The sequence below is a fragment of the Vigna unguiculata genome, chromosome 9 (genome assembly GCF_004118075.2).
Source record: "Vigna unguiculata cultivar IT97K-499-35 chromosome 9, ASM411807v1, whole genome shotgun sequence".
Classification (NCBI taxonomy): domain Eukaryota; kingdom Viridiplantae; phylum Streptophyta; class Magnoliopsida; order Fabales; family Fabaceae; genus Vigna; species Vigna unguiculata.
The window spans coordinates 34419945-34472980 of NC_040287.1; the positions used below are offsets into that span (position 1 = coordinate 34419945).

Consider the following 53036-nt stretch of genomic DNA (forward strand, 5'->3'; position numbering starts at 1 on the left):
TATCGATTCTTTTAAAGGAAAAGATAGTGATACATATCAATACTCCATACTAAGTCACGTCAGGGAGTACAAAATGAGAGTCAAATTGTGAAAGTCAAAATATAATTTTTTATAAATTTATAGATCTTCGTTTATATGAAACTCTTTTCATTTTTACTCAATGTGAGAGTTAGTAAGTTAGTAAGTTATCATGACAAATCTTTCGACTCTCATCCCACTTATAGGTCTTTCGAGAAAGAATTACTAGAAGAGATACAATATTAATGAGTCATGAGTCTAATCCACATATAAAAGATTCATATCAGATCTAACATAAAATCTTAAGACAATAAATTTATGAATTTTTGTATTTAATACTCAATTTTTTTATTTTTATTAAATATGAAAGATAAACTCACACTTGAATTCCTAACAAATGAAAAAGTTTATATAGCGTAATTGTCCAGGTGTCTCTTTATACAAAGATGACATTAAGATTTTCATCTAGATGGCAAAGCAAGTTACGAGAATCTTCCGCCATGAGTCAGTCCCAGGTTTTCTCCACATGAGGACAAAGCATCCCAGTTTGTTCTTTCTGAGAGAGCGTCTAGTGGTCCATTTACTTGTGACAGAACAGAGTTGTGGTTTCGTTTGTTATTTAGTATATATAGAACCTGTTTCTCTCTTTGGTCACTCACAAATTGAAGGTTTACACAGCATGGATGAGGAGTTTGGGGCAGATAACCTTGATATGTTCTTTGATTGGGACGACGACGACTTCTTACCAACATTTTTACAGAGTGACACTCCCATCACTGCTATGCAAGATCCAAATTTAATGCCAAATTTTAATTTTCAAACTGAGGTTGCTCCTGTTAACCCCCCTGCAGTAAGGACTAAGCTGCTTCTCTTTCTCTATCTTACCTTTTTATAAAGTTTTATTCATTTTGCTGTATATCTATCATTTGTGTTTTTCTTTTAAATCGTCACACAGGGTTTGCTTAGAAAGGAAAGTAAAAGGAAAAAAAAAATGGGGCTTGTTTTCTCAGGTGTTTGGTAAGAGAAAAAAAATGTGAAAGTTTGCTTTTTTCTTGTCTGAAAATAAAGAAAACGTGCATATACATAAGAATAACTTGATGTTTAAATTTACAAGATGAGCTTTCTCTTTGAAAGGGAAAGATTTGAAAAACACTGAGCTCCACATGGATTTTCATATTTTTCTAGCGTGTGTAATAAATAATGTAAAAAAGAGTAAGGAATTGTTCATATATTTTTTTTTCCTTTCATATATGTTTCTTTTCTATTATTGCCATTTATCCACTGCAAAAATTTTAAGGTCTAATTATGTTTGTGTACCACAAAAATGAGCATAATTGCGCTAAGATTAATTAAACAATTCTTTGGAAAACATACGCAACGCAGGTCACACGTAAGAGGAAACTAGAAATGTTTGTTTGTGCAGGTTGTTAATGGTAGTGAATTTGTATGAATGATCCAGGTTATGGAATCAACAGATGAAGCAGAAACTCAGATCCAACTCAAGGACCCAACGCCTTTGGTTTCTCAGGGACCCTCAAATACAATGGATTTCACTTTCGTTCCAAATCCACTTCCACCACCACCAACCACTTCGGTTATCAATGGAACACAACTCAGCAACTCTATATCATCCCAGGTACATTAATGTTGCTTAATAATTTCTTAAAAACACCGATCCGTACATAAACACGTAACATCTTAATTCTTTTAATGCATATATGCTACATTAGATGACAAGTAATCCTACGATTCGAGGACAGAATGTGACCCAATTAACTGCTTGCTCATATCAATTATCAGAATTGCAGGACCAAAATATTCTTGCGTAAGTTTTCCTGTCATTTTATGAATTATAAATTTTTTATCTCATCATAACTAAGTGCATTATTTGTTTACTTTCTGCATCCAATGCTGTAGGCTTCAACGTCTTCATTTTGATGGCGATCAGCAAAACACAGTCGAAATCAATAATTTCAATATTTACCAATCATCGTCTAATCCAGCGTTGGTCCAACCAAACCCCGTGAGTTATAACTGTTGAAAAACATGTTCCTCATTTAAGGTTGCACTAAATGTTAACTCCATAGTCTTTTCCTTTTGATGAAACAATATATCTGGAGTTGAATGCAGGTACAGGTGAGGCCAGCGAGTGAAACATACTCAAGTGGATTGTTTGCGCCATCCCAGAGACCTGCGTTTTTTCCGCTTCAGAATCATATCAGTGACTCCCATGCTGCATGGAACTCTAGGTGCTCTTTGCCTTTTTCTACTTCTACTTAACCCTTATTAGTTAGATCTCAAAATTCTATATCGATTAGAGATAAAATCAATTTAAAATATATATACTGAATGTATATCTCACCTTACAAAATTATAAAAAATTAAATTAGGCTTAAAGTCCATTTCTTAATATAGTATCAGAGTCATCATTAAGTCTATTCTATTTATATTCATTATTATTTGTTAGACATATTGTTTCATCCGCTATCAAACTAATTGAACCATTTATTATTTAGTTTCAAGAATATATTTTAGTACGAGAAATTGTCTTGAAAATGTATATATAGATACAACCTTTACTTTACAAATATATAAATTTTGTATATTTAAGTTAAACTTAGCTACACTTCTTAACACCATCACCTTACAAATTATGAAACGCAAAAGAAAACAAACATTACGACGTATAATCCCCACCTCTTTGGTCAATGTGAGACTCACAATTTTGTATCTTCCGTAATAGTTTTTTCAAGCTTACAATTAAACACGTGTGGATGGTTGTTCAATTGAATATGTATTTTTAACAGTAGGCCCCAACACACTGAATTCTCCTCCACTGATATCCATGGAGCACAGTACGCATCCAATTACATGCAGTAAGATTTCATTCATCTGCTACTTAAATAACTCGATTAACAAGTTAACAACAAAATGCATGATCTGTTTATTTCTTATTCAGGTCATTCTCTACAGTGCAGAATCAAGTGGGCCATTCCTCTGAGTTGCAGCATAATCATGATTTACAATCTCAAAATTCTACGGGATCTGTGAACTCAATGTATCTCTATCTATAGTTTCACCTTTCCTTTTTTTGGGAACATTACTGTAGTGTTGTTAACCTTTTAACAAATCAGCTTAAAGTACCAAGCACGTGGTTGCGTTTTTCTTTTTTTGTTTTGTTTTAGGTTGGAGCCATACTCGGATGTTGACAGTGCTTTTGTCACAATGCCAGCAATTCGTTACCAACAACGTTGTACACCTGTGCTGCCTGAGCCTGCAGTTCCTTCTGCCTCCTCACTTGCCAATTTTGGTAAAAAACGTAGCTTATTTGCGGCAAGCAGCAATTCCCTTGGATCCGGATCCGGATCCTCAGTGCCTCCGACCAATCAAATGTTTGGCCTCAAATTTCCTCTCTGGTTACAAGTTCACAAAAAATAAAAAAACTCCATTTATGGCTTTATATACAATTTAAAAACTTTAAATAACCATATATATGTATATATATTAATTTATCTCTCTTGTTACTTTGTAGAAATGTCAAAAGATTGTATTGGAAAGAAAAAAAAAATGGATTAATAAATCTTAATACATACAAATACCCGTTGGGAAAAACTCCCAACAAAAAGTTAGCCATAAAACGATTTATCCATTTTCTTTACAATTAATTTCTTATATAAAAAATTAAAAAAACTTTTAAATTGCAATCATCTTATTAAACTGGAGATCCATTTATGAACTATAACATTGTATTTGTTAGGTTAATAAGATTCCCTTGTTGCAGGTATTCCCCGTTTCAGGATCAGCGCCATCATCCCCAAGTTATTCTGTCTAATATCCAAGGACAGCAAAGTGGTGTCTCATTGCAACAGTGGTGAGCAACCAATTTATCAATCAATAATCATTAACACTCTCGAGTAGAAGGACACAATGCCATGTTTTTCATCACGCGGTACAATAATTTCTATATGTTGAAATAATTCATTACTTTTGAAATAAAGGTCCCGGGGTGTGCACAATCAAATCAGTAAACATAATCAAAGGATGATTACCCCTAATCTGCGAGGGCATAGTAACACAAGTTCTTGGGTAACTGAAGCGTCAAGTTCACGAGTTTCTACCTCCAGGGAGGCTAAGACTGCTCCTGGTTTAAGGTATAAAAATACATTTATTGTTGTTTATATATTCATTTCCTCGATAAAAATTTAATAATAACATAACAAAGTTTATCCAGAATACAAGAAGGAGCCATTGTTCCGAAGAATGAAGTACGAAGTAGTCGGGACAAGGGAAAAAGTCTTCAACGAACTTCATCAACTAGGTAGATTAGTTCAGTTATGTATGATTTCTCTTGTAATTTATAGCTTGTAAAATTATTAATTTGTTGTTATTTACATGTTTGAATTTGTTAATAGTTCCGAACCTTCTGACGCGATTAGGAGGATTCTGAATATGAACCCTTCGCGGTTGGTTAGGCGTTCCATCGCCGGCAGCCACGACTCTGGAAGGGTAAACATATCCGCAACATGCATTATTATTATTATGATTATATTTTTTTATTTGAGGTTACAATTATGAACATCTACGATCACCACTTTGAGTTACACAACTAAAACTGAAAAATGTGTGTTGTACAGGTACATTATGAACCACCAACTCGTGGTCGTCCTCCAAAACGACGCTTTGAAGAGTATTTTCAACATGAAAGGGTAAGCGATGTACTGGAATTTGAAAGGAGTAAACTGTTATCTTAATTTCTGAAAAATAACAAATTACATTTTTATATACACTTTTATATTACTCTTTGAAAGTGTAACATGCTGTCACACAATTATATACACTTTTACATTGTTTTCGTTTTACTGTGATGAAGAATATATGAACCCTAGAATGATGCAGTCTTCTGCTTGGTTTATTTTGTTAGGTTTCTTCCGAAATAGGAAATGCTGCAACAACTCCAACATCCCGACAAGCCCTACCTGCTCCTTACAATTATCGAAACGTCGTACCCACAAATCCAAATCCCCCATCTGCTCCTAGGTAGAATCTGCAGTTCATAATTTCGACATTTAACTTAAAAGAAGTGAAGAAACTGAACATTTTCATGGTTTGAATTGTCAGGCAATTTGCAAACTCTGTCTATGACCTAGAATTTGAGAGGAGAGGTCATCCCATTGACCCCCATCTTAGATTGTTTAAACGACCACCAGGTAATTACAATTCTCTAAACCACACTTTTGATCAAATATTGTCAGTAATTAGTTGTCTTGTTATTCAACATATTCTAATAAGTTACTGTAAGTTTATATATCATTGTAGAAACATTATATAGCAAGCCAGTTTATGACACATGGTGATTTTCTTCATGCAGAGAACTAGTTTGGCTGGAGTTTTCAGAATATATCAGACCATAACTTTCCTCAGGAGCAGTTTGATTGGAAGATTTCAATTTGTATCTTTAAAAACTCAATAGTTTCAGACAATTCTCATAAACAAAGACTAGTTTTGACAATATTATTTGCACAAATAAAATTTGACATAACATATAAGAATAAGGGTTATGTTATGTGTGCAAGTAATACTATCTGGGCCCTTCTTGCTGATGTTGGGTTCGGTCTACCAAGGTAGTGCTGGGTAGCTTTATAATAATATTGGCTTGTGTTAATGTTTTTCTGGTCAACAGACAGACTAAACCCTAAGGTCTTATAATCTAAATAGAATAATCTCGAGTGTTCTTGGTTTTCATTATTCATTGCCAATAATTTATTGAAAAATGTTTTTTTACACAAAAGACACCACTAATCCGAGATATGAAAAATATTATTAGCAAACATATTGAGTTGCTCAGTTAAGAAATTATTATTATATCATTAATAAGTTAGCTTTAGTTTTTATATTTTGAAGTTTTGGAAAGTGTTTTTATTAATTGACCTATGTTTTATATTTAGAAATTGAGATAAATTTGAAAGGCCTTTGGTTATATTTAATATTTGAATCCTATAAAGTATTTACATGAATCATAACTAGCAACAATAAGATATATTCTTATTTTCTATTAGTTAATAATGTATAAAAGAAACAGAAAAAAGTCATATTATATAAAATATTAATTTGTTTATATTTTTAAGTAGAAAAAAAGAAAAAAAAAATGAAAAGGACTACCACTTGACACCACTTGACAAAGAGGTTCAAGAGTGCAAAGGTATGGTGTACCGTGAAGTTTTACATATATTGTTAATCATTGTAGAAAAAAAAAAGGTTTTAAGTTTTCAAAAATTTATTTTCTTAAAACCTTTTTTGTACACTTATTAAAATTAGGGTCGGACAAAATGCACTGAACTACACTGAATCATTAAAAATTGCATTGTATTAAACAACAGTTAGATTGAACTGCACTGAACTGAAAAACAGTTCAAACAAATTGAATTGGACTATTTTTTTTTTCTAACAAACTAAACTGAAGTGCACTGAACTGCAGTGCACTATAATATAAACTGAACTTATAAACAAAATTATTTTACGAACTGCATTATTCTTGAACTGAACTACACTATTTTTGAACTAAACTACAATATTTTTGAATCGAATTGCTTTAATTTTAAATATTTATAAGTATATTATTAATTTTATAAATAAAAATTAATTTTATTATACTTATTTTTGTAAATAAATTTAAATTTTCATTAATCGTTGCAATTTATAAGCCGCCTTTTAAAAATGTAGTACTATATTACTTATTTATTATTATTATTATTGCTGCATTCATTTATTTTTAGTTAGAGTATACTCATATTTATATTTTTCTGTAATTACTTTATATGTCATTCTTTGGCAACTTAATTATTCACAACATCAACTACTTTTATAAGTAAATTAAATATATGCTAAACCATGTATTAACCAAAATCATGTAAAAGAATATTATTATTTCCAAATACCAATTTTTTAAAGAAATGTATCATTCTTTCGAAATATTAAAATTAAAGTTTAATTATATTAAACTAAGAAAACAAAAAATTTATTTAAAATTCTGATCTACCAAATTAGTGAAATCAGTGTTGTGGCTCTGATCTACTTAAGAATGGTTATGTTCCGTTATCGATGTCATCCACTTCATCTTATTTCACCTCGACAAATCCTACACCACCCCATTCTGTCCTTTAATCTCTTGAGAAATCTCTATTACTAACTAGGAAAAAATAAACTTAATCATAAATAGTACAATAATTAATTATTAGTACAAATAGTTAATCATTTCAAATACAATTTTTCAAAACTTTAATAAATCAATAGTACAATTCAGTTTTATTATTAATAGTTCAGTTATTTTTAATTTTATATTGTTTAGTTAATTATAGTTTACTATAATTAAGTTATTTTTGCCCAATCCTAATTAAAATTATAATTGAAGTTTAAACAAGTTTTAGGTTTTATGAACGATTAACCTAAAAGTCTCTTTTTTTAATTGAATATGTAATAAATTAAATTTTTATTTAAATTTTTATATATTATACATGTATATTGAAGTAAGATATAGATTAAGTTCTTTATCTGTACTTCCACGATATGTTAATTAATGTATGATAAAATATGAGTTTAAGGTTTAAAATAAGTCACAGATTACATGTAGTGATATTATAACAATTTTGTTTCAGGATATATATATATATATATATATATATATATATATATATATATATATATATATATATATATATATATATATATATATATATATATGCTCAATGATATGGTTAATAACACGATTACCAATTACTAGTTTCTTCCACCCTCAGTTTTAAATTTAGCTATTTTGGCCGAAGATCTTCTCAGATTCAGACATCTTGTTGGTCCAAGTCTTTTATAATCATTCACGGAAAAGTTAAGTTAAATACATTTTTACATAGATAAAAGAATTTTAAGATATTTATAACGAACAAAAGAGTACAACATATATAACGATGGTGATTGGACAGTTGATAGATAACATGAAAAACACTTCAGTCTATGTCTTTTTACTTTGATCAAGAATATTTTCTTGAATATCAAAAAGGAAAGTCAATTTTGTACAATCAACAACTAAATCATAATATGTGGTTACAGCCGAAGCAAACAATGACAAAAATTCTAGGGCATCATCACAGAAGAACAAAACATATATCTGTTAAAAATCATTTCATCAGAAAAATAGATAAATATAAACGTTAAAAGAAAATCAAATTGCAAATATTTTTACAAAAAGCATTAAAATGTAATATGCAAATTCTAGAATAATGTAGAAAAGTCTAAGATATGAGGTAAAAATCCATAACATTTTACATTTCAGTAAAACTTGTGACTAACATTCAATTTCTAGAATAACTGTGTTAGTGAAATAGGTCTATAAATACTTGTATATACTAACATTTGATGTAGATAACTTCAAAATATACTTAGGATCTTGTTAATTAGTGTTAATTAGTGTTCTAAAGGTACCAGTTAAGAACGATTAATATACATTAAATATTATAAAAGTTCATAGTTAATTGTGATAATAAATAAAATTTAACCTAATAACTATTAATACAGTTTTATTATATTTAAAGGACAAAAATACTCTTAAATATTGTACAACTGTATTTAATATTTTATTTAGTGTTCATTAAATAATATAGTTATTTTATTATTTAATTTATTAATAAAATAATTATATTTTAATGTTTCTAAAAATTAAAATCCAATTAAATATAAAAAAGTTTAAATTAATATAAAAACCAACAAAAAATAGTGTTACACATCTTAAAAGTTTACAAAAAAAAAAATATCAATTTGAAACTTCATTAAATTTCTTTTCTCTAATTTGATAACCCTGTGTAACATCTTTGTTAACTTAACAAAATCTTTGTATTAAAAAAAACAATAGTTCAATATTTTAAATTATTAATTATAAATACATGAATTTATCAATATAAAAAAAATTAATTACCTAAACTTTTAGTAGAAACCTTACAAATTTCAAAGTGCTTATTTTGTATAAGAGTTGTTTAAAAATTTCAAAGGATAGTTTTGTCTTTATAAGATTGGTTATATGTATTTATATTATTTTAATTAATGGACTTAATTATTCCGGTTTTCAATGTAAAAATAATAAAACCAAACTAATGCACATTAATTATTCTTTAATCAATGGGCACTGGTTAGCATTCTCGATATACTTATTTCAACTGCTACTTTCACATCTGACTCTATTTATTAAATATGTTTTTTGTCACTTAAATTTAAGAGAAAATTGGAATTAGTACATATCTTGGAAACTTTAACCTAATTTAGTCTCTCAATTTTAGAATGCGTGAACTTAGTTCTTTTAATCATAGTTTGTTAAGTTTATTTGGCATTTCAAACACGTTTCATGATGATATTTGAATTCATTACACCGTTTGACTTGTTTTCACCTAATGTTAGCTGAGAAATGTATTTGAAACGTCAAAATAAACTTAACAAAATTTGGTTAAATCCATCCATTTCTAAATATCAGAGACTAAATTGGTTCAAAATTTCAAAACTAGACTAATTTTAATTTTCAAATAAAGTTAAAAGACAAAAAAAAACATATTTAACCCTAATTTTAAAAGCTATCTCCACAATTTATTTGTTTCATTAACTATTTCTTGAACAACTTCAAAATATTGCAATAATTATTATTAAAATGTTAACATAGCCTTCATATTAGTGGATAATCTTGGTGTTCAGTGTTTATGTGGAGCTTTTCTGTGCTATCCTCTGATCAGTATTAAAAATACACTATTTTGATACTTTCAAAATAATTTAATACATTTTGAAATTTCAAAATTAATGATTATGAGTATATTTTATAGTGTTAAATATGTTTTTGGTCCCTTAACTTTCAGTTAATTTTGTAATTAGTCCATTTTGAAATTTTGGACCAATTTAGTTATTCATCTTTCGAAATACATGAATTTAGTCCTCTTAATCAAATTTTGTTAGGTTTATTTGATGTTTCGTACACATTTCAGGATTGTATCTAAGTTGTTTATACTGTTTAATATATTTTTACTTTAATGTTAAGTTAAACATTATTATGAAACGCGTTCGAAATGTCAAATAAATTTAACAAAATTTGATTAAAATGACTAAATTCACGTATTTCAAAAAATAAAGAATTAAATTGCTCTAAAATTTTAAAATATACTAATTCTAAAATTCACTAAAAATGAAATAATAAAAACATATTTAACTTTATTTTATATTTTAAAAAAACAACAGAAATATAATATAAAAAAATCAGTAAAAAATTCAAATTCTGTGAGCGTAAGTTCTCGAAGGCATCAAGCTATACATATTTCTGACGCGCAAAACCCAATGAATCAACTTTCCATACCAAATATAATAGAAAACCAGAATATTAACCAATGATCCGCTTATCCAGCCTTGGTCCACCCAAACCCTGGTATAATTGTCGAAAAAACATGTCCCACACAAGCCTTTGTTTTTTGTGGACCTTATTTATTGACCATCTGGACATGTATGCAGGAACATGCAAGGGCGGTGAATGGATAACCCCACCCAAAGACCTGCGTTATTTCCGCTTCACAATCATATCAGTAACTCTTATGCTGTTACGCTTTTTACTTCTACTTAATTATATTTATTCAGTTATGCACTTACAAATTATAAACCTCCAAAAAGACAACAAAAATTGCATGTCTCACATGGACCCTGCCTCTCTTTTAGTGCCAGACTCAAAATTTTGTATCTTTCTAATTTTTGAAACTTAAGAATTAAATATGTTTGCATGTGCTCATAATAACGTTCATTTTGAATTATGAATTTTAACTGCAGGCTTCAGCATAATTACTATTAACTGGTCAACAAATCAAAATGCATGCAAAGCTTGTTTTTATTCAGATATCCCCAGACATTAACAACACTACATAATCAAGTGGACCCTCATGCCTTGATCTAGGATGTTCATAGGTCGGATTTGATCCAATTCGGATTCCTCACCAATCCAATATCATTCAAATTGAATATTTTAAAATTTATATTTTACTGTTTAATTTTCTGGATTAATCAAAATTTTGTACTATGAACAAATTCTCAATTAAAAATTAATTTTAAAAGTTAAAAATAATCGGTAAGTAACTATAATAACTAATTTAGATACCAATTTATAAAATACAAAATTATTAATTATCAAAATAGTTATTATTATATATAAAAAATTCTAATTAATCACTAAATTAACTTTTAAAATTAATTATCATGATTTTGACTATAAAAAAAATTTGTCACTACAAATTAAGTACCTAAGTTTTGATTACTAACTTAGTTTTTCGGTCGGTCTCTAATTAATATAAAATTTTAATACTCACTCCTAAATTTTAACAAAATATTATCTTTAACTAAATTTTAAAATATATTTAAAAATTTAAAAATATTAAAATATAAATCTGAATTTAGTCAGATATTCATAAAGTTTTATTTTGTTATCTGAAACCAGCTATAATTATCCATTTTACTAAATTTTGTTTATCCATCATTTCCAATTAACTTTGAACTTTCTCATCCCTACTCTAAACCGCGGTAAACCGTTGATTTGCGATCTCAAAATTTTATTTAGCTTGTCTACTCACTCTGTCCTAGGTATCTAGATAGTATTTCACCTTATATTTTAGAAATAAGTTACATAAAATGTAACGTACTCTTGTGGAAAAATTAACCCACTAATAAATCAGAGTAAATTACGTTAATTACTAAAAAGACTTAAATTTTTTTGTTAATTTTATTTTAAATATTTTTTTAAAAGAAATAATTTTATATTTTGTTATTAAAAGAATTATACAAAATTACTACCAATTCTTTTGTAAAATATGTTATATAAAACACTATCTCTAAAATAATTTACAAGAAATAATTATTCACAGAAAAATTACCTGTTAGTTAAAATTTTTAGAAAAAATAATGAAAAGAAAATTTTCTTACAATTCTTTTTAACAAATTAACACAAAAATAAAATATAAAAAATTTTAAACATGTGATGTTGCTATTTATGTCAGAACTGTACACATATCTTAATCTTAAACTTGTTGTGAATAGGGTGAGCATGTCGTGTTTAATTAAATTTGGATTCAACTTGACCAATAATATAATTTAAATTTAATATTTTATAATTTTATTTGATCATTTAATTTATTAAATTAATCAAATTCAGGTTGTTCGGACAGTGGATTAATTTGGTCTGGATTTTCGGATTGCTGACATATATTAAATTATTTTTTTTTAATGAATTTTTTTTAAATAAATGACATAAATATGATAAATTTTTAACATAAAAAAAATTATATATGTATAGTTTTAATAATAATTATTGTAATGGACTATAATTATATATAACTTACTATTAAATTTTAACAAAATAGTATCATATTAACAATAGAATTTAAAATTTAATATTTATTTACAAATTAGTACTATTTGATTTTTTTTTAATTTACATAAAGTTCTTTTTATTTGAAGGATGGGGTCAAATTTTTTTCCATAACTTTCTCTTGCTATCAATTTAATTATATCCTTTTACGTTTCCCCCACCTAGACGTTCTAAGCGAGAAATACTTAATTTTGAGTTAATTATACTCAACTGCGATTGTAAAAAGAATATTTATATTAGAGAACACCAAAAAGAAAAGCATATTTTGCATGTCTTCAAAATAGGAATTTTCTTTATTTTGTTTCCATGCGCGTTTTTTTTTCCTTTTTATAAAGACCTGAATTTCCTAGTCCATATTTATTACATTTTATGAAGAAATATCACTGAATATTATTAACAAACAAAAGGCAATTCAAATTAAGGTGAGTGTTCTTAATGGAGAATTAGATTCCTTTTTCTTTTTCTTTTTTACTTAAAATGGCATTTTTCAGGAATTCTTTTTGTAGTCATAAAAATTGTACTTATTAAAAAATTTTGGATGTGTTTGGATTAATTCATCCCATGAATAAAATTAGAATTTGGATTCTTTGTTGGGTTTTGTTGTGTTGTTCTTCTATTGTACCTTTACAATACACTGATTACCATTAATTTTGACGTTTTAAAATTTATTAAAAAGATATTTAAAATATCAATACAATGTATTTTTAATGCTCAACAGAGAATAACAAAAAAAAAAACAGTAGAGAATCTGGACTCATAAAATTATGGATGTCAAAGTGGATCAATCCGATTCACAAGTTGCCTTATTACCAATTGTGCTAAAAATGTGTCAACTTAACTTGACTCATTTTTTTTTTGTGAATAAAAACATTCGTAATCTGACTTAACCTACCATGGATTGGTGGATTAATGGATTGACTCACCTAAAAATATTATCAAATATTATTATAAATATAATATTTGAAAATTAAAATATCAATTTAAATAACTTGACAAAGAAACAAATTAAACATCTAAACTATTCAAATATTATTAAACATTCTAGTACTGAATTAATATAATAAAAAATTTGTCAAAAAAATAAGAAAAACTAATAAAAATTTATTCTTAGAAAAGGTAAAAATAAGAACAAACAAATGTTATATTTAATTTTATTTTGGAAAGAAGTTGTGTTAAAAAAAGCTAAAGAGGATAAAGATTTGTAAATCAAATTATAATATATAAGTAAATTTAAAAAGATAAACGATATATATATATATATATATATATATAATTTTATTACTCTCTGTAAATATTACCAAGACAATTTATTATGATATATTTAAATTATTCATGAAATAAGTAGAATCAATTTATTTATGGAAAGAAGTTGTGTTAGAAAAACTCAAGCATGTTAAAGATTTCGTATTGTTTACATATATGATTAAATTATAATGACGCAAAAAGTTACCTTATAAGTGAATACAGTAATATGAGATTTAGATCAACCTATATATTATAATTTAGTTATATTTCTAAATGATATATGATCTCAATTTATTATGCTGTATATCCATAAAATATAAATAGAGTTAATTTATTAACAATTACATATTTTACTAATATAATCTTATTTATATAAATTGCTAGTTTTTATTACAATAATTCATTTTATTTATTACTATTAATAATAAGAAAAGTGGAGAAATTGTAGTAAGAAAATGGAATTCAAAATAATCTACCAATATGGCATTTTTCAAGAAATTTTTTTGTTGTCATAAATCTGTATTTATTAACAAATTTGAATGTGTCAGGATTAACTCATTGCATGAATAAAATTATAATTGTAAAAGTAAGTTAATCTGACTCATTTTTTGTGAATAAAAAATTTTGTAACCTCACTCAATCCGTTTTAATGGGTTAATAGGTTGATTCACTTAAGTGGATTAATAGGTTGACTCATTTAAGAGCATTTAATATTTTTAATTTATGTTATATATTCATTATAGTACAGTTAATGAGAATTGGCTCAACTCTTTATTTTATAGTACTATAATCAAAGTATTATTTTATAGTACTATAATCAAAGTGTGTTCATTTATTTTACCAAATATTACAATAAATATACACTATAATAAGACAGTCCTTAAATAACAACCAATTTTAGAGTAAAAATAATAATTGATTAGTATAGTGATTAATTTAGATGCTAATTAATAAACTAAAAATTATTTGTCTCTAAAATAATCACGATCATGAATAAAAAACTATAGTAACCAATTAGACCTCTAAATTGATTACTAATATTAGTTAATAAGATTTTAACTACCAAAAGAATTACTGTCAAAATTGGTCACTAATTAATAACTCGTTTAATCTGTGGGTTAAGTGAGTCAGTCCAATTTAACCCACATTTAAAAAAAATTAATTTTTCTTCAACCCAATTAGACATGTCAAAGTGAGCCAACCTGACTCACACGAGTTGACTCACCACGAGTCGGGTTGAAAATGAGTGAACCCAACCTAACTCACTTTATGGTGAGTCAGAAATTTTGCAACTTGGCTCAACCCACCACGGTTGGTAGGTTAAGTGGGTTGACTCACCAACCCACATAAAAAATTTATTTATGTATTCATTTTTAAGTATTCATATATTTAAATAATTTTTTAAGCAATCAATGAGATGACAATCACAGTAAAATCAATAACCAATATCTTGATCATGCTCACCTCCAATATATGATGAATTATTTCCAAGAAAATGTTCATATAATCCAAGAAAACATGGCTAATATTACATATTTTTTGTCATACTATTCAACAAAATATAAATAAAAAAAGTACACACTTTTGTCATGCTAATTTAGAAAAATTTGTTTATAAGACGGTTTGATTGAGTAATTTACTATAAAGATTATAATTAAAGATTAAAGTATCAACGTATATAACTTGACAATCAAATTAATTAAACATTCAAACTATTCAAATATTATTGAACAACATTTTAACATTTATAAATATGAAATTGTGAACCTATATAATTAGGGATAGTAAATAATTATTAAGAAAATTTGTAAAAAAATGTTGGTGGATTAAGTGGGTCAACCCACCCTCAACCCGGCTCGAACTCGTTTAACCGGTGGGTTAAGTGAGCTGGGTTAAGTTCAACCCACTTTTTAAAAAAAAAAAAACTTAATTTTTCTCAACCTAATCCGACTCGAACCTGTGGTGAGCACTCATGGGTTGATACGCATTTTGACATCTCTAAACTCAATTCTATTCAAACTTGTGATTTGTCTAATTAACTTACGAGTTGAAACTCATTTTGACATCTTTAAATAAAATCACATCTTTTAAAAGATTTTATTCCGTTTAAAAATATGTTCAAATTATAATACATAATGTGATAAAAATTTCACATTATTTAGATATATGATTAAATTATACTTTTTTTATAGGCCACCAAACCAATTTTATTTACAAAAATAAGTAGAGTTAATTTATTAACAATTACATATTTTACTAATATAATCTTATTTACAAAAATTGCTAGTTTTTATTACAGTAATTTATTTTATTTATTATTATTAATAATAAGAAAAGTAGAGAAATTGTAGTAAGAAAATGGAATTTAAAATGATCTACCATAAAGTGTTTTTTTTCTTTTAAACATCACTTTGTGTACTTTTTTTTTTTACTTTTTTTTCGCGTAATTCTTTTATGATCATTTATTAATTTTAAATATTTCTCACATCGTTCAATACTTTTTTACCAACTATGCGTTAAAAGTTAAAGGTGGGGTGTCATTTGGATCAGAGCATCAATAATGTATTTTATAAACTCTTGAGACGGTTTATGCATGCAAAAGTCAACATATATGTATCACTGCCATTTAATAACTAGTTTAATTCTGAGTCTCCTCTAACGCAGTTTCAGAAATCTAGACAACCTGCTTCTGGTGGACCCAATGCTATTAATCTGCAACTTTGTAAGAGGTATTTTTTTCTGAGAAATATTAACTACAACACACTCAGTTTCATGCAGTTAAACTCTTTATGACATATTTTATTTCATCATTATAATTTTAAAAGTTTATTTGCACAGAGTATAATGCACAAAAAGAAGACAAGGGTATTTGATTATGGAAGGTCCATGCTTTGTTGACAGCAAAGCTTCCTTTGTTGTCTCTCTTGGGAGAGGTCACATTTTATATCATCATAACATAAAATACATCATTAAAACGTTATAAATGCAGAGCGTAATTGTTCAAATATGTTTTATATAAAATACACAAAGATGACAAACAAATTTTATTGACAGCAAAGCATCTTTGTAGTTTATCTTGTGAGGGTTTCTTTTTCCTTCCATTGCATGCACCAGCTTTATTATAAATACTCAATCAATGTGTATCATTTTTCTCTGTCTCTTTTCTCATACCATTCCCCATCATTTATAGTATCTCTGATTTCTTTCCTCTCTTTAGGTGCTCCTTAACATTTGAGGTATTTCTGAGTAATTTCTTTTCTAATTTACTCCAGAAAATTCTTTTCTTATTTATTCCTTTATCTGAATCTCTTTCTGTCTCTCGTCACTCACAAATGGATTGTGTACAGAACATGGACAGAGATTTTGAAGCAGACAACCTTGATATGTTCTGTGACTGGAGCGACGATGATTTCCTACCAACATTTTTACAGACAGACACTCCCCTCACTGGTTTGGACGATGAAAATTTAATGGAACATTTTAATTCTGAAATTGACTTGCCTCCTCTTCCCGCTTCAGTAATTTTCTTAACTTTTAATTTTATTTTATAAATCTGACTATATATGGTCATGCATAGCAGGAATGGAGAAGCAAAAAAAAAAAAAACTAAAAACCATGAAAAGGAAGGAAAGAAAGAAAAAGAAAAGAAGGTGGTAAAGGGATGATTTATAAAACAGCTTTTGTTAAACAGAAGGACAAAAAGAAAGACAGAACAATTTCTTTTATCTTGTTTAATTGCTTGGAAAATAAAGGGACACACGTGTATACAATTATATTAATATTATTAATAAAAAATAAATATAATTTGATATTTTAATTGCAGGACCCACACGCTTTCATGCTTGCTTTCATGCTTTCTAACCCTAATGATGCCGCAACTGTTTCTTTTGTTTCCAAATAAAGTATATAATTGTTGTGTACTTAACTATTTTAAACTCTGATTATTATTCCAAATAAAGTATTATTAATGTTTATTTTTTTCCAAATAAAGTATGTGTACATCACACTTACCATTATTCTGCTACTGTTTATTAAAATTTTCTTTATAGAATAAGCAACGCACTTTGCATACATTATCCATAAAAAAGAATCTATAAATGTTTATTTGTGCACGTAGAGAATGATCGTTAATTTACATGGATTATACAGCTTTTGGAGCCAATGAATGAAATGATGGACACAACATGGTCTTACCAAGCTTCTACTGCAGAACCTCTCACTTTCGTCCCCAACCCGCTTCCTCCGTTACAATCAAACATCCCAGTTCTTAGTGAACAACAATTAAACAACCCTCCATCATCATCATCTGGGGTAAATTAACAATTTTTACTGCTACCCGAACGAAAAATTACTACATCTCTTATCTCATAATGTTTCCACGTGTATATGCAACTTTAAAGTAATCTTACTTTCCTTTAATCGTAATTAATCAGGAGGGGTTAATGTTAGATGGAGCTGTTCCATCTCTCCAAACCCAAGACATGACCCTAGCTGGTTATTTCGATCAACTCTCTGAACTGCAAAATGCGAATTCGGTTCCGTAAGTTTTTCATTTCATTTTCTGAATTATCCATTTTTATCTCATCGATCATAACCAGTGTTATAAAATGTTAATTTAGCAGAATCGGAAACAACAATTACAATGTTATCAACACTAATCAATCATCCTCTTACCCAGCACTGCTCCACCAGAACCCTGTGAGTATAACTGTTAAAAAAACATGTCTAAGTTTGAAGTACATATATTCCATAGGCTGTGTTTTTTTTTTGTCAATATCTATACTTGTATGCATGTACAGGGAAGATCTGCGAATAGTGAAACGGGACAGTGGTGTGGTCCTTTTGCCCCACACGTAAGATCTACGTTAATAACGCAAAACGAGGATACCATTAACTCTCGTACTGCGTGGAGTTCTAGGTACTCTTTTACTTTTTCTACTTCTGCTTAGTACTTATCCAGTTTGCAACGCACTTAAAATTTTTGAACCACAAACGACAACAAAATTGAATGTCTCACACAGGAACCCCACATCATTATCGGTGTCTGTGAGACTCACAGTTTTGTATCTTCCTAATTGTTTAACCTTATTACTAAACATGTTTCCATGTTTTCATAACGGCGTTCATTTGAATTTGAATTTGAATTTTTAACTGCAGACCCGAACAGTTTCAATTCTCTGCTTCTGATGTACATGGTGCACAATACGCACCCAGCTATACGCAGTACCATTCCATTCTTCAACTTCTTCTTGCAATTACTCGATTAACATGTTTACAAGAAAAAGCATTAACTGTTTTTATTTTTTATTCAGATCCCCACAGCCATTCACTCAAGTGCAGAATCAAATAGACCATGCCTCTAATCTGCAGCAGGTTCTGGATTTACATTCTCAAGATTCTAGAAGATCTGTCTACCCCACGCGCCCAAGGTATATATATATATATATATAACAGCATTTCAGCTTGTACATGAAATGTAATATATCGTTAGGGTTAAATATCTTTTTTTCCGGTGAATTTTGGAATTAGTTCATTTCGAAATTTTGAATCAATTTAATCTTTCATTTTTTTAAAATACGTGAATTTAGTCTTTTTAATCAAATTTTGTTGAATTTATTTGATGTTTCGTACGTATTTCAGGATTGTATTTGAGTTGTTTATAATATTTGACACATTTTTGTTTTAATGTTAAGTCAAATATTATTATGAAACGCATTTGAAATGTCAAATAAACTTAACAAAATTTGATTAAAATAACTAAATTCACGTATTTCGAAAAATAAAAGAGTAAATTAGTCCAAAATTTTAAAATAAACTAATTACAAAATTCACGAAAATGAAGGAAAAAAACATATTTAATCCATATATTGTTATCATGGAACAGCACAAAGTACCAAGCTTGTTGTTGCTTTTTGTCATAGGTCGGAGCCGTTCTCAAATCTTCAGCCTGGTTCGGTAACAATGCAACCAAACACTTTTCAACCAGGTTATAGATCTATGACGCCTAATCTTGCAGCTCCTTCCGGGTCCTCAGTTGCTAGATATGGTCAAAACCCTAGCCTATTTGCAACATCAAGCAGTTCCTTTGGTTCTGGATCTTCGGTGCTTCCTAAGTATGAAATGTTTGGCATCAAAATTTCCGCTTTATTTATGAAAAAACAACATAATATTAACAAAAATTATTTTTCTGTTTATGACATAAGTTCAGAAAAATACAATTAGATTTGATTAACTTATCTTTCTATTTTATTGATTTATCTCTCGTTTTCTTTAATAGAGATGTCACGATACAAGAAAAAAGTTTTAAGAACATAATGTCTTCAACAACTCTCTCTCTCTATATATTTGTGCTCAATTTTATTAAAATTTTGAAATCTACTAATACAATCTTTACATTATGACACTTTATCAAACAGTTTCAATTTAATGTAAAATAAATATTTCTTTAAAAATGTGAATAAAAGACTTTATATAATTGCTGATAGATTATTGTTGAAGGGAAAGAAAGAGTTATTCAAAGTAATTTTATCTCTTTTATTTGTAATTAATTTGTTATACATACAATTTAAAAGAAATTTAAAAAAAAATGCAATTCCTTTAAAAAGGAGAAGTATATCCATTTATCAAAGATAATATTATGTTATTGCAGTTATCCCCATTTGTATGATCATCATCATCATCATCTTCCCCAAGTCATGATGCCTAGTGTTCAAGGGCAACAAAGCAGTTCTTCAATGCAACAGTGGTGAGCAACCAATTTATCAACAGCCATTAATATTATTAAGATCTATATTATATATAAATGATTAATTAATTTTTCAAATATAGGACCCAGATGGGTGATTACAACCAAAGGATGACAACTTCCAATCTACAAAGGCAGACTAGCACAAGTTCACAGACCCTTATTTCAAGGTTTCTGGGCCATTCAAGTTCTAGTTTAACTGAAGGGACAAGTTCAAGAGTTCCCAACTCCAGGGAGGTTGGGTATGCCTCCGTTTTGAGGTATCAGATTTTTTTTTAGTTTTCATTCAGGATGATTTTCTTTATATATCATCTGAAACAACAGGGATTGTGTTCATACCAATGATATCATTGTATGGCGTCAAATTATACACTATGTTATTATCATTTGCTATCCATGTTTTCATTTCTCCATAACAAGTTTACTAAAATCGTCAAAAATGTTTAACTAGATTGCAGCAAGGGGCTACAGGTTTAGCAAATGAAGCCCTCACCAGTCGCGACAGGGGAACACAGCCAGGGACTTCATCAGATGAGTAAGAGTACTAGTGTTGAAGTATTTAATAAATAGAAATGTATATAGTAGTTTAATAAAGAGTACACTAGTGTTGAAGTGTTTAATTTGCATAAATAGAAGTCTTTTCTCCAGTTATTGTACACTTGAAGTTTTATTTACGTGTTTGAATGTGTGCATATATAGGATCGACCCTTCCGACGCAATTCAGCGAATTTTAAATATGAATCCATCACGGATGATTAGTCGGAGTATTCCTGCCATCACTGACCAAACCGGGGGCTTCCCATCAGAAAGGGTAAAATATTATCCAAAATATTTCCTATCTTTTCATTTACGGCTACGATAATCAACATGTACAATCACAACCGAGTTATAACAAGACATTAGTATAGTTGTTGCAAAAATTACCATAATTCTTGGAAATAAACTAAACATGGAAACATGGATGTTTCATGACAGGTGCCTTATGTACCACCACGTCGTGGTCGTCCTCCAAAAAGACGCGAACCAATTGAGTCCTATACTGAACGTGCAAAGGTACGCACTTACTATGCAAGAGCTAAACAACTATTTTAGGTCTTGGAAATATAATGTGTTGTTACGTTAAAACTGAAGAAATTTCAAAAAGTGTATATAGTTTTAGAAATAAAAAACAGTTTACTCGCCATGCAAGTGTGGATACGTTGTTTTTCTATTTACTGCGATATATAGAATGTATGAATGAACCCAAAAATGAGATTATGAGGTTGTTCTGGTTGGTTTGATTTGAATATAGTCGTTGAGGCTTCCTTCGGAAACAGCGAGACGTGGATCGATTCCATCACAAAGACCACCACAAAGGCCTACCAGCGGTATAGTTATAAGAGAATCCAATAACGTTGTACCGCCGAACCCCCCTTCTGTTCCTAGGTACACTCCGCACCTCAAAAAACCATGTTCTTTGTTGCTCTTTCTATCATTTTCCGCATTTAACTCTCACAACTGCAGAAGAAACTAAGAAAATTAATGATTCTGAAATTTAGGCATTTTGATAACGCGGTCTACGACATGGAATTTGAGCGGCGAGGTCAACCCCTTGACCCCCATCTCAGATTCTTCAGACAACCACCACCAGGTAATTACGATTCTCTAAACCACACACACTGTATATATTTACACACCAGTTTCTATTATGCAGAAGTTTGTTGGGTTATGATTATAGTAATTCACTAAAGATTGTGGTTCATATGTATATGACATTAGTGTTACACATATAAGACCTTTGATACCACTTTTATCCCAAAACCTTAAAACAATGTTGTTATGGGTCTTTATTCTTATATAGTGTTTAACTTTGTCTTTTTTTATCCAATGTGGGACTTTTCCGATCATGTTTTGTCAGTAACTAGTTGTGTTGTTGTACAGCAACATTCTAATGAGTTACTATGGAAAGAAATTATATTACTAGCCAATTTTAGATGTTGAACAGTAAAAGAACTTCAGAATTTATGACAAGTGATGATTTTCTTCATGCAGAGAGGTAATGTGCTTGCTGAAACCAAGGTGCCAAGTGCCGGAAATTCTCAAGAGTAGCCTAATGCATGATGACAGTTTCGTGTACTCTAAAACTCCTTGTTTTCTGACCATTCTCATAGATTAGAAACAAAGACAATAGCTTTCAGTAATATTATTTGCACATATAAATAAAATTTGATGAAACAAGTAGAACAGAAAGGCTATGTAATAATTTTGTGTGTGAAAATATTACCTTGAACGATGTTGTTTGTATATATCAGTTTTGCAAAGCAGTGGTGGTATACCTTTATAATTCTCTTGTTTTAATATATGTTGGCCCAACAGGCCCACTAAGCCCCTAAACTATTATTTCATTTTGGAGATACCAATAATGTCGACGTCTGCCTTGTTTTCATCATTTTTTTTTCTTATTGAAAAGATGCCAAGATGATTTGCAACAATGTTGAGTTGTTTTTATTTTTATTTTTTTTTGTTTTAGTTATCATTTTCTCCCAATTGTTATTTTTATTCGGTTTGATTTTCTCTTTTTTTTTTCAACTAGAATATTAAGAACATTTTATTATCTTATTATTATTATTATTATTACTATTACTATTTATTATTATTATTATTTACAGATGATAAATTTTCGTCAACATACTTTCATAAGTCTTTTATTCTTCATGGTAAATGTTTCATCATGGATCTTTGTGAGTTTTTATAAATAATTGTACAATATTTTTAAAGTAAAGACATTCAAATTCATAAACAAATAAGTAAAAGGTATAGAATAAATGGGATAAAAAAAAGTAGAAAAGAGTGATCAAGTGCATATAAGTTTCAATATCTTAATTAATAAATCTCAACCCTTGTCATAAAATATAATATAGTATTTATAGGCACAAATCTTATATATCTATAACTTCAAAATAACATTCATTAATCTTCGTTTGATGATATTGTGATTTCTGTTCAATTACAAAATGATATTTAATGTTCTTGATATTTGAGGAAAGTATACTCCATACGTTATTAATTAATAAGGGTGCTTTGGTATTTACCTTTTCATTATAATGAAAAAAAGGATAAATACTAAAAATTCTTTGAATTAAATTAATCCAACTTCATTATTAAAAATTTATTTCATTTTTATTTAATTAGTGTAATTTTGATAAAAAACATTATGTAATTGTTTTTTTGTGAAATGAAAATGCACCGGGGGTCGAATAAAGACAAGATCTATGCTATAATTTATTAAGAGGTATGTGGGGCTTAGTAATATTAGGACTTATGCCATAATCTATGAGAAGTATGTAAGGTTAGGTAGATTTAGGACTTATGCCATAATCTAATAAGAGTTGTGGTAGATTATATGTATGTGGGTATGAATATGATGTGAAGATAGTTATTTTTAAAGAGAAAATACTATGATGTGTGATTATAACATGAGTATTCAATGGTGATTCCAAAGGAGATTATTCAAACTTTACTAATTATTAGACTCATAGAAAAAAGATAAGTAGTGAGAGTGGATAGATGTTCCTATGTTCTAGAGAGGTGGTATGAAAAAGGATCATGCCAGGTAGATGGTATAAGAATTTACCCAAGACTTTTGAGGTTGAGTAGAGTAAGGGTGTATACCATATTCTATTGAGAGACAAGTGCAAAATGTATTAGTTTATTCAATGCACTAGTCTTTGGAAATCCCTTACACCAAGTGTTGAGGGCATCGAGGTGTAAGTCAAAGCGAAAAGATAAATAAGCAAATAAGTATACATAGGATGGAAAAGATATATGCCAAGACAAATAGAATTGAGGAAAAAAAATTAAGCAGATAACACTATTAAGACATTAAAAGAAAATTGATTGAGATAAAAGATTTTGAGGGAATCATAATCAAGGCGGAGAGACATTGAGAGGAGTACAATCAAGACAAAAGTTGCAGCTAAGTGGAGAAGAGCGATTATTATATGCAATAATTATTACATATCATGGAATCAATGAAAACATCTGATACTACGTAAGTAGTCTAAGGCAATTACTCCACTTTATATATTTTTCTTCTATTTTAGTTATCAAGTAATTGCGAGAAAAAAAGGGAAAGGGATATAAAGAGATGGTTCAAATGTAAACAATGGGTGACAAATTGTGGATATAATTTCAAACCATCTAATATCGCTGTGAACAGAAAAAATGACTAATCCAGTGTTGGTCGTAGTTAGGGATGTCAAAATGGGTCAGGCCCGCCAGCCCGTCAAAAAAAGGGCGGGTCAGGTTGAAATTTTCAGTCCGTCAACTCACTGTAGCCCGGCTCGCCTAACCTGCCAGTTTAGCGAGCCAAAACGGGCTAGTCCGTCCTGGCCCATCAACCCGCTTTTTTATTTTTTTATGTTTAAAACTAAAAATAATTAAAAAATAATATTTTTTTATATTATATAAATAAATTTATATATATATATATATATATATATATATATAATAGATTTATAAACAAAATTAAAAAAAAAAGATAGGTCAGCCCGCCCTAAGATGGGATGGGTTACAATATCCAACCCATTGGTGGCGGGCCACTCGTTTTTGACGGACCACAGGCGGGCCGGACCCGTTTTACCACCCCTAGTCGTAGTAATTTAGGTCATCACTTATATATATATATATATATATATATATATATTGTTTACAGTCCTCTAAATAATACGTAAAGTTTATTTTGAATTTGAAAAATTATTCAAAGAAAAATTGCAAAGTTAATCATATGTATATAAATTATGAGTGATGAAAGTAATAAAAACAAAATGTACTACATTAATTTAGTAGGGATATTATGTAAAAAGAAAAGTAATGGGTCTCATAAAAACAAAAAACAAAAAATGAAAAAATGTACTACATTAAATTTAGTTATTTTGATTTGAATCTAGTAGAGAATATTTATTAATGATTATCGATTTCTAAATCGAAATATTGAGTACACTTTCATAACGTTATACAAATTAAGCAATGTTTTAAGTAGAAGAGAGTTGGTCGTGCAATTTGTGTTGGTAAGCAACTCAGAATGAAAATTTTCACAATATGTGTCTCTTTTATCAAACTTTTATTCACTTTTACTGAGACATCGTAGAAGCATAGACATGTTCAAATACAATTGTGTAAATACGGTAAAACAAATTAAATTAAATATACAGAACAAGTTTATAAAATAAAACTTACTCTCTTCCTAACGAGTGTTCTATTGAATGAATGGTTTGAATTTTATTGAATTCACTGGTGTGAAAAATCTTTTTATATCAGTTAGAAAAGATTTTTTATACCGATTATAAGTTCAAATGATATAAAAGGTTTTTACTAATCGGTACAAAAAAATCTATTTTTTATACTGATTCTAAAATCAACCGGTATAAAAGGTCAACTGGAGGAAGGAAAATTTTATTAGGAGTAGCAATGTAATCATCACAATCCACCCCGCATTTTCAATGTGGGCTAAAAAATCTAGCTCGTTTTGTATAAAGGCAAGTCTGCGAGCTAATCCGCCTCTTTTTTTAAAAGAATAAAAAAAATTATCATAAAGTTTTCAATGTTCAACAAATTGGAAAACCTTAACAAGTCTACAAAATTAAACAAAGACTTTGAGGAGTTGTATCATAAATTGATAATTCAATATTTTCATCATATTCATATTCGTACTTTAATATACACGATGTATTCTTCAAATTTTAGTACATTAAAAAATACATAATACTTGTCTTTTTCCGTCATACAAGGATTTAAAATGTTTATACATAAATCCAAAAGAAAAGTAATCAATATACACAAGTACAAGTATTTTTTATGTGGGACAGCAGGCCAACCCGCATGAGCTGCAATCTTTTGTGGGTTGAGCTTCTGCGAGTCAGCGGGCTCAATATCCTAACCCGCCCCGCATGTTTTTTGCAGACATGCGAACTGATTTGGCCAAACCTATATTATCACTCCTAAATTTTATAATAAAAGTAATTACTCATATGTCACACAATTGAAACATTGTGAAAGTTAATGAAACGAAAAAGTTGATATTATTTTACTTTTAATAAAATAAATACTAAATTAAATCTAATAAAAATATAGAAACTAAATAAGTCTTCATTTATTAATACATATTTATTATCTTAATTTCACATTAGTTAACTAAGTGTGAGAATGATGGGTGTTGCGACATAAGTTCACTAAATTTTATTTTATTTTTACATATTTCCTTTTCTGGATTTTTTTTTCACCAATCAAATGCTTATGTTATTTGTAGTTGATTGTTTGACATTGCTTCTAGCAAAATTGTCCATGCAAGGTGTCTTTCCGTGAAACAACACCCTCGCATACATGACTTTTTTTCGTACAGGACACAGTTCCACTAACAGTGGGAGCCAACAACGTCAAGCATCCATCATTACAGATAAGGCCAGTGAAATCATGGGTCAGGGAATTTTGAAGATAGACATGCATCTACAGCTTCACCAACAGTAAGAAAAACCCATTTCTTTCCAATTTTATCCACAAAGTTTGCCACTTTCAGCTTGTAAATCACTAGCCACCTCGGATTCACCATTGCCAACTGCAAAAGCACACACCAAAACACTTCAATTTATGCAGTTCAGCTGAGAAATCATCACATGATCTTATACTCTAAGATTAAGATCAGTAGGTGTTCATGATTTTGATTAATCTTCTCATGACTACGTAACCAGGTTTTTAATTTATGAAAGAGTTAATAAAATTTGATTATGTGTCAATGCTAATTTCTGTGAAGATGCATATTCATGCCAGACTCACTTGTACGCGACGCGAAAGCAACCTCTTGTGCAGTTCCTCCAGTACTAGAATCCCAGAAGTATCAACATTCATGAGATCTATCAAAGACAATTGAGAAAGGGTCATTCATAAGGTTCTAATAAATTCCATGAAATTCATTATTATGGTCATCATCAGTTCTGAGACTCACTGCCCATGTCTAAGATTACTGCATGGACCCTTCCCTTGGCAAGTTCGTTTTCTTCTTCCATGACCCACTTCAGTATTCTGGAAAGAATTAAATAATTTTGATTTCAAAGTTTGGTAATTAAATATATAAAACTCTCCAAATAATGTTTTAAATTAGGTGATTGCCTTTCTCTAATAAAGTTAGCATTTGCAAAGCAGAGTGAACCAGAACTTATGCGAATGACCAAAATGCCTGGAGTGCTTGTGGCCATAGGATATTGACTAACATCACAGAATGCTTCTGTTCTTGGAACTCTGCCTAAAACTTCTATCCCTGGTCTGATTGATTGTATCAGTATCTTTGCAAAGGAGATTGAAACCTGCACAAACAAACTTCACAGTCAGATACACTATCAATTATTGATCCTACTTCTTGACCTTTAATTTGATTTAATGTATAAAGAGTGAAATGACCATAACTAACAAGTGTTCTAGGAAGTGATTACTGAAAAGACATACGCTAAACAAATCAAAATTGGTAGTGGATTTGGATTACAACCATATAAAGCCAAATCTGTGGACCAAAGTCTGGTCTAGAAGCCTAATAAGTAAGGAAGGTATGAGCAAGACAAGAGAAGTATCTAGGTCAAATTATTTGATGGATGGAACCCCACTAATTAGCAGTGACAACACCAAGCCTTTCACGTATTCAGAAGTCATGTCACACATTCAACTCTATTCTACGCTAGTTGCCAACTAATTGTTAATGTGTTTTTTTGTGTCTGCTGGTATTTTTGGTTTTTCTTGTAACTTCCTGATGAAAATAACTATTGATGCACAGTAATTGTTGAAATGAGTCAACTACTTACTGCAATAATAAGACCAGTTTCGACTGATACAAACAAGACTCCGAAGAAGGCACCAATGCAAGCAAGAAAGTCAAATTTGTCAACCTTCCAAATATAACAAGCTTCATTTATGTCAATTAACCCAGGAAGTGCAGAGAGGATGATAGAAGCAAGTATGGCCATAGGAGTGTAGTAAAGGAGCCTTGTAAACAATTCAAGACACAGAAACACAGTAACTGCCATCACAATATTTGATACTGATGTTTCACATCCTGCACTGAAATTTACTGCAGTCCTTGAGAAAGAACCTGCAAATGTTTAGTGCAAACTATAAATAAGTTTGGTGCACAAAAGTTATTCAGATTAAGATTAAGACTGTGTTTGGATTACAAAAGGATTTTAAGAACAGTGCACTGTAACGAGTAAAAGTACTTTCAGACTCTTCCAATTTTAATCCAAACTTGCAATGATTAAACAATTAATCGCAATTAAGACAAAGTTTTCACCAGTTGCCACATAGCATGAAGAGAGAGATCCCGCAATGTTCATGCATCCCATTGCCAACATTTCTTTGTTGCCATCAAGATGGTATCCCTTAATGGAAGCAAAAGATCTACCAACTGCTATTGCTTCCTGAATTTGACGCATATTTGCATTAAGAGTTGGGGAAAAGAAAAATTATTTTAAAAAAATAAAAGAGCAAATAATGTAACATACAGTGAGAGCAATAACAGCAGAAATCAATCCAATTTTAGCTATTTGTCCAACGTTTGAACCATGAAATTGTAACTCGTGAACTGAACTTGGATTCAAGCCTCCTTTGACATGCTTTACTATATTAACCCCATTCTTATCAGCTTTTGACAAATAAACAATTAAAGTTGATAGTAAAACTGATACAAGAGGAGCAATAGCTGGCAACCAGAAAAGTTTTTTGTTTCTTCTGCCCTGAAATGACATACACATTGAACCTCAAATCAAACAGAGAAAATATAGTGGTGGAATAGGAATACAAGAAATTTCATTACTTACCACAAATCGAGCTATTAAGAGGAATATCAGGAATGAACACCCGATGACAAAATTCAGAGGGTACCACTGTCAATGCAAAAAATAAATAATAATGTCAAATATAACCAAAATCCAAATAAATTGTTCCATTCAAAAATTTCAAATTTATCTTCCCATCATTATTAGTTTTTTCTTTTTCTTTTTTCGTAAGTCATCAATAAAATAATTTATTTCCTGTACTGAAACTAATAACCAAATTCTCCCATAACATAAATCATTTAACTAGGCTACTGACTTTTTCTGTTGATGTTATCTGTTGATGGAGTGACTTATATACAGACTCCAACACTGATATTACATCAGTTTTGTTGGTAAAGTGAGTAATCCCCAGCAACCCCTTCAGCTGCTGCAGACCAATAACGATGGCTGCGCCTGCCATGAATCCAACAAGTGCAGCATGTGAAAGAAAATCCACAAGAAACCCCAACCTGCAGATTTGAAGAATAAACTTCTTACTTTTTAAGGAAACCTACACATTCACAAGAAATCTCGCAGCGAACGGATGGGGAAACCACCTGAAAATACCGAATGCAGCTTGAAAGATTCCAGCAAACAAGGTCACCGTAAAGACAACACTCCTGTAGGCATCAGGATCAACAGCAGGATCTACCACTTTGGGGACTAGGGAGGATAGAAGCAATGATACTACAGCTACAGGTCCAATAGCTATTTCTCTTGAACTCCCCATCACAGCATAGATAAGAGGAGGAACAACACTGGTGTCTGAATGTAGACAAAAGAAACAAAATTTCAAACACCATATATACATCTTTATAGTATAAATATAAATGAAGTTATTAGACACCTACACAAGCCATACTGAGGATCAAGCTTCGCCAAATTAGCATATCCTATACTCTGCAACACCAAATGGAAAAATGATAAGACTGATAAGAGTAATGAATGGTGTATATCTGATGCATTGCCATGAGATTAGAAGTAATGTTTGTGAATATACACCTGAGGTATGCTGAGGCTGGCAAGAGTTAAACCGGCGAGCAAATCATTTTTAAACTTTGAGGCCTTGTAATTTTTGAACCAGCAAAGGATGGGAAACAAAGTTTTTAAGAATGAAAGAAGACGTTGAAGGAAAGGCTTGTTATTGGATGAAAAAGAGGAGATGGATTTCTTGAGTGGTGTGAGTAGCTTGTTCCATAGAGGTGGTGGATTGGGAGGTTCCAGAACCCAAAGGGTAGTCTCTATTTGGCGGGTATCCTCAAGATGAAAGTGGTGAGTGGGAGTAGAAGTCATGGTTGTTTGAAGTGTGTGGTTGAACTCTGCTACAACACTTGGTGGCTCTTATAGTGCATTAATGCAAGTTCAAGACTATGTGGTGAAGGATTGCGCGAAAGGAGTTGCAGCAAGTACTGATTTAAGGGTCTGTTAGTTGTGGCAGCACTTTGATTGGCTAATCTCAAAAGTTGGGAATGTCTGACGCTGAGTATGAGTCCTCTCTCGACAAGACTATTCTCATTTATAATTCTCACGCCACTTTTTCACCACTTTCCTTGTCATGTTACGTTTCTCCCTTGTTTTTGTTTTTGCAAAAATAGATCATTTTTACCTATGAAACTCAATGCCGCTAATCCACCAACCTACTCACCTACTGTGAGAAAAGAAAAGTTGCATGAATTTACTAAAGCAGATACATTAATCGAGTTGGTTTCGAAATTCATTTACCATATACTGAATTCGGGTTTTGCGTTTTTATATTTACTTCTCGTCGTTTACAAAGATACTACTATATACAAGTGGACAATAGTTTTTACTTTCTAGTCATGCAAATTAATATTCTGTAAAATTATATCATAATTAAATATAAATTCCTAAAATGTATCTTACCATATTAACTATTGTAAAATCTATCGCGTCATTGAAGATCACACATTATCTACCAATAAAGAAAATTATTTATATATATATGGTTGGAGATAATTCTATTCCCACCAGACTGGTTTTATAATATTAATTGATGTCTAAATATAATTATAAAATCTTACATTTCACACCCTTAGAAAGCAGAATTGATTTCAACTGATTTGTACAAACACATTACGAGTCCTTCATTGAGGATATACTATTGTCTTTTTTTATTATATTTTTTATTTCTTTTATTTGGGTTTATTTTATTCCTTAAGAAAACGGGTGGGTGCTTATACTCAAGGTCTTGTATTTTACTAACAAATCAAATCATCAAATTTAACTCAAAAAAAAAAAATCATGTTTTCAACTCTCAATTGTTTCATGGAATTCTTCGAGTTTTTTCAAGTGTTAACTCAATTTCTTATTCCTGAAATTTCAAAATTAGTTTACGTCTTAAATATATATTCACTACAAGAATGCACGGTTTTAGCGTCCAAATTATGGCGTCGGATCAGTGTAGGACGCAAAATACGACGGCCAGACCCACGCAAAACCGACAATAACCAAAATGTTATTTAGAAACAAAAATTATCTATTCGTAAAAATGAAAAAAAAAATATTAATTTTAAATTCTCGTCGGTTTGGCCGACGCAAATCAACCAATAAGTTGCGTCGGATGGCCCACGCATAACAAATTAAATTGTTTGCGTCGGCTGGCCCACGCATACACCGCTGAGATAAAAAAAAAATAAACTTTAGGTTAAAGTATAGGGAGAAAACTTCAGATTTCACTTTTCCCCCTTCCGCTTTCCCATTCCCTCGAGCCAGCCTCGACATTTCCCTCCTTCTCTGTGGCGTGCGTTTTCTTCCATGAGTGGCGAAACTCCATCGAGGCAAGTGGGCGACAAGAACAATACTCCAATGAGGCTAGCTTCTTCAAAGACGCCACCTGCTGCGAGCTGCTCTCGCAAGATGAATGTCGTGACGAGCGTGGAGGCTTGGGCGAGAAAGGGGCGCCGACGAGCTTCCTCGCAGATTTAGGGATTTTCGTAAGCGCGGTTTAGGGATTTTTGTTCGAACCCAACAGATTTTTGAAGCATCCAGGTTAGTGATTGTACTCCTGTTGATTGAATTTCACTACATTGTTGATTGAATTCCTATTGATTGAGTAATTTTTTGGTTATGAGATCCAAATTAGGTTTTTAGAATAAGCTTTTTAGGTGGACCTGTCTTCTGTGGATTTTAGACTTGTAGATTTTTGTGCGACTGTAATTTGATCTAATTAAAGTCACAATTTACTTAATTTTGTGTTTGCAATTTCGCTTCTAAATGAATCAAATGATATCCTGAATTATTGTTTGAAATGTGTCTTGATGTAGGTTTTGGTATTGTTGGATGCAGATTTTGCGATGTGCCTGGAAATAAACATTTGCGTGGGCTAAGCCCACGCCAACAATTATAAGGAAAATTGTTTGCGTCGGCTAAACCCACGCAAAGCCCTCTATTTTAGATATTTTATTTCAATCATTCGTGGGCTTGGCCTACGCATAGGGAATCATTCGTGGGCTTAACCCACGCAAAATTTTGAAAAATTTTCAAGTGTTCGTGGGCTTGACCCACGCATACGAACTTATTATTATATTTTTTATGTGTTTTCGTCGGTTGAGCCGACGATAAATAAGCAGCAAATGTTCGTCACCATTTGGCCGACGCAAATGAGCTTTGCATCCAGCAAAAGGGCGTGGTCCATCTTGCCGTCGCTGGACCGACGAGATCATCATTTTTTCGTCGGTTTTGCACTAGTGGCGTCCGATTTTGGCCGACGAAAAAAACCTACATTCTTGTAGTGATTAAACTACAAATATTTGGAAATAAATAAATAATTTGATGGTTTTAAGTAAAATAAAAAAAGTAAATAGAAATATATATTTGCTCAATTTTAAATATATAGAAGTTTAATTTATTCAAATTATTTGAGACTAAAATACGAGCAACTTAAATTAAAATGACCTATTTAAGTTCATTTCTTTCTTCCTACTAGGTAGTTTCCACTTATGGTAACACCACAAAAATTACATGAGTTCCGAAAAAGGAAAAAGCTTTAGATTAGTAAACCAAAGTGAAAAAATGGAGGTATCACATCGCCAAAATTGTATTGGTTCCAAAAAAGAAGAAGAAAGTTTTAGTCATGGAAGTATTAGAATGAAACCATATAAAGGCCTTGAACAATGTGGCTACCAACCAAATGTATTCAAACAATCCATAGTTTGGAAATGATGTTTGACAACTTGTGTAGTAGATGTATACATTAGGTAGACTTTATACAACACCTTAAAGATTCACAAATAAAATTTTAGTTTAACACAACTATCATCAAATTTGTCGATTTTAGGAGTGGTTCGCAATTATGTTCGTGACATATATGTGAAGGCTTTGTGTAGTTATATTATGTTTTCATGTTAATTCTATATATCTTTAATATTTATTTTAGTTTGTCGACCAAATATTTATTTATTAAAAAAATTAAACATAATTTTTCATTTTTTTTTACTTTTTAAAATTAATTTAATGTCATTTAAGTTCACGGCTAATATAAATTGACACGTATATTTATTTATCCAAAAAATTAAAATTAATTTTACATTGTTTTAATTATTTTAAAAAAATAATATATTTTTTTTGCATCATGTTTAGAATCGACTAAGTCCACTCTATTACAGTTTGGTCAAAACTAATATTTGAAAGTTAAATTTATATTTTTTAAAGCATTTATTTTTAGCTTTGTTTTAATACACGAAACATAAAAATGAATTAATTATAAAAAAAATTTAATTGTATTTAATTTTACTAATATTAGTTAATTTTCTTTGTATTGATAAATAAATGCATAAATTTGGAAAAATATACTTTAAGATAAGAAGAATTTGTTTAATGAATTATAATCTATATAGGAGATAATAACAATTACAAATTATTAATTTAATCACATGTAGCTTAAATATATCTCCTTTGATAACTTTATCTTACTTATCCATAATATGATATGATGATCTTAACTGGGGTTGTATCTATTTAAACTCGTCCTACAATGTGACAATAAGTTAATTGTTAAATTGAGGTTTTTAAATTCAATCGGCGTATTAGAAAAATAGTTTTACCCCATCTATTTTATTTTTTATTTTTTCATTTATGGATTATTTAACCTTTATAAAAGCTTAACAATATAGTTGTTTTTTTCGTAGCACCTACACCAAAACAAAAAGAAACGCTAATTTCTTGTAGTAATGTTTGAATAATCATTTATTACTCTCTAAGATATTGACTTTGTTCGTCATGTGTTCTTGCTCAATTGAGGTGTACCAACAGTTTTCACTTCTTTATTTTCAACGAAGTTGAGGTCTTCCAGGTTAGAAGGGTTAGGACACTTCTAAAAACACTTCAATGCTCAAATAAGTGATAAGTAAGAAACAATAATATAGTAAATAAATGAATGAATACATATCTCATAAATAATATTTTTTTTATACTATTTTCATAACTATTAACCTGAGTAGACCTAGACTCGGTTGGTAATAATTAGATTAGGTGAGTTTAAGGTATCTTAATCTCTGACTTATCCTTTAATTTCTGATGTGTCATTTAATTTTTAATTAATTATTTTATTTTATTATACTGACCTAGCTTACTCGTGTATGAGACAATGTCATCATGTAACTCCTCGAATTCAATATGTATCATTTATTATTAATATTATATTTGAAAATAATATGTTATTTACTTCTCTAAAATTAAAAAAAAAATTGTCATTTAAAAGAGTAGAAAACGTCAATTCAGTATCATAGATGTTCTTAGTGATTAATAAAAAATAGAATATCACTTCAACAATCCGCTTAATAAAATATTTTATAGATTGTTATCCCACGTTACCAAGGCAAAACTTCATTTATAAGTACAGGTCTATACAAATTGATGTACTATATCCAAGTCTTTTTGAAAGATTATAAGTTTAACTCCTCTGGTCAAATAAAATAATATAACATAGACATAATATAAAAAGAAAATATAATTAAATAAATTTTATTATCTTTGTTTAACTTAAATTATGCTGACTACCAGTAAAAATTTAGTAAACTATAAATTAATTTATTAAAATAATTATAAAAATAAATAATTTGTATACTTTTTATTATAAAAAATTATTTAAATTTAAAAAAAATGGTTAATAAAAGGATAAAAATAGATTTTCTTTATTATGAGTAGTTATTAGAATATAAAAAAGTAATTACTAAAGGATAAATTGAAAAAGAAAATGTTTACACTAAAAAGATAAATATTCTTTATAATAGGATTATAAAAGGAAACAATATTACTAATTATCAATTAAGGTTGTATACTAGCTTTGAGCTTTGGATCCAATCTCATTTCTTGTATATTTTTTCAATGGAAGGAAATATAATGATTGGTCGGTTGTATCTCATCCTTACAATTTTTTAACTATTTTTTATAAACTTATATGTGTTCAATAATAGGGATGCAATATTTAAAAATATCCCTTTGATTTACGTAATCGAATTAAGGTTATCATTATTGTCAAAGTGCCATTTTTTATATATTTATTTATTTTTGGTCGGCTTTTATTTATTTGATTATATATATATATATATATATATATATATATATATATATATATATATATATATATATATATATGTGCGCGCGCGCGTGCGCGCCACGTGTGTATGTATTGTGGGTGGCGGGTCAACAAGGGATTCGTATTACATATTAAGTCTCATGCAAGCCGTAATAATTGGCTTATAAATTAGGGCTTTAAGCAACAATTCATGTTATTAAAATAAATTTTGGAAGTAACATTATAGTTAGTTTTTAAAACGATGAAACGAAAACCAATGATACGCTTGTGACAAATAAAATGCTAATTTAATATTGTCGGTAAATAATGACCCATATTTTTTTATATAATTAAAATTTAAGAAAAAAAAATAGCATGATGTTTGTGAGGTTCATTAGATATGCAACAACGGGTGGCTAGGCCTTGAGGAGAGGGAAAAACAATTAATTAAAATGCAACAGATTCAAATAAGGGGACAATAGGGAGGAAGAAAAGTCTTTTTCTTTTTTTTTTATATTAATTAAGCATTTTGCCTCATGCTTTGGAATAAAAAGAAAGGGTAGGGGATAAATAAAAGCAGAGATTCCTTCGTAAAATGAGAAAGTTCTTACTTTAAGAGAGGATAAAAGATTTTTGGTTTTTTTCATTTGGATTATATGCCTCAAACCAAGTTGCATAAATGTATATATTTTTATATTTAAGTATTTCTCTAAAACGAGGAATCTATTTTAGAAAAGGGAACTATAATTATATTTATTATCTAACAATTAAATTATCTTATTAACTTATACCCAAAAGTAGTATAAGTCTATTTTTTGTCTGTTAGAAACCGCGTTCATCATTTTATTCCACACTGTAAAGATTCTATCTTAAGCAATGAAATAATATAATGCTTACCTCTAAAAATATAATAACTTCATTAACTACTATAAAAAAGATAATAATCTCGATTCAAACCTCATCATTTACCAATGTAAAAAAATTTACTAATATTATTAATTAAATTTGTGATTTAAAAAATTATATATATATATATATATATATATATATATATATATATATTCTTTCAATTTATTTTCTGGCCTAATTGAATCCTATCCAACAAAATCACCATTTGACGTAAGAGTTAGTCGACTATTAAAATTTACGTATGCATAATGTACAATAGGTCACCTTTTTAAATGAATCTAAGATGAATTTCAATATTTTTTTTTTATAATTTAGTTAAATTTTAACATTTTATTATAATTTAGATTTTGACAGAGTATATCTCTACAACATTAATCCATAACATAAAAGATAACTCTATTTTATATATTATTTTTGGGTTTTAATTATAATTTGTCCTATATACTTAAGTTTTATTTAATGGCATAACATGTAATTTCTCTTTCATAGACGGTGTGATAGTTTTTATTGGTTAATTTTCTTTTCTTTTCTTGATAAAAAGCATAATATAAATTTTCTTTTTTAATTATTTTTCTTTCTATTTAACAGTTATTTCCAAAGTTTTAAATAATATTAATTACTTTCTTTTGTTAATTATATTTCTGCTTTATACTTAATTAGTATTGTCGAAGAAGCTTTTTGTAATCAACATATATTCAAACTACATAAAGAAACATGAATCTAGTAATAAATTAGTAAGGATTCTCAGTATTACCGACATTAGTAAGTGAAATTTGGTAGTTTAAGTTCTTTTATTTACTTTTATCAGAACTTGTTAAGAGAATGTACAAAATCATTCTCCAATCGTATTAAGATATGCAACCTAATTAGAATTGACAGAACATGTGGACCCTATCAAAATCAAATCGTTTAATCATCCTGTAATTAAAAAACAAACAATCACAACAACAAAGGAAAACATCAAAAGAAAACATTCGGATTTTTTAGTACAAAAATGTGTGGCTTTTCATCATTCAGAACGCCACTTTCAATTTCTACTAAGAGAAAGGAATAGTCAATTTTCGACAATAACCAATTCTGGAATGTTTTCTTCTAAACTCCGTTACACAGAACCTTCATAATTAAGCGTAACTAAATCCAAAAACCACGGACTAAACAACAAGGGAAATTCATACAAAAACAGAAACATATAAAAAAAATGTGTAAAAGAAATCAAAGTCTATGTAACACAGGTACCTCTCCTAAGTCTACCTTAGCCTTAGCAACAACATATTGATTATGTAACAAAATTTCATTTCGGTAACTTAGGATGACTTAGTTACCTAAGAGGGCGAAAAAAAAAGAATCTAAAACGATTATTCATATATAATTAAAAATTGAAATATAAAGTACTTTTTTATGTAATTCAAGTTAAAACTAACATAAAAAAAAAATCCAGTTATACAAAGTTAAAAAATCCCTTTTTAAGTTGATTCATATCTTCTACAACCCGCCCTCCACGTCATCCTAAAATGTGGCATCCAAAATGAAAATCAAGTAAACTAGTCCAACTTGATTATGTCATATTATAATATAATTAATACTAATAAAATAAATTGATAACATGTGATGTATTACATTTTTTGTTAAAATGTATTTATGTGGTTGGAATTTGAATGTAGAAGCACAATCATACTTTTATACCCATTAAAATAAAACAACAATGAAGTGTCAGGTATCATTATTCAATCTGAGACATACATACACACCTCCTCCCTCCCTCTCCACACAAACCACACAATCGGCAAACACACAGTCTTATTTTAAATATTATTTGTCTTTAAAAATTTCTTCTCTACTCTTCAATTGGTTATTCTCCCTTAAAATCAATATTATACCATTATTATAGTTAAAAACAATACACACAAGATAGGATAATCTAAGTAGTTTTTAAAATATTATATATTTTATTTTAATTAATTTACATTCACATAATCACAACAATCAAAATCAAGTATTTATATTTAATAGTCTATCTAACTCACCCTCGTTTATTGAATTAGATTTATAAGTTTTGCACCTGACATATCACCTTTCACTCGCACATATTATATATTAGGAACTAAAGTTATCCTTTATATGACAGAGTAAATTAATTCTTACCACATAATATCTTCTTCAATGTGAGTCTGATATTAGTATAAAGTTAGGATAATTTCATTCTCGAAATTCTCCTTGGAAATAACTACATTCACATCAAATGTATATAAAGTCAACATCACATAGTAGATTATGGCATATTTTTTGACTCCACTCAATCTCCTGGACATCAATAGTAGATAATGGTCAACACCCTGACTCTATCTAGTCTCAAACACATCAAAAGTAGATTATGATTAACACCCTAGCTCTAATCATACACATATCCACACATTTTTACATTAAAATCTCAAAATCATTTATTCTTATTAACAAACTCTTTTACTCTCGCTCAATAAGCACACAAGTTCATCCAATGAGACAAAGTTGAGTTTTTTCAATCTTAGGGTCGTCTAGTGAGCATCCTTCTCACTCAGTGAGACATTTTTGGAATAGAATTTTTAGTTAATTTATTTTATCTGATCACATAGAATTTTTGTATTCTAAGCTCAAGTTTTTATAGTGGATTATGACCTTCAAATAGATGAGTAAATTGGTAAAAATCTTCAAATAATTAAAATCATAAAATACAGTTTACCCTTTAGATGGTTGAAAAGTCTTGGATTATCTTATCAAAGATGAAAATACATGTTAGCAAGAGTCAAAAAAAAATTTCAAGAGTTTAAAATAAATAATTTTTTATTTCTCATGCATAGAAAATGCCTATCATGGATATTTTCAACAAGTCAATGTTATTTTACGGTCAATATTAATTAGGATTTTTTTTCCAACATTTATTGTGATTTTCAATTTGATCTCAATCACAACTTTTTCTATTAAAATTAAGTAAAGTTACTTTTAGTTATTCCGGACTTATTGATAATGGTCCAGTAAAAGTTATTGCTCTGAAGATACTAACCATGATGTGGCCCATACTTTGAAAGTAACCTATGTTGATATTAATAAGAGACGACATTGTTGTAGGAGTTATTAAAGCATGAGTTATGAGATGAGTATATTTTCAGTTTCTGTATCTACGTTTGAAATTAGAATTTGTTCCTTTTTCAAAGTTCATATAAAGTTTATCTCTACAGTTTAGTAATGCAAGAAATTTATATTCCAAAAGAGAAAAAGTTAATTTTTAGATGACATATCTTACGGTTATGTTAACTGAACTGATATGTAGTCAAAACACGTGATTGTCATTAATTTCATTTTTTCTTTGTTTTTTTTTCTTTTTTATATATATTTTTTCTTTTAGTTTTAAAGGACATATTTCATGCATCACTAAAATACAAAGACATATTTTATATGAACTTTGAAGAAGAGAAATGAATTTCAATTTTACATGTAATACAAGAACTAAAACCATGCCTAGAAATAATTGTTTGAACTAATTAATTGATTATTATGTTATATAAATATTAAATAATAATACTTATAAAAATTAATATTGAAGTAAAAATAATTTATTAATATTAACATTTTAACATTTTTCTAAAATTAATATAAGTTAGTTAAATTAAATATTTATTGAAATGTTAAGTGTTTTTCAAATTTTAAAATGATAAAACTTATTATAAATTAATATTTTACTATGTATAATTAATATATTACAAATATTATAATAAATGCAATAAAATTCACTTTATATATATATATATATATATATATATATATATATATATTGTACACATAATTTTTAAAATAATTTAATCTAGTGAATATATAAATAATTTTAAATTCACTAAGTGAATATATATTCGCTTAATGAATATATAATCTAGACTTATTGAATATATAAATAATTTTTATACTTCATTAAGTGAATATATAATTTACACTTATTTAGAAAACTAGTGAGTTTACTACATAATTTTTTAATATATTAATTGTATATAATAATATATTAATTTATAATAAGTTTTCATTTTTTTTAAATTTAGAAAATATTTAATATTTTATTTGATTCAACCGATTTATATTAATTTTAAGAAAATGTTAAAATTTGAAACATGACTTCAAATTTTTTTCTTAAAAGTTAAATAAATTATTTTCATTTCAATATTAATTTATATAATTGTTATCATTTAATATTTATATAACATAATATTAAATTGATTAGTTCAAACTACAATTTATTAAATATATCTTTAATTTATATATTTGCATATAAAATTGGAATTCATCCCTTTCCTCAGAGTTCATATAAAATTTGTCTTTATATAATTTGTCTTTATATTTTAATAATACATGGAATACCTCCTCTAGAGTCAACAGGAAAAGAAAAGAAAAGAAATATATATATATATATATATATATATATATACACACATATATATATATATATATATATATATATATATATGTATGTATGTGTATGTGCGCGCGCGCGTGTGTGTATGGTTAAATACGTTTTTTGTGTTTTAACTTTTAGTGAATATTGGAATTAGTCTCTCTTCGAAACTTTGACTAAATTTAGTTCTTTAACTTTAGTTCAACTTTAGAACTACATGAATTTAGTTCTTTTAACTAAATTTTGCTAAGTTGGTTTGACGTGTCAAATGCATTTCTCATTTAACATTGAATCGAAAATGTATTTAATATTGTAAACAACTCAAATGCTATCATGAAACATCTTTGAAACTTCAAATAAAATTTTAAAAAAATTGTTAAAAAGACAATATTCACGTAATTATAAAGTTGAGGGACTAAATTGGCCAAAAATTTTGAAGAGAGACTAATTCTAATTTTTCACTAAAAGTTAATGGACCAAAAACATATTATATATATATATATAAAGAAAAATAAAAAAATTGAAATTACACGTTTCAGTCCTGTGTTCTGAAATGTCAGCATGATTGTTAGATATTTCACCTAAAAGTTAACACTGTCTGTTCTTGATGACAAATTTCAGGCATTACTAAAATATATGAACAAAATTTATATGAACTTTGAGGAAAAGACAAATTCCAATTTTACAAGTATTAGAACTAAAAACATACTTGAAATCATTTGCAACAAACTTAAGGGAACACTTAATCGGTCAATGTAGACTAAAATAATCATTACTTGATATTTTTATTTATTAATATCTTTTACTATTATTTTTGTATTTTATGTTATATTCAATGTAATAAATAAATTAATTAAAACTCAGTAAACCTAAATTACCTTATTTAAACGAAATTTAAAAAAAAAACTTAAATTAAAAGTAATATAATTTTCTTTTGAAATTATAATTTTTTCTGTTAAGATGTTTGAGATTATTTTTAACTTAGTAAAAATGACATAACAGTGACAGTATAATAGATTAATATTAAGATATATTTGATTTTTTTCTGTTATTTTGTCAGAAATCACCTGACTTCGTTTTATCTTGATCTAACCACATTGAGTCAATTTGACTAAAAAAAATTATCAATCCAACCAATTTCCTCTTTGAAATTCTTTATTAGACTCATATTACACCTATTTTCTTTAAAATTTTAAAAATTGATTAGTTTTTTCTTTTAACTTAAAAGACTGGTTAATAAGTGATAAGTGTCAAGAATAACAAAATTTTTCATATGAAATTGTCACTTATCATATATCAAAATGGTTCTATTTATATATAAAACAAGCCTCTTTAGCATAAAATACAAAATGAGGTAGGGAGAATCTAAATTTCATGAATTATATTAATAATTGACTCTGTTTTATAGTAAAAATGAGAGATAAGGTAAAATTTGCAGTTGAGCCACAACTATTGAAATTGAGTCAGAAAGTAGAAAAGATAGGACAACATAACATGGACTTTCTGGCTGAGCACAACAAATCTAAGCTAACCATATGAGGAAACCCCTTAGTAGGGAAAATCGAAACACCAATGAGGCTGAGCACCCAAGAAGGAAAGATCAAGTGTTGAGCATCAAAGCTGAGAAAGAAACCAACCTGTGAAGAAACCCCTATGGTTGAGCACCAAAAGTTTGGTTGAGCACCACCCAAAATTTTTTATAAAAAGACCTCAAGTCCTCATTGTAAGCATTAAGTGGAGAGTTAGAAATGTAGTAGTAGAGTAGGAATATGTCTATAAGGTTAGAGAAAGATGTTCTTATTGTAAATTCTACGTATGTTTAAATGCTGTTGGACAATATTGTATGAGTAGAGAAAGATGTCCAGGTTTGATGTAATCAATTCTAATTTTATGTACTTCTATTTCTTTGATATTTATTTATGCTTTCATTCAATAGTTTGTGGTTTGATTTATTCTTAATGATGAATTGACAACTCATCTATTTAATTAGATTAGATTGAGTTGGAAAATTGGTCTTAAATTATGGTCCAATCAAATAATCACACTTTTGCTAGAGGCTCCCACAAGATCTAGAGGGTGTGTATGATGAAAGAGTATTGCACTTAGGTAAGAAATTCATTCAACCAAGAGTGGAGGAATCACACTCGACCCAAAATTCTTATGTTCTAGTGATTCAAAAATGAACATAAATCTACCTCAAATAGTACTCTCAAGATATGAAATGATTTACATATTAAATAGATAGGATAATAATGATGCAATAAAAGAAGATAAGATAAAAATTCAATCATAGTCTCCACTCCACTTAATCTATAATATATACTATTATCTATATAGTTACATGTAATGTTTATCAAAATCCAAAAAACTAAAAAATTAACTATCAATACACTTAAAAAAATCTTTATAGATATATACGACTAGGGATGGCAAAAATACATGTGTCTCCGGCTATCCGTGGATAAAATTCGCGACGGATAGTTAATACCCGCTTATAAACGGGTCGGGTACATGTATCATACTATCCGTACCCGCGGGTACCCATTACCTGCAAAAAAATGAAAATGAAAATTTAATTTATATTTTATTAAGTTAAATTTAAATAAAATTAAAATTAGCAGTATATCTTATTATGTCAAATTTAATTATAATTAAAATTTAATTTAATTTTATATTTTATTTTTATAATTCTATATTAAAAAATTTATAAAATATAAATTTTTTAAATATTTGCGGGTATCGGGTATCCACGGGTACCTGCAGGCTTTAAAAATATCCGCAGGTATTTTTTAAGCGGATACCTGACAAGTAACGGGTGAATTTTTTGTGGCGGGTCGGGTTGCGGGTAGGCACTATTTGTGTCCGACCCGACCCGTTGTCATCCCTGTATACGACACTTATGGATAATTACTACTTAGGAGTACAATTGTTGAAAATGATTCTTAAGAGTAAGCGAATGAAAAATTGATGCATATGATCATTAAATTTCTTAAATACGAAGAAGTTATCATGATAAATTACACTTAACAATAATCGACAAGACCTCGTACTTTCTTTTTTTTTTCTATTGATCCATTGCATTTCAAACAATTTATATATTGGACATAAAGTCGTTGGAAGAGAGAAATAACCTACTATATCGTTTATTATTTGAATCATATTTTGATTTAATCTTAAAAACCCTTCCTTCTATTTAAAACGTTAAATTATGATTTTATAGATATAGATGATAAGCAGAAGAGTGGAAGTGGCAATGACAGCACTTAAATTTGAGAGTTTGGTATGTATGGAGGAGGGTGTGAGGCATTATTCTGCCATGCCATGGTCCCTCCCTATATACCCAATTTGGTTCTTCTGCTTTTTCAATGCTCGTGAAAAGACTTATAAGCACCACCACCGCCCTATATGTTACTGTGCACCACTTTTGAGCCCACGCACTAACTATTATTCCCATTGCATCACCAACTCTTTCAAACCTTCCTCCTCCCAATTACCAACATCTCGTTTATCAGATCCATTACGCCGCTACTAAATATCTAAGTGCATGTAACACAAAACCCAACAAAATCTAATGCATATCTAAACACTTATAAGAGTGTGATTAATAATTAGGGGTTTGATTTATAAGTTCGTGAATATATTAAATATGTATTTAGTTTTTAAATTTTAACATGTGATTAGAATTTGATAAAAAATTATTCTTTTAATTTTGTTGGAAGTGGGTTTAAAGTCTAATTCAACCCCACAAAACTGACTTTTAAGGTGAGGTTTGCTGATACCATGTTGGAAGTGAGTTTAAAGTTTAACTCAACCCCACAAAACAGACTTGTAAGGTGAGGTTTGCACCTCATTTATATATTGTGAATTGGTCTTATCTCTAATCGATGTGAAATTTCTAATAAATTTAATTACTTAAAATCTTTTTGACGTGGTTTGATAAATATCCAAACATAAATATTTATCTGAGCGAATATATCTTGATTCAAAATAATCTGGTAGCTTTGCAATATACGTGGAAGTAGTACCTAATTTTTAGGGTGATCGTGTTATAATAGGATTGACTCGTGTAGTTTGAAATATGTGTGATATGATATTTTGGAGTTTACGGGGCTATCTAAGAATGCCTATATGCAATGAAATTCAAAGATGCTATGCTTTTTGAATGATTGCAGCTTTAGTGGAAGTCAATTTCAATTTAAGTTATCAAGTTGGTGGGGTCCTCTATTCCCTTTTTGAGTTAGGTTGTGTTGATCATGTTGAAACTGTTAGTCAAACTCATTTTTTTCATTTTTCTTTTATTAATCATGTTTCTCACTCAATACTTCAACCCTAATCCCTTAGTATATAGATATTGTTCTGGATGCAATTATACTAAAAACACATATTTCATGTATAATAAAGTCATACCAGAATCTAACCATTGCAAATATATACATATGCGCTATATATATCTTTTAGATAAGGTTTTTATCATGAAAAGCAAATAAGTTGAAGTTTTTCTACAAACTAAATTCAATTAATTATCTATTTAATATATATTTTATTTTTTCATTCAACTTCTCTGAGATCTAAAACATATAAGTTAACTTTAATTAATGATTTCAAGTTTTTTTTCTTCTCTTACAAATTTTTATGGGAAAATTAATATAAGCAAAATCAAGTTAAATCTTTTAATTAATATTATAACCTTTGTTGGTATCAAGCTACTGTTTGTATAGAAAATCGTTGTTGTTATTACTGTTTTTTTCTTTGGATGAATAAAAGAGAATTAGGGTGGAAAATAATTTTATTGGATAAGTTGAAAAGTGAAAATGAATACAAAATTGGACTATTTTACAATGCTTATTGGACCTAATATTAATGCACTCGTTAAAAGAAGTGAAGAGGAGTTATCCATTTGAAATATCTAGTTGCAACTATAGTAGTTATTTCCGAAAAGTGTATGAGAATTAGAGATAAAAACTACATACCTTTTTTTTTATTATTTTAAGTTCTACTGTTGATCTAATTATTTGGACGGGAAACATTAGTTTGAGAATAAAAATATCTGACATGACATTAAACATCACTATTTTAATTAATGTAGTTTGAGCGATAAACACATCATTCAAATAATATTCAAGTGTTAAAAGCATTTTTTTTTCTCTTTTTTATCAAATTCAATCAAACATATTTTACATTTCAAAATCTTTTAATATGGATTTATATCAAGATTTCTCTCTTTATGTTTAAAAATGATTTTCCAACACTTGACTTTTTCTTTTTTCTTGAAAAACTTATTAAAAATCAAGAAAATAATTTTTCAAAATTAATATAATAAGCATGAAACAAATCCAAACAATTTCAAATCAAAATTTTCAACAATGTTTACAGTATATACATAACACTCTTTAATAAAATCGTTTCCTTTTTAATTATTTAAAGTTATCAAATATCATTTTCAAATATAAGATCATTTGGACCATTTTCACATGTCACAAGTAATTACTATTATAACTAAAAAATTATAATTGGTATTTAAAATTAGCTACAAAAAAATTGATCACATAAAATTAGTCACATAAGATTTTACTACAAAAATAATTAGTTTCTAAATTAGTCTTTAATTAATTAGTAACTAATTTAGTGACTAATTATAATTTTTATTTATAATATTGACTATTTTAGTAACCAATAATTTTTTACTTTATAAATTGTTATATAAATTGGTCACTAGTGACTTATTATTTTTAGTTTTTAAAATTGGTTTCTAATTGATGAGATTTTCTTGAAGTGAGTACACATATTAATAATGAATGAAATATTTTCACATTTAATTCTACCCATATTGTGAATCAACAATCTAATCAAAATTATTATCAAATTCTCACACAATGTTTAACTGCAAAATATAGAAAGAAAGAAAGAAAGAAAAACCATGGGTGTCACATAAGATGTAATGCATCAATGCTCGCATAACAAGCTATATGAATCGGTCCTAGATTGAAAAATTTAATTGTGTAGCTGATATAACAAGTTATATGAACCAAAAACACTTAATGTGTGTTAGCGATTTATGAATCCCAGTACACCCCCACAATTCTTGTTGTTAATGTTGTGTTGCACTTGCTAGGCCATGCGCGTGTTCGATATGCATGCTCTAGATATCATGCCAAGATCTCGTACAAGTGACCTCATTCCACACTCATATAAGTGATTTCATCAAGTGCATGCTGCAAATCATACACTACTTGCAAGGGATATGAAAATCATTAAAAACTTTGTTTTAAACTAAAATTCTTACACCACATAAAATTTTTTAATTACAAAGTTTAACCTCCCAATAATGTAGTCTTTAGCACTTTCACACACCATAGGAATGAACATAATTGATTTAAAATTAATTTAGTGCTATCATAATTAACAAGTGACTTATTTTTACCTATATGAACTTTATTTATGGCGTCTCCAATTACAAAGGTTGTGTTACCACCACTTCTTTGTTTGCAAGTGGCTTAACTCTCATTCCCCTTGATGTTTCAAAAATCATATTTCTTCCCAATGGTTTTGTCAAAGGATTTGCTAGATTTTGTTCTGACTTCAGATAATCAATGAAAATAGTTCCACTCTCAGTTGTTTCACCAAATTATGTCTCAACTATATATGTCTATTCTTTCTATTATAGTTCTTGTTTAAGTTATAGCTATTGTCGATTCACAATCACAATGTACAAACATAGATGGGGTTGGTTTCATTCTTAGAGGAATGTTTGTTAAGAAGTTTTTCAACCACTCGGTCTCACTACCAGCCATTTCGAGAGCAACTGCCTGATTGATCTTCATGTAATCGCATCACCCCCAAGTGTGAATACATAACCATAGTAGATTTTGTCTCATCTGAATCTGCGATTGTACCCTTCTAATACAACGAGAAATCCACTATATTCAATGACATAATTCATTGAACCTTTTAAGTATCTCACAAGTCTTGCAAGTGCATCCTAATGTTCTTGATTAGGACATTGAGTGTACCTACTCAATATACCTATTACATAAGCAATATCATGTATAGAAAAGCTCATTAAGTGTAGTAAGTCTCAATTATCTGGGCATACTGAGGTTCAGAAATAAATTCTCCTTTATTTTTCATTAATTTAGAGTTAGCATCATAAGGTGTACTCACGGGTTTGAAATCATAATACCCAAACTTCCTAAGAAGTTTCTTGATGTATTGTTCTTGGGATAATAATATGTTATTTCCCTTCCTTATGATTCTTAAGAGTGACTACTAACCACATCTATGTCTAGCATGTGAATTTAATAGTTGTTCTACCCTACTCAGGTTTCCCAAACTATCTTTCGGATCAGCCGTACTCCCACATATGCATAATATCTAGAACATGCAATTAAAGCTTATAATCTGGGTTTCCAAACTATCTTTCAGATCGATATGGACTCTCGCATGTGAAAAATTCATAAACTATGCAATTAAAACAAGAATAAAAACATAAGAGATTGTGGAAACATATTATATTGAATGAAGAATTTACAGAGAATTAAGAATATTTTACACCCAACTCCCGTGAATGAGAGAGTTAGCTACTCCTAGACATATTGAACACAAGACTGATGTGAAATTGAATGTTTCCGGCCTTCAGAGTGTCATTCTAAGTTCAAGTGTAGAGATATTAATTACGTATGATAGGTCCTTTATTCATAGACTTTCATAATTGGACTTGGACTTGGTTTGGTACTTGAATAAATTGTAAGAGATAATCCTTTATATATATCTTTTAATCTTTTGAGATTCTATATCTTTGAATTACTCTTAAATTATTTTGATTTATAATTTGAATAACTAACTTTGTGATATTTGATCTTTTTGATAATATTTGATTATTCAATATTATACTCATTAGTTGTAATCTTCTCAAATATATGAAATTTTTACTTATTTACAAAATATAATCCACGTATTTATTTTTTTTCTCTTTTATTAAATAAAACCTGAATATCAAGTAAAATCAAAAAAATAAAATAACAATTGAATATAAAAACATAATAATATTAATTATCATATAATGTTCAAAACGAAGCAACTAGTGTGGAGAGAAAGTTTTGCATTGCTTCCGTAAATCAGACAACGTGAGAAAGGAATACCAAAACTGCAACTAACCTTGCAACCAACCGCCTAGTATATTTTGCAATATAATCTACTATGATTATTTTATAACAATCCTCATGTTTAACAATGGTGGGTTTAACTTACATTTCAACACATTCTCTCTTAAAATCTCAATTCATCAAAATATGTCAAGTTACCTTCCTTAACTTCAAATCCTTTGCTTTCAAAAAATTGTTTTGAAGGAGAGGGTTATGAATGCTCTAACTTACTCAGAAAAACTAATTTCACAACTTAGTATACCATTTATAACCCAAAACTAATAAAGATTTGTCTTTTCTATTAAATTAAATTTCGCATACAATCATATAACCTCACTCATGCAATAAAAATAAAAAACATTGAGATTTGAGGAAAAAATGAAAGATATCAAAATTTTGATCGAATAAAGTTATCAATGTATCTTTATCGAAGATATCGCAATTGGCCTAATCTTTATCATCTTCTAATTGTCAATATTTGAAGGAGAAAAGAACGAATAATTGTCTCAAAAATAAAATAAAAAAAAAAGTTTAAAAATAATGGAGTTTTAGAGAATAATCGTTTATGATAAATAAAAGTAATATATATATATATATATATATATTAATATAATAAAATATAGAGTTAAACATGTTTTTTGTCTCTTAACTTTTAGTGAAAATTAGAATTAGTTTCTTTCCGAAATTTTGACTCAATTTAGTCCTCCAACTTTATAAATGTTTGGATTTAATCCTTTTAACAAAATTTTGTTAAATTTATTTAACGTTTCAACCGTGTTTCAAGACAGTTTTTTAGTTAACATTAAAGCGGAAATATGTCAAGTGGGGTAAACAACTCAACTGCTACCATGAAATACATTTAAAACGTTAAATAAACTTTAAACAATCGGTTAAAATGACTGAATCCAAACATTTTTAAAGTTAGAGGATTAAATTAGACCAAGATTTTAAAAAGAGACTAAATCCAATTTTCACTAAAAATTAAGAGATAAAAAACATATTTAATCTTAAAATATAAGCATCCACTGAGATTGTGAGGACCTTATTATACCACATTCATCAACATTCAAAAGGGTTAGGAGAAAATAGCAACCCCAACTTAGCAAAACGCAATATCATACAAAAAGAAAAAAGGACCATCATTTTAGGAATTTCTACAAACATGTTCTTCTAGACGAAAAACTCCAACCACTACATTTTGTTTCCACCTCAATTATATTGAGGGCTTGATAAAAGGCCTTAACTTCTTCACGAAAGTGTAAATGGAAGTTTCTTCTGTGATTTTTAACCTACCCTAAAGATATAGATTGTTATAATCCATCACAAGTACTAATCAAAGACGCAGAACAAAATGAAAGTAGCAAGAATGAATCAAAAAGCTAAAGAGAAGAAAGAATATAACAAACGACAAAAATAAAGAATAAAGGATAAAAAAACTACGATGAGAAGCAAAGACGCAAAGGCAAGTATTTCTAAAGTGGCAAAAGAAGTAAGGGAGACAGACAGTTTATGACGTTGATAAAAACAAAAAAGTTATGAAATATATCGAAGAAGGAAATCATTGTCATTGCCTATATTAAAAAAAATATCTTTGTCGAATGAAATTATAACATCTGGCACGCATGAAAAAGGTGTTGTTAACCTGTTATAAACACAGTATTCTCTAACTAAATAAAACATTTTAAGTATAATCAATGACCAAGAGTTGGTTAGTATTAGAGCGGTAAAAAAGGTTGAAATCCGTGAGCCAATCTGGCTTACTACGGGTTTGGATTGGGTTTTGTTGAAATTTTTTTATAAATTTTAATATGGGTTAATTTTTGACCCGACTCATTTAAAATTTGGCTCATCCGGATTGAATCCGTGGTGAGCCGGGTTGGGTCACCAACCCTCAGACCTCAGATAAAAGGGTCACACAAGTGTTTTTATATATTTTTTTATTAAGTTGGGCTTTACATTTGGGTCATGTTATGTTGTTTTTTTATCCAACACATAAATGATTTGTATTTGTTTTTATTTTGGTTTGTACTTTGATTGTATTAAATTTTATTTAAATTTTAATTAGAATTACAATTTAGTTTTGACTGGAAAAAAAAATCTTTTTTAATTAAGTAAACCCGTGAGCCAACCCGTTTAACCCGCCAACCCGTGGTGAGCCGGACCGGGTTCGAAATTTTTTGGCTCGCTAAAAAGTGGGTCGGGCTGGATTGACTTACTAAATCATTAACCCGTGGTGGGTCGGGTCAAGTCGGGCCGGATTACCCGTTTCGACAGCTCTAGTTAGTATATTTAGTTGATTAAACACATATTATTGTAGTAGTTAATTAAAATAGAGATTTAAATTATAAAATCTTAAAATTTTACTATTTATATAATATTTTGAATTAGATTTTACATATAATTGTAATATAATAAGATTAATAGAATTGTATAAATTATTAGTTTTTACTGCACCAGTTGTTCACGTCTTTAGGTGAATATATTTCGTTTAAAGAAAACCTAAACATAATTGAAATTTAATGCAATAAAAAAATCATTATTATTTGTATTATCAGTCATAATATCATCTAATTAAAATTTATTTTTTTCGTGTTTAACCTAGTAAAATATAATATAATTAAAATTTTACCTCATTAGTTTGTTAGTTGCAACATCACCTAACATTCGTATATTTTAATAAATTTCAATTAAAATAAAATCTAATTAAAAATAAAAGGTGTTCTTTCTACAACATTTTTACTAATTCCAATCAATTAAAATAAAATGTATTTTTTTTTCTGATACACTCTTAAAACTCTTATAGTTAGAATTCTAAAGAATTCACAAAGTGATTAATTTCATAAACTTATGTTTGGTGAATTATTAACAGAGGAATTAATTTTATTTTAGTAATTTGTCATTTTATTATAGAAGGTAAAATCTACTATTCTTATTACGACTTCATGATTTTTGATTTTATAAATCTCTTATAATCTTAACCATAAGATTTTTTTTTCTACTCGGATATTAATGTCTTTGATCAAGCTCAAAAACGAAGGTATTATATCTGACTTTTTTTCAAGACCCACAACCTTATTCAAAGAAATGACACAATCAACAATTTCCGTTATTACTGCTTCTATAATCAATGGAACGATGATGAATCAACAAATCCTAACTAAAGTCAAATATACACCAATATAATAATTGTTTTAGAATTAAAATTTTAAATCAATCAAATTTTATAATAAGTGAAAGAATCACAAAATAAAAAATTAAGAATAACATACCTTTTAATTATAGAAACATGATATTTATATAAATAATATAAATAAAATATATATTACAATAAAATTCTTAAATAATAACTAAGTTTAATGACAAAAAATAATTATTTTATGTATCAATTTATAAACTAAAACTTATTGGTAACTAAAATAATTTCTATTATGAATAAAAAATTATAATTAATATTTTAATTAATTTCTAAATTAGTCATTAACATTAACTACCAATATTTTGATGACTAAAAAAATTGGTCACTAATATTAATTAATGATCAATTTAGACATCAATTTATTTAATAACCAAACCCTTGAACAAATAATATCAGGGATCAATTTAAAATCTAATTCACAAATTAATTATAATTTTTTATTCATCATAATAATAATAAATGATATTTAGTTTATAAATTAGTTACTACCGATCATCTTTTATCTCTAAAATTGATTTTTATTTAAAAAAATTGTAGCGGAAAAAACCACAAAATGTTACACAATATTCTATAAT

The 53036-nt window shown here is 28.5% G+C and overlaps 3 protein-coding genes and 1 long non-coding RNA gene across 4 annotated transcripts; 3 read left to right on the plus strand and 1 right to left on the minus strand.

The window, feature by feature from the left end:
* The first annotated feature begins 697 nt into the window (after positions 1-697).
* On the plus strand, positions 698-2298 carry LOC114163685. The gene is made up of 5 exons (XM_028047980.1): positions 698-868; positions 1478-1654; positions 1749-1843; positions 1936-2041; positions 2149-2298. Exons 1-5 carry the CDS (start codon positions 698-700, stop codon positions 2296-2298), a joined length of 699 nt encoding a protein of 232 aa, XP_027903781.1.
* Positions 2299-2822: 524 nt separating this feature from the next.
* LOC114163686 lies at positions 2823-4628 on the plus strand. Its single transcript, XM_028047981.1, has 8 exons — positions 2823-2894; positions 2978-3076; positions 3204-3410; positions 3800-3889; positions 4017-4169; positions 4250-4336; positions 4431-4524; positions 4581-4628. The coding sequence occupies exons 1-8, from the start codon at positions 2890-2892 to the stop codon at positions 4626-4628; spliced, it is 783 nt and encodes a 260-aa protein (XP_027903782.1). The 5' UTR covers positions 2823-2889.
* Positions 4629-4652: 24 nt separating this feature from the next.
* On the plus strand, positions 4653-5644 carry LOC114162135. The gene is made up of 4 exons (XR_003599144.1): positions 4653-4724; positions 4940-5055; positions 5137-5225; positions 5387-5644. It is a non-coding gene; the product is annotated as an uncharacterized LOC114162135 (long non-coding RNA).
* A 20981-nt stretch (positions 5645-26625) lies between these two features.
* On the minus strand, positions 26626-30759 carry LOC114196164 (low affinity sulfate transporter 3-like). Its single transcript, XM_028086716.1, has 12 exons — positions 30269-30759; positions 30118-30166; positions 29824-30031; positions 29544-29736; positions 29270-29335; positions 28955-29185; positions 28744-28870; positions 28259-28545; positions 27576-27769; positions 27412-27488; positions 27243-27319; positions 26626-27024 (listed from the first exon to the last, which is right to left on the minus strand). Exons 1-12 carry the CDS (start codon positions 30557-30559, stop codon positions 26881-26883), a joined length of 1944 nt encoding a protein of 647 aa, XP_027942517.1. The 5' UTR covers positions 30560-30759; the 3' UTR covers positions 26626-26880.
* Positions 30760-53036: the final 22277 nt, after the last annotated feature.

What these genes read in the sequence shown, in the direction of transcription:
- LOC114196164 (XM_028086716.1), bottom strand. Translation starts at nt 30,559, where the DNA reads ATGACTTCTACTCCCACTCACCACTTTCATCTTGAGGATACCCGCCAA. An exon ending in TGATCCTCAGTATGGCTTGT is followed by an intron (nt 30,032 to 30,117) that starts GTAGGTGTCTAA and finishes GTCTACATTCAG; the next exon opens with ACACCAGTGTTGTTCCTCCT. An exon ending in AAACTGGTCTTATTATTGCA is followed by an intron (nt 27,770 to 28,258) that starts GTAAGTAGTTGA and finishes TTGTTTGTGCAG; the next exon opens with GTTTCAATCTCCTTTGCAAA.
- LOC114163685 (XM_028047980.1), top strand. Translation starts at nt 698, where the DNA reads ATGGATGAGGAGTTTGGGGCAGATAACCTTGATATGTTCTTTGATTGG. An exon ending in CTCCTGTTAACCCCCCTGCA is followed by an intron (nt 869 to 1,477) that starts GTAAGGACTAAG and finishes TGAATGATCCAG; the next exon opens with GTTATGGAATCAACAGATGA. An exon ending in CAGGACCAAAATATTCTTGC is followed by an intron (nt 1,844 to 1,935) that starts GTAAGTTTTCCT and finishes CCAATGCTGTAG; the next exon opens with GCTTCAACGTCTTCATTTTG.
- LOC114163686 (XM_028047981.1), top strand. An exon ending in GGTGTCTCATTGCAACAGTG is followed by an intron (nt 3,890 to 4,016) that starts GTGAGCAACCAA and finishes TTTGAAATAAAG; the next exon opens with GTCCCGGGGTGTGCACAATC. An exon ending in CAACGAACTTCATCAACTAG is followed by an intron (nt 4,337 to 4,430) that starts GTAGATTAGTTC and finishes ATTTGTTAATAG; the next exon opens with TTCCGAACCTTCTGACGCGA.